The sequence below is a fragment of the Aphelocoma coerulescens genome, chromosome 5 (assembly GCF_041296385.1).
Source record: "Aphelocoma coerulescens isolate FSJ_1873_10779 chromosome 5, UR_Acoe_1.0, whole genome shotgun sequence".
Classification (NCBI taxonomy): domain Eukaryota; kingdom Metazoa; phylum Chordata; class Aves; order Passeriformes; family Corvidae; genus Aphelocoma; species Aphelocoma coerulescens.
In genome coordinates this window covers 23,505,529-23,562,503 of record NC_091019.1, presented here as the reverse complement: position 1 = coordinate 23,562,503, position 56,975 = coordinate 23,505,529, and the positions used below count along the sequence as shown (strand labels likewise).

Genomic DNA, 56,975 nt, shown 5'->3' with positions numbered 1-56,975 from the left:
AGAAGAATGTGTTTGTTATAGCTAAAATCCTCTACTAGTGCCAAACCAGGTGCCTTGCTGCCTTTCTCATCCCTAAAAAGCACGAGCCCTCCACTCCAGCTGTTCATCTGGAAAGAAAAACTCCCTATGCCATTCCTTACTACACTGGGCTGGGAGGAACACACAGTGCTAGACTTCAGCTCTTCTGTGCTGTCTCTCATTTAGGAGTTGTGACTATTTAGCCTGTGCCAGGACAGCATTTACAGAAGTCAACAAAACTTCCTGAATTAGCCCCAAAAGGGTCGAGTGTAGTATTGGCATATGCAGCAAATACAAGGCAATACCAAGGGGAGGTTAAGGGACCAAAAATGGTGAGGAGGGAATCTAGGCCTGTCTGGATGAAATGAGTAAGAGGGCTGATGAATTCTGCCTGTTACTCAGCTTGGATTAAAAAAACAAAAAAAAAACAAAAAAAAAAAAAAAAAAAACCAAAAAAAAAACCAAAACATCTCATACCACTCAAATAGGAAATTTTTTTGCTAGCACAAAAACTTACCAAAGGAAACATTTCACTGGCACCAGTCTCACCCTCATCCTTTGCCACCACTGAGCCTTTGCCCATTCCATCTGGAAGGGGCAGCTTGACCACACTGGACTGAGTTGACTGTTTTGTCATCACCACCCTTACAGAACCTGACAGTCTTACTGATCTTGAAGTACCAAATGTCAGGAGCTGTGGTCTTCAGGTCTTTTTCCTTTACTGGTTTTAAGCTTTTTACAATTAAATTAACTGGTTTGATAAATATGCATGTCTCTAAACACATAGGCGTGTATGTGCTTAAGTCATTTTAAGCTATTTTAAGCTTGTCAGGGTTCAGAATGGGTAAAGAGTTCATGCTAGTGCTGCAGTCCTTTCCAGTTTGCAACAGCAATGAAAGAACTCCAGCCCCCAGCCAGTCCTTGTTGCTCCTGTCCTTTTTTCATTTCCTCTTGTCTGCACGGAAGCAGAAAGATTCTGTAGTAGTGGTCATATCTTGAGTCCCTCCTCACTCATGTTTTATCCCAAGTGGAACTGTTGTTACTACTTCTCAATCCCACTAAATGACAGCAGTTTTCTGTTAAAATAAAAAAATTGTAAAAAAATTTACTGTGCTAGTGCATGCTGAATGCAGAGCAGATAAAGACTGAGCTACAGCATTGTGAAGATAATCTTTCTGCTCAAATGCCGGGGCCCTGCTCCACTGCCTGATCTTCTGGTGATCATGTTCTTTGAACCTGTTTGCTCCACTGAAACAACCACTTGTGTTTCACAGCTCTCCAATGAAATAGGAAAATTCATGAAACCATGTGCAAGGAGGAGATTGTGCAACAGGAAAATAATTTCCTTATTAGCTGCAGTCCCAGCCTCAGCCAATGAGCCTTCTCTAAGTCCTTTTGGTTTGTGCTCTGACTGATCTCTGAGGCCATGCAGCCCCTGAATGTTCCTGAGTTTAGTGATTTCATGCTGCTCCTTTGTTCCAGTCAGCTCTTTGTTGCCTCCTGGAGCTGGCTGCTCTGCCACGCTAGGGGAGATGGTCATTGCAGCCAGTCACCTGCTGGTGAAGCAGCGGAAAAGCCCTGGTCTACCCATGGTCCCAAAGATCCCAGCTGAGAGTTTCTCACTGAGGCACCAGCAGGGTTGACCTGACAGGGGCTGGCCTGGGGTAGAACAGATGTATAGGCCATGTTTTCTGGTGGCTTTTGTCCAGAGACTTACCCCACTCAAAAGTTAAGGGAACAAGGCATAAACAGAGCAGTTGGGTACTCACCATTTTGAAAAAAAAACAACAAACCCTCCTCCATTCTCTCAGCTGATTAGAAGCAGGAATGATAGCTTGTTAAAAGCCCCGTGATAAACTGTCCATAAATGCGAGGTTTCAGTTTCTTAGCCCTTCCAGAACGTGATTTCCTTGAAACACAACTGATAATTGACACACTGGGTGGGGAAGAAAAAAGGCAACAATACAAACCTTTCCTTGCCTCACCTGAAGTGCAGAGTCCTGACTGCTGCTACAGACCAGCATTAATAACTTGCTGGTTTTCCCTTCTGTCTTTAGCAGCAGCTGCTCCTCTCACTGCATGCTCGCACAGTAGGTGTCAGGTGAAGGTGTGAAGTCCAGGAGTTTGGCCTGTTAAATCCCACGACAGTATGCTTGAGTTAGCATTTGTATTTCTGTTGTTCCTGCATGCATGGACTTGTTTCTCTCAAAGATTTAACTTTGTTTCTGTTGCTGCCTTTAATAAAGGAATAGTTTCAGCCAGGCATGACCTTGGCCTTTGCTAACTGGGTGTTAAGGAGTGAAGGTACTGCCAGGGGAAAGTGACACATACAAGTGTTCCTAGTTTCAGTATCACACCCAGGTGTGATAAACTTCATAGTGTGAAGTTCAGACTTGCCTAAGCAAGTGCCTCCAGTGTGATTCACCTCCTAGAAACAACTCCCTGAGCTTGAGTTTCTTCATGCAAAAGTCCTTTATATAGGCATGTGCCTATAACTCATCCTTCTAGATAAAATGCAGGGACTGAATACTTTAAATTCATCTCAGTGATCAGTGTGTGCTTTTGGATCGTTTTGGCATGGAAGGGATTTAGACTTTATGTGGATAGAAACAAAATGGTCCGGAAAGGCAAGTCAGTACTGTTGGGAAAAGGAAGGTCAGAGCACCAAACACCCAGGACAGCGATGAACGGCCACAGTGGATTTCTTGGTTCCTTGTACAATGCTTTCAGACAGCAATGGAAAGCAGGGTGTGAATGCAAAGGAGCCATATTTTAACCTCTGCCTGTTTCTGATTCCTATATATTCTCAGTCCAGTTGTAATAGTCTCAGATAAATTATAAAGATAACAAACTCAATGCAAAAATAAAAGAGTATATTACATACCTAAAAAGACGTTTTAAATTATTAAATGTAGTATAATATTGATGTACTGTACTAAATGTAATGTATACTAGAAGTAGATCATGTATAATACACCATGTATCTATATAAAGATGAGAAAAATAAACTAATGAAAACAGCCTCACTCCAGTCCCACAGTCCCCAGGTGTTTGAGCCAGAACTGTGCATCCAACAATGTCACACCTCCTTACCAAATTCAGAAAGGGTAAAAGCATGGGTAAGCCTTCCTCCCATGGAACTGTACTTCCTCATAGTTCCTTTGAGCTGCATCTCTAATCCTGTGTTCAGTTTTGGACCCCTCACTGCAAGAAAGACTTTGAGGGCTTGGCCCACGGGTTCTGCTCTCCTCCTCCTCCCAAACCCACAATATCTGCAGTAAGACCTGGTACAGCCCGAGCCAGAGGCCCCACAGCACCCCAGTGCACATAGAGGGTAGGAGGCGAGAGGTGCCACTGTCCCAGGCACAGCCAGGGGAAGGGAGGGCAGGCTTGCAGGGTAAGAGACAGGGACAAGTTTGCTTTCCTCTAAGACTCTCAAAAAGCCATTGGAGGCTCCCCCAATAAGGGCAACCCCAAACAATGTAGGAACAACACATCTGCAAAGCAAACATTCACTCCCTCAAAGGCCTAATTCTCCTAAGACTCCGCTGGTCTCTGCACAGCCCCTGCAAACAGCAGTGTCTGCTGCTGAACTGATTCTCGCTATTTCATATAGAGCTCAGTCTTTTTAAGCACTGCCAAGCCAGAGGAGGGGCGGAGAGAGGCTGCTGCTGCCCTCTGAAGGCATCACCGGCTCAGCGAGTCAATCAGCTAACCACGACAATTAGTCAGGAAAAAAAGAAAAAAGATGACAGAGGTCCAGATCTTGAACAATTTCCTCTCCGCACTGTAAACGCCAGGCAAAGGAGGACAGCTATGTTGATACAAACAGTGGATGAGATTAAGCATTGGGTAAAGCCAAAGAAATAAGCTTTTGAAAATGGGCTTTTTGTTTGTTTGCCTGACAAGCGTGGGTGTCTTGTTCACACCAGCTCATACATTTCAATAAGGTAGGAGGAGGCTCGTGGCAAACGCTCTCAGGTCTCATGTGCTGCAGCATTTACTTTGATTTCAAAGAGCAGGACTTTTTAAAGACTATAGGACACTCTTTGACAGGACATGACTAGATGGTGGTAGCTACTTCTCACTGAAGTTGTTAGGGAAAGTTTCCTGTCTGACCATCCAGGAGCCACTCTGGCAGTCACAGTCTCACCACGTGAGCCCCTTCACAGTGGGGGGCTCCAGTGACCCCATGGGTGTCCCACTTGGCTCCCTGCACACCCCACACTCACACAGTCAGACAGGGTTTCCTTACCAGCTCAGCCCTGGGTTTCCCACACGCAGAGTGGGGAGTGTGACTGCCAGAGCAGCTCCTGGATGGTCAGACAGGAAAGGTTCCTTAACACAGTGCTGTTGAGGATGAGCCACTGAACTCAACCAGGACTATGGATCCAGTGGGCAGCATCTCTCCAGTCTGCCGCAGGGCTTTCAGGCAAGAGAGATGTCTAACATTAAAGAGCCAGAAGAGAGACTGATGACATTCAGTGACAGGCTGAATGGAGGAGCTCAGAGGAGCTCCATCTGCACTACCAAATGCAGTGATGCTCAGCACGTACTCACCATCCACCACTGTCTTCTGAAAAAACAACAGAATGGGGGAAAATCTTCTGCACTCACTCAAACTTGTAATGGACAGTGTTTTTGAATCTCTGAGACTCAGAGTCCCAAAATGCACATCATACTCCTCCCACAAAAAAAAAAAAAAAAAAAAAAAAAATTAGAACAGAGTGTTTTCTGTAGATGTAGTGCATATACAACTTAAGAGGCACTTTTCACACACACTGTCAGTTCCCTCCTGCAGAACAGCCTCTCCAACCCTCTCATCTCTTCAATCCAACCACACAGCAAACACACAATCCATCGGCCCGAGATATGCCTGAAGAAAGACAGGTTCAGCACTTGTCATAGTTCACAGAGACAGATATATAGGGGACAAGGGTGAACAAGTTTCTACTCCAAGAACCATTGATACATTAGTCAATAAGCCTTGAGTGTGAAGAGGACTAAAAACCCCCAGTGGAAAAGAGGGCTGGCTTAACAGTGATGAGTATAAATCAGTCTCAGAGGCCTGCAGGGCAGGTGATTTATGGCACAGAGTTTGTGGTTTCTTACTGACATTTAATAGAAATAAATTCTGTCACTTTCTAGGTAGTCCTGTTGCAGTACTGACTTGAACCTTGAGTGTCTTCTAACTGGTCTGCCTGCTCTTTGAGAAGCCCTAGCAATTCTCACAGAATGTACTCTTTCAGGTTTTAAAAAAAAAAATTAAAAATAAATTCAGTTATTTTAGCAACCTAAAATAATTGCTCCTGTGCGTGAGCCAGTGCAGCCATCTTCATAAATTTCAAGGTCAGAAAGAATGATTCTTTGACTCCAACCTATTTTCCAGTGTAACAGAGGTAGTTACTGCACAGTCTATAATAATTATGCCACAAGAATTACCAACTAGTTCTTGGTGTAAGTGGGAATTAGCTTTGAATCCCAATGAGAGACACTTCAAACAGCAACTCCCTGAATACTCTTGCAATTCACAACTGCTGAAAATCTGCCCTGTACTGTGGCAGGAGTTTAGGGTAGGTGGGACCCTTCAAGCCATTGTCTTTTTGTTTAAGGAGTTTACTTTCCTTTTGCTCATTGCAGTCTGGTGATCAAACTATAATTAAGCTTCTACCTTCTGTTACACCAATTATTCAGGTGAAGATTAATCTAGTCAGTTATTTCCTTTACCAGCGTATTATCTGTTCTTCACTGCTGTCTCCCATACAGGCGAGTCTCCTACACACATGCCTGTATTTGTGGCCCCAAGAGTGTGTTGGCCATGCACAGCAAGTAACTATTGATAAATAATGACAATTTTCAGTTCACTTATTTATGCACTGGAGTTGTCACTTCTTTTCATCACTTGGTTTGGAGAAATGCACCCCAAACTACTCAAACATCTGAGCTGCCACTCCTTGTGTACTTAGGACAGCTTTCACAAGACCTGGACAAATGCTTGGGGCAGGATCAGCCCCCCCAGAAGGGATGAACTTACACATAGGAGAGATGTAAACTGCCACAGCAATTATCCAGCACTTGCTCTCCCAGGTGGATATAGTGGATATAACAAACAAGGGTACTCCAGGTATCTTCAGATGAAAGTAATGAACAAAGGGCAGCCAATTCTTGGGTGGCAAGTGGCAGCTATTTTACAGCATGCAATTTTGAGCACGATATTGGTGAGAATAAGCTGTACTTTTGCTGCTAATTTGCTTTAAAAGCTGCTACCTCTGTTTTGAAGCTTTTGTTTATGTAGCTGAGTGCTTGGTGCCCTTACCTGAAGCTGTTGGGATAGCAAGGGGAAGAGAAAGCACTCTCCAAATGTGTGGACAAGCAAGAATATCCCCTTTAACCTATTGTTGTCCTGCCAGATCCACCTTCCATATTTGCAGTATGAATAGGATGACTAATTACCTCCTCTTTGCTCAGGGAAATACCAAATACCCCGCTTTTCACACTTTTAACTAACAGGAAAATTTGCCGTGACTTCCCTGCAGAGTATGTTGACTGTGGGCTGAATTTCCAGCTCACATACCCCTGGGAAACTCCCTGGGCACTGCTGGGAATCCGTGCCAGGGTGGGTCTTGCTTTCTCACCTGCTTTCCTGAGTGGGAAGGGGTGCTGGCTCTGTGCAGACCTGTCCCAAGTCGGGAAGGGGCAGCCAGGGAGCACAGCAGCCTGGCCTCTTTCCGGAGCTTAGACACCCACCTGGTGGCTTTGTCTAACGCACATCTTTCTTTCAGGGCGAGGAAGGTGCACTCTGCCAGGCCCAGGAGTTCTGCTGCTGGCATGGGGAAGGAGCCAGGATGGGAAGGAACAGGGAATCCAGTTAGGGAAGTTTGCTACTCTGAGTCTACAGCAGAATTAAGGAGTCCACATAAGTAAGAACACTATAAATACCACAATATGTCTCTCACTAGACCTGCAGTTTCTTCTCTCTGGGACACACAGGCTGCCTCTAAGAGCCAAATATCTTCCATCTGCTGACTCAGTGGCAAGTGCCAAAAGGCCATTCCTTCCAGGTGAACCCATTACCATTTGGACTTAAAAAGAAAGGGCAATCCAAACCCTGCAGTGTGCACCCTGCTGCCATCAGTGCCAGCACCAAGATCTACTGCAAATCTTCTGATAGTTTTGGTTTAGTTTTTTGTTTTGTCTTTTTTTCTGAGTTGCTGCCCACCAGACTGGGGCCAGAAGCAGCTCTGCTTTCTGGCAAGAAAAACGTGCTTGCCTGTGGGGAGTATCAGGAAAAAGACCAGTGGTACTAAGAATAGCTTTCTGCTAAGGCCTCATCAATAAGTTTATGGCAGAATTGCACAGACACAGAATAAATCACTTACCTTAAGAAGGAGACAGGGTAAAAAGAGAAGACAGATTCAGTGTGATGAGAAGTGACTCAGTCTAGGTCATTATTGAAGTAGAAGGTAACAGACTTTAGGAGGTGGTGAGAGAAATTCCTTCTTCCCATTCTGACAGCTCCTCCAGGAGGTTTTCTCAAGTTGGTGACCATGAGGGTAGAAAAGAACCACCCTGTGGTCCTGTCACAGCTGTGTGACATGGTGAGCAACACCATGCAGCCCCAAACCAGACCCCTGTATCCAAAATGCAAGTGTTTCTCATGCTGCAGCTCTGGCACAGGGACAGTCTCTGCTTGCAGGGGACTGGAAGCTTCCTCAGCAGAGAGCAGCCACTCAGCACTGCTCCTCAGAGCTGCTCCCAGAGCCCTTCCAGGCCAGCCTCACACTGCCACCATGGCACAGCTTTCCAGCCACCTTCAGGTTCACCCAGCCTGTAAAAGAAATGCACTTGCAGAGGCTTGTGCAACCTCAGTGGCTGTAAATGTGGTGGTCACGACCATACACTCAGTGTGGTTTACAGAACAAGTTGTGTTTACTTCACTTTACAAAGTAAAGCCACCAGCTTTAATTCTCCTTAAAAACAAAACAATGGAGGAAGTGCACGATTCAGAGGGCTCGGTGCAAATTTTTGCAAAGTAACAGATACAAAACCAAAATAATTAAAATCATACATATGTGTAAAACAAAAGAAATTCAAGTTAAAACCAGGACTAACTCCTATTAGCCCTAGAGATGATCCAAGAATATGTCAGGAAATAAATAAATCATTCTAGTTTTCACCATAAAAGAAGGTGCTGCTCTCTAATAGAAATGGTTTGGGTATTTACAGAAGGCAAATAGGTTACAGGGGGAACAGAAAGAAGAAAAGCATTCATAGGAGTGAACTGAAATGCTGCAGGGTGACCCCCTCCCCACACACCTCAGTGTGAGTAAGAGAAGGCTTTAAATCATGGCAAGGGGCCAAAGAAATTAACTGAGCAGGACACCATCATCTGCCCCACACTGGAGAGACTGTGCCAGGGTAAGACCAGGATGGCTTGGCTGCCAACACAGAGATTCTGCAGCTCCACCACAATCCATGGCTACCCTGGGGCAGATGACAGTAAGTTGGCCTGGCCAGTCCAACTTGTGAACAGGAGAGCAATTTATCCTACAATCCATCTGAAAGGAATGCTGCTTAAAGGCACATTTTCCTGGCCTCTGCTGGACTGTGGATGCTCTGAGGAGGAGGAGGCAGCCAGCACAACTGAACCTCTTCTCCTGACATGGAAAGAATAGCTTGTGATCCAAACACTCGGCCTTTCCCAAAAGGCCAAGAGCTCAGGTGATAGCATGGAAAACAAGGCTCTTCCAAGTGTCTCTTTCAACATTTGCAAACCACAGGAGACAAAGCAACACCCTCATTTATCAAGGCAGCGTGGCTTGTGCTCATAGCTGGTATTTCTAATGCTTTGTTGTCAAATAATAATCTGCTTTCCTTTTCCTGCACATGCTACTAAGGCCAAATCCTGGCAGGCCAGAGCTGTACTTTCAGTACCACCAGTGTAGCAGATGTTTAATGCCCAACAGAAGCAGGGCAAATTCTACAGTTAATGTCATTGCATGCAAAAAAAAAAAAATCCCAAAGGCTCATCCTAACCTTCTGTTTCCTTGTCAAGACATATTTATTTACAGTCAGTACCACTAGGAGTAGATTCAAGTGGTAGTTGTCCATATTTTTAATGGGATTTGACATCTAAGGCAGCATTACAGTTCACCTCTAAGCTTATAATTACACTTGCAAATCTGCTTAGCAAGACATCAGCAGAGTATTCCAGGGGACAGCTCAAACAGATTGGATCTGTTCCCACAGGAGCAGCATTGGAGTACCAAGTGATGCTACAAAGCAGACACTGCAGGCTGCAGTGCCTGACACATGCCTGCAAACTGGACCCACTCCTAATCTTCACAATAAAAACAAAACCAAAGACTGCAAAGAGCCCTCACTTTATCTAAAAAGCAATACTGCACTGAGTCACATACCACTGGAGGTCAGGAGCACTTCATGAATACACTGAGACAGGACTCCTTTCCACACCCTGCTGATTATTTCTCCTCTCAAGAAATCTGCAAGTGCTAAAAGTACCAGGGCAGGCCCAGGATGAAATCCTGATCATCACCTCCTGGTCCGGAGTCACGATGGCCCAGTGCTGAGAAGCACCTTTACACCTCACACACAAATGGAGCATCTCCTTCACATTTAATTTTCTCTATCATCATACCCCTATCACCACTGACATTTTGAGAGCAAATTGATGGCAAATGGCAAGATGCTCAATATTCTATTTTGCACTCACTTTATACACCCAGCCATCTTGCACTCAATTTATACCTGAACCCCCAAGATATGACTGGAACCAAATAAAGTACATATGAAGTACTCAGCTCAGACTCCACATATACTCTGTTCTCTTCAGGTCTGGGAAAAAAAGTAAGTCTGATTTGGACTTTTCATCCATGCCCATGGGAAGAAAAGTGAAGGATCTCCTTCTCTCACCTCAGCAGATCTTTCTGCAGGATGCAAATGGTTTCATCCCTGAGTTCAACTTTAAAAGAGAAATGAAGCGCTCAGCATTCACCACACTAGCACCAGAACCAAAGAGAGCATTGAGCACAAAGGTCTCCACTGCAGGGACAAAGGGAAAGGAGAAGCACAACTGGAAAAGATGGAGAAAAGCAGAAAGAACCCAGTTTGTATCATACCAAAGAAAAGGAAGGAAACCTGATGCCAGAAGGTTTATACTAGTAGATGGAGAAAGCTTACAGAAGGCAGACTGTGCTGTTCAACAGCAAAACCTTTGCAGTCCTCAGTGGTCATTTGGGAGCAGCCTGGTACCTCCATCAACAATGACCCCAGACTGGTTAAAGAGCGTATCTAGAGAGTACTTCTCAGCCATAAGAACCCTTGAGGCCATTTCAATGACGTGAGCAAAATTCCTATTTTTCTCTTTTTTTCCCAGCAGGGATGAGACAGCACTTCATCCAGCTTAGTGCATACAGTTCTCCAGTGCTCAGGCAGACTCCTTCTAGCTGACAGAGGTGCAGTTCAGCTCGGCAGGGTCCTGCCTGCTGGCTGCTGCCACGACTCCCTCGGGGCCATCGGCAATGCTGGGCTCGCTGGAGCACTGCCTGTGGCTGAAGCAGCTGGGCTGCAGCAGGAGGCATTTGTCAGGAGTGTCCGATTCCTCGATGACCATTCCCGTGTGCATCATGGAGGCCATGGCCAGGAGCTGGATGTCCGAGTGAGCGTTGGCAACAGTGTGGCGACGGATGCTTCCACATTTCTCCAGGTAAGCCTCGCCCTCCTGCTCTGTCAGTGGGGTCAGGGCCTTAGGACGGGATCTGGAGTACTGTCTCTCTGGAAGAGAAAAAGGAAGTGGGAATGGTCAACAGCACACAAACAAAGCATTGCCCACACTGCTAGGCTGGCCTCGGGGAACTGAGAGAATTCAGTGTGCAGCTGCAGAGGGTCGCACCTCATTACCACCGGAAAACAGTCAGGAGCTCACTAGTTCATACTGCTAGGTGTTGGGAAAGGAGATCTGCCTCTGCTACAGCAAGGAAAGACCTCCCATCCTGCTCTAGGTGCGGCTGCCTGTGAGAGAAGTGAGCCAAAAAGTCACCAGAGCAGCCAAAGGACTCTCTTTAGCATCCTGGTGTTCTCCTCTTTTATCAAGGGGTGCAAACCGAGTAGTCTCACATGCAGGTTCACTAAAATGAGTGACACTAAAGCGATACAAGTCTCCAAAAAAAACATTTAGGGGGGATTTGAATTGCCATCCCTTTCTCTGAAAAACTTCTCTCAGGAAGTGCCATTAGCTGTTGTCAATGTGGAATTCCTGATGCTTATATTGCGCTGTCTTTCCATCTGCCTAGGAAAAGGCCATTCTGTTGGCATTATCCCACTGTATTTTTTAAAGATCATGCCACAAAAAGAACATTTCATCCACTCAGCAAAACGTCTGGTTTGGAGGCTAGACAGAGAAAACACCTAACAGTGCACAGGAACAGTCCACAACAGCCTGGGGAAAAGAGGCACGAGGGAAAGGCAGTGACACAGAATGGATGGGTGTGGGCTGTACGATCTGCCCAGCAAAAACATTAAGTGGGGGGGAAAATGCCTGGTCTGAAGCACAGACCCACGGCACAGTCCCCAGCCCAGTATCATGAAGCACAATTCAATTGTGAAAGCTTGAAGAGAGGCAGGGGTCAGAGTTAGTGCCGTGGCTCACTGTAATCCCCCCCAGCAGGCTGGATCAGGCACTGCTACTGCTCCCCTGCTGGCCTGCAGCCCCTGCAATGTTGGATGCCTCCTGTGTCTCTTTTGTTTCTCACAAACTTCACTGAAGTGCAGGCTCTGTATAAAGTCAGAAGCCTTTACACCATATAAAAGGCTTCCAACCAAGACTGCAGAGCGTAAGAGAGAGAGAAACAAAATGCAAAGCAAAGTACTTGCCACTGAGGGTTATCAGAGTTTTGGAAGCTTGTACCATGAAGAAAAGCAGAAAAATTCTATATTGTTGCAGGGAGGTGAGCAGCCAACACTTCACCCTGCTACTGCCAGTAATACATCAATTCAAAATGGTTCATTTCATGCTTAAGAGTATGCAAAAATCATTTCAGAGGCTGGTAACAGCAAATATACTCTTTAGGTTTCACCTGCAGCTCAAGCTACAGCAAACTGTAATGTTAAAGGGCACTGGGATCTGACTCTTCAGAAAATAAATTAGGTGAAATTAGGCTAAACTCTGAACATGCATTTATTGCTCTACTTTTCCCCCTTTACTTTTTTGGCCACAAAAGGCAGTCTCTTAAGGGAGTTCTCATGCATAGTTCAACTACAAATTTTATTTCTATTTTGGTGCCTTATGACCAAGAATATAAACTGGGAAGAGTTTTTCTGGGACTTTTTTGCAAGCAACCTCAGATCAGCAGTGACGTGTGGATGTTTTATCTTCTCTCCTGCCCCCAATATAAATCCTGTTTCTTAGCCAGCTGGATTCCTTTGGCATACTCCATCCTTACCACACAGTTTATGGCTAATTTACACAGGCAAAGCAAGAAGGGTGTTAACAGAAGAGCAGGTGGGAATGCTGCCATCTGCAATTCCCCTCTGTGAGCAGTCCTGTCCCCTTTCACACCCCGCTCACTTTAAATCAACTTAAGATACAGCAGCCTTGCGGGCTGAAGCCTTATGTGTACTCACAGCTGGGATCAGACACCTTCAGTCACATTTCTCAACACTCATTTACCCTGAAGGCTCCAGTGCAGAGGGCAGTTTGGCCTCCACAGCAGCTGTGCAGAATGCAAGCACACCCAAAGCCCAACAGTGCACTTCCCAAAAGCTACTACGGGGAACCTACTGAGCTTCATCATCACTACAGGCTACCCAGTGAGAGAAGAAACTAGTTCTGAGAAAGCAAAAAGGTGAATGAAAGAGGGAGAGAGGAAGAGAAAGAAGTCTGATTACAAGTGAAAAGAAGGAAAAGAAGCCACCTCCACAGCAGCCCTTTGAAAATGCCATGATTATTTGCAGGAAAGTGCTTCTTTTGCAGTCCATGTCTTGTACTGCAAATACAAGTTCCTCCTTTCCTCATGCTCAGCACAGGGTGGAGCAGGGGCAAAAGGCCACCTTGGAAATATACACAAATAAATGACGGCTAAAATCAAAGTAAATTCAATTATTTTAAGGCATATAAACTTTACAAGGCCAGTTTGTGTGGTTTTCTTTTTTTTTTAATGGCACAAATGCCTCATTCAGCTGGCAGAAATCCAGCATGGCTTGAAACTTCAGTCCAGGTCAGGCAGCTACCTTTTAAAGTATCCCAGCAGCATGCAGATGTCCATAAACAGCAAAGCTATCAAATTTGTCAAAGTCCAACTTTTACAGGGGATTTTGGTCTAGACTGAGCCTCAGGATTAGATGTGCAAATCCACGCTGAGCTATGCAACCATGTTCACTTGCACAGAAGATATCTGATTGCCCAGCAACCACAAGAACAAAAATCCTGAGCCACAGTTTTCCTAAAGGAATGCCATGAGTTTATTACAGGCAGAGATTGTCAGAGTTTGTCAGTATGTTCTTCTCCCACAAGACCATCTCTTCCCATATGCTGCTGAAGTGTAGTACAAGAAAAGTTGTGGGTCTCCAGCTTGCTACAATTTTGCATCAAAGCAAAGGGTAAAGCTTATAAAAACAGAGGGAGACTAGAGCTTTCTTCACTTGTTCTATTTATATCTCCTTGACTACCAAATCAGTAACACTATGCCCATTAGCTAGCCAATCTCTTCTATCTGGCCACATGTGTAAGCAGAGCTCCTGGGTCACGCATAAGGAAGTTTCCCAGAGTAAGCATGCTCTTCCTAGAGTGAGGTGCCCGTTCTCTCACCTAGACATGTTTATCCATACTTTAAACACAGAATTTTGGGGTTTTTTAATAGAATCCTCAGATAGAAGGAAGACTTCATGCAAAATCCCTGTCATCCCTCAGAATTAATATGCAACAGTTCTGCTTTTGCAAAGGCTGGTTGGTGCAGCAGCTGAAAGCAGGCTAGCAAGCAGGGACAGAGAGCAGGCAGCAAAGGACCAGGTACAGTCTCACACTGTGGTGAAAGCAGCACACCAGGAATGGACCCAGGGGTTTTAAAATCCAGTCCATCTCCAGAGAGAGGGGAGATTCTGCGGGGCTGGGGGGGGGTGTGCGGTGATGGGGCACTCATAGTTCACTAGGTCATGGAAAAGAAAATGCCTGTCACAAAAACAGACATTCAGAAACATTAATCAGGTCTTTCTCAGGGGTGTTTTAGCTTTTGTTTTCTGTCTCTCACAGAGTCATGAACTGTTTCCTTTTCCAGCACAAATGCTTCCCATTACCCAACCTGTGTACCCCAATAATAGCTTCAGTACAACGTGCATGTCTTACCAAGCAAGCAGGTGCTACCAGAGGAGCTGTGATCCTCACACAAACCTAAGAATGGTGATACCACCTGCTTGACCAGTTCTTCCAGCTGTAGGTAGCCCTCAGTGGGGCCAGTAGGCTCATGGACACTCTGAAAATCAAACACAAGAAGTCAACATTACCCTTAAAAGGTTCTTGAGTAAAGCCTGGGGTCTGTCAATTCTCTCTACACTGGAATATCCCAACTGTATCAGTAAAGCTTTTGGAACTGATGGAGGTTTGGGGGCCTTTTCAGGTCAACCTCCTTGTTCAAGTCACAGTCACACCCTATGGACATTGAGCAGACAGTTCTTTTTTCTAAGCAAGTGACGGGAAGGTACAAGGTGTGCTCAGCTGAGGATGTGCACAGTGTACTACAGCAGTGTAATTATACTGGGGCAGTTCTAGCAGAACACATATCTTTGTAGAAAAGCCTTAACACGCCTTGGGCAAAGCACTGCTCTTTTCCTAGGCAGGACTGCAGGCAAAGCACCCTCTGTGGTTCAGCTTACAGCTGTGAAGATGGCAGATAACACCAACCAATTTAACAGTAATTTAGAAACCGTTCAGACTTAACTTCCTGCAAAGCCTCAACAAGCTTTTTTCCTCAAATGTATTACTTTGAGATCCTCTTTGCTCGCAAGATTCTCATATTAAAAAAATATTTCAGGGAAATTGAGTATCACCTGCTGTTCCAATCTGGGTCACTGGAACATCAGAACATTGAGAACTCATACAGAACTTCCAGCTTAGCCACTTTGCAATTTTGGTTGTGCTTCAGAAAGTTTCATTCTCAGACACTCATTATATTGGAGAAGAAATAAAAGCCACCAGGCTGTGTGGAGGGAAAGGATGCCACCCAGAGGGACTTAGGCAGGCTTGAGAGTTGGGCCTGTGCAAACCTCATGATAATCAATAAGGTCAAATGAAAGGTCCTACATGTGGTTCAGAGGAAGGCTGGATGGGACTCTTGAGAAACCTGGTCTAGTGGAAGGTGTCCCTGCCCATGGCAGGGAGGTTGGAACTAGATGTTCTTTAGGATCCCTTCCAACCCAAACCATTCTATGATTCTATCAACCCAAACATGTAATATGGCATTTTTCAGGACTGTCAGGCTGAGCAATATTAAAAAAAAACCAAAACCAGCTGTATTTGGCATGCTTGGAAAGTATTCTGTTGAGATCTGGATAAAGAAGGTAGTTACCACAGATGCTCTGGATCTCTTGGGAGAGGCCTTTGAAAGATGGCCTCTCATTTTGCCTGCTCCCAAAATGCATTCCTCCTCTAATGGGCACTACTCAGCATCCCAGCCAGCCAAGGAGCTGGTGTCAAGCAGCCAGAAGGCACAGTTCATTCAAATTCCATTGTCTGCTGTGATAGAGACTTGCCCTGTCCTTGCAAAGCTGAGAAATCAGGAAAACTAGGGCACAAAGAGGCATTCAGACAAGTTAGAAGATGAAAATCTGTGGGAAAAAAGAGAGTCCTGACACTGTTCCTAGATGGGGAGGAAAAGTACCAAAAAAATACAAAAACTCAGCTCTTTCAAGGCAACAGCATCTTTTACCTGTTCCCAGGAAAGCTCAGGGCATCCACATTCAGCTCTCATTTTAACACTGACTGCTCCCAAATAAGCACACATCACATCACATCCCCTTCATCACACCCTCTACCCTCCCCACTTTCCCTCCAGTGTTTGTAGGAGTTCAATGAGGTCAAGATACCCAACCGGAGTCAGAGGAAGAAGAGCAGAGGCTCCCCACCTGCAGAATTAACAGCATCTGGACAATGGAAGCTGGAAGCTTTGTCTGGACCAGGGGAAGGATTTCTTCCAAGTTTACTTTTAGCAAGACCAAGTCTCTGAAGCCAAGAAGAGCAATCTGACGGATAGTCAACTCCTGACCCTAAAGAAACAAAGAAGGCAAAATCCAAGTGTACATAAAGGGATGTGTGAGCAACACACCAACACATGGGCACACAGACAGGAGGGTCTATTCTGCCCATTGCTGAGGTGGCAAAACACCCCCTGGTCATTCATTTTGAAGATTCATGATACTCTTCAATTTCCTCCCTCTCAGTCTCACACAAATTCTGAAATGGCATCGCCTCATCTGTGGCACCACTAGGTTTGGAGTGAAGCCAGAAATGGGCTTGTAGTTCACCAAATGACTGTGTATGTATTCATAAAACCCACTTGCCATCCAGTTTGTTCAGAAAAGTAGCTTGTGCTTCTGGCACTTGGAGCTGAGAAACCAAAGCAGGTTTGGTAGGGAATGAAGTTATTACAGAATATTTCTTAACTAAACCTACCTCTGTTCTATATTGTACCCTCTTTTTGCTCAACATCTGCACTTTAGACTTTGCTGATATGACAAAAATCTACAAGTTAGTCCATTACAGATTTTAGGATTCAGGCTGGAGCAAAGCTAGCAAGACTGATTGAACCAAACATCACCTTAAAAAGCAACAGCTTTAATATCCTCTGCAAGGCATTCCATGTCCTCCCAGATACTATTTTACATCAACAACACAAGTGAGCAGGCTTAACAGATGATATTTCTCAGCATATTTAAACACAGTCTAACTCCATTTGGCATGCTGGTGTTACCACCTTTCCCTCCTGCTGTGTTTAATGTCTGCACGACTTTCTCTTGCCCCACTGCAACTCAATAGCAGAAATTTTCTTCCCAGCCCTGCCCAGCACTTTCCAGCCTGAAAAGTTTGCCTTGTTCTTCTCAGTATGTTACTCTCTGCCCCATGGTCTGCTTGGGAATCATTTTATGATCTCCATAATACACTCAACATAACAAATATTAAGCTGGAAGGAATTAACAGTAGTTAATCATCAATTCATAACAGGTTGCATGTCATAATTAACAGCATTACCAATATGTAAATACGAATTAAAACCAATACTCTAGAGGGCTGCATGGCCATAATAAAAGCAGTTTGCTGTTTTAAACTATCACTGTGTAAGAAAAAAAGGTGTAGGAAAGACTAGTACCTATCTTGGAACTGTATTTCAGCAGCTGCAAACTTTTTATTTGTATCACGCAGTTTAGTCCCATTAACTTCATACCCCGTTTCAAAAAGCAAACATGTTTCTGTGCCAAGCAAAACAAGATTTGCTATTCTTTTTTCCACACCAATAGTCACAGCAACAGCTGCAACTATACGAAAGCCAGTGACCTGTTTACATAGTTCCCCTCTGTACAGCAATTTAACCAACTTGGCTGCTTAAAGGTCATATTTCTGCAACAGCTATGAGCCTTGGGGTTAAACTTAGCCGAGATAGGAGGTTAGTGTGAGTTACTCCTTTGGTAACATACGCTCACACATGTGGCTGAATCAGTTTCATTCTGAATGGGCAGCTGCTGGGATTGCAGAAGAGCACAACTAAATAATCCTGTTCATATTTGCACGAAAAGATGGGGAATCAAGAACAAATTGACTTTCCCATCTACAAGAGCAGTGTACAAAGAATGGCAGCTTGATGGAAGACTCACTGGATGAGCTCTCCTCACATGTTGTGACAAACTGTATAAATGGTTACATGCAGTTCCCTATTTCTAGGAAAAGCCTAATCTTGTTATTAGGACAGTGGCCTGGCATAAGAGCAACTTCTATTTCTTGCTGCACCAGCAACTCTCTCTGTGGGAGCCTAGAGCAGTTTACTCTGAGTCAAATTCTTGGATGTATTTAGGCAGTTTAATCCATATATTTGCGTAGTACTTAGGTGCCTACAAAGCTTTAAATATCTTGTCTGTTTATGTTTCAGTTCCTCATCCAGAAAGTGGCAATACTTCCCAAACTTTACAGCCTTGATGATGTATTTTGAGTGACTCAGATACCATGACAAGACAAATACAGCAAAAAAGTTATGCTTTCAAAGAATCTCGCCATCCCATAGTCACACTTTCACCACTATAACCAAGTTACTTCCAAAAGCTGTACCCACAGTGCTGTAACTTCTGTCCCACTTCTCATCAGAGACATTTAATAGCAGGGGAGTCGATTTTTCTGCTAAGTGGCAGAATTATTAGCATCAGTGGGTATGACAAACAGTCAGCTCAACTATTTCCACAGTACACAGGCAGCTGCAGTGCAGACAAAGCCCTGCTTAAATAGGTCGCTCCCTCACTGAGAGTTACTTGCAAAAGGAGAGAAAGGGAGGGTATTAGAGTTGCACAGTTTTACCTGTCAGAGACCTACCTTCAAGCATCTGCAGCAAGGAAAGAACAAAAATAAACACAGTAGAAAGGTTAGTGTCTGTCTTTGCAGAAGTCCTTTCTCTTTTAGGAAATGCCAGCTTTAATAGGATTAGAGGAAAAGGGCAAGCTTTGAGCTTTACCTGCTGCTTTTCAAACAATACAAGAGAAAGATAATTTTAAAAGGCTCCGGAAATAATGTCTTCCAGAAGAGGCAAAAGTCAAGGGGAGAAGGCTAGCATTTCCAAGAACATCATTCTCCACATGAGGTATATTTTTCTTTTCCTCTGATGGCAGAAAAGCTCAAAATAGGCTAGGGAGGTAATTAGACTGCTCATATGGAAACCCTGACTAAAACTACATTAAAAAATGATACAGCTCAACACTTCTGATGGGATACTCAGCTTTCAAAATACCCAGTGTAAAAAAGGTCTTACATAAAGTCTTCATTCATCCTCTATCCCATAGACTTATATGCCCCTTATTAAAGCTTAAAAAAACCCAACTGAGGATTTCCCAAAGGCACAAATGGGATATAAGCCCTTCAAAAGTCATTAGGGTGAGTTAGACACATTTTCTCCTGATCTAGTCTTCAGATTTATATCTCTAAGACAAGTTGTCATCTGCACCAACAGTCCCAGCAACTTAAAAAAGAAAGAACTATAAATACCAATAGCCCAGAGCTTCAGTCTAGACGAGGCATAGTCCTACAGTTTTAGTGTGCAAGCTTAGCTAAGTGCAGAGAGTAGACAATTGGGAATAAATTCAGTCCAAAACACCACGCTTGTCCAGTAGATTTTAGCAGTCCTCCTTACAGTTAATACTGGGATAAACTCTGCTTCCTCCCAGATTTAGTTTAAAGGCTTTGACATGTATTTAACCACTGGCCAAACAGTGCTGCTGGCAAAGAAGCTTCCACTTGCCATTAGCAGGCATTGCAGTTACCTTGCTTCACCTGACTGAACTGTAATTAAGATTACCTGGACTGGGTAGAATATTGCCTGGAGAGTAGGAAGAGTCTCTGTAAAATAGTGATCCCAGATTTCAGACAGGACATCAATGCGATCCTCACCTACGAAAACAGAGATTGGGAGCAAGATCTTTAGCAACAGGGACACTAAAAGCAAGTTGGATTTTCCAAGTACTCTCAAATTCCCCAAATAAGAGACTTCACTTTCCCAGTTTCTGCCCAAAACTGGACTTCACCCAGCTAAGCTTCCCCTTAACTGAGAGACACAAAGCTGTGACCATAAATTGCTCTGTCACTTAGTGCAAAGAAGACAGTTCTGTGCAAAACACAAGACCAATTCCAACAAAAGAGTGAAGCCCCTCTTCAACCAGAGGCTTTAACTCCACAGCACAGGATTGTGCAGTTGCACAGCTCACAGTTAACATGCTTGACTAGCAGGGGAGAGGCCACACATGAACAGCTGAATCTGAAGACCAGCAGGTCACAGCTAACATCAGCTGATCATCCAACATCATCCTGCAGGATGAGGGAGAGCAGGGAGAGCATTTATAAGAGCTGAGCCCCCTCCAGCATCCACTCAGTAGCAAGCAGCAGTCAGGTACCTATCAGGAATCCTGACAAAGGCACTAATGACAAATGTGGCCCTTGTGAAGGTTCCCAAATGAAATTCACTTGGGACTACCCCTTATATGACTCCAGTTTGAAAAATATCCCCACATGTAACTGGGTACTTAAAACGAAGGCAGACTACGTTATGCATCTTGGGATTACCATAACAGAAATACAACTGTGATCAAATTATGCTCATAGGTTTGACTTACAGAGCTGTGTACTCCTCAGCATTTGGCCCCAAAACCTCTGTTTTTTAGCTACAGGTTTGCAATGCTTATTTCAAGTTTTAGATACATCCCTGGAAATCTCAGGGGAAAATATAGACTCAGGTTTAAAACCACAAGTTTCTGACAAAAGAATTTTCTGGGATACCTCCCACAAGCCTCAGCTGGAGCTCACAAGCAGTGAAGACTCAAGGAGCAGTAATGGAAGACGGCCACTCAAGACAGGTTTGAAGGCTCCAGGTCACTAAAGGCCCTACATGAGGAACCGGAATACATGTAAAATTGCAACTCAAAGGAGACTTATCACTCTGTACTGAAGTGCTTTCCTCATCTGCACACTTCCACACACACTTTCACTGTGCTTGTCCATGGGCTGTGTTGCTTAGGATATAGCCAGAGAGCCAGCAGGACTAGATCCTGTGGACATTTCCCTTAGAGCAGAGAGCCAGCCCACTAACAACCACAGAAAGGTTCAAAGAGATGCTTCACTGTGTCAGGTATGACTCTGGCTTCAAAACTGGAACTGCAGGCCGACAAGAAATTACCCAACACCCCCACAACAGCTACCCTTTATCAGCAACAGCCGAGTGTAAGCGAAAAAGACAACAGGAAACAGATTCATTGAATGTTTAAATTTTTCCCTCCTCTGCCTCCTACCCAGGACTGCAATGCTTTGCTGTGTGGAGACAGAATGAAACGTCAGAGATCACTTCTCCTTCTGAAGGGGAAGCAAGAATGGCTTGTTTCTTCAAGAAATTGTAAATCCTGCTGGCACTGAAAGAGATTCTGACAGACTGTATAAAGAAAAACCATGTTAAAGTAACAGGCTGCGATTGAAAATTAGACACAGATAAAACATTGCCATGCCCTGCAGCCCTACAGACACTCTCTCTGAGTGCTGGGGCAGTATAAGTTTTCCAGGAAGACAGAGCTCACCAAGAAGCGTGTACAAGAAATCCTCATTGCTGTGACCACAAGACCTGCAACAAACCCACACATTATAAAAGAAAGATGCCCATGAGTAATCTCCTGCAGTGATGCCAGCCTGCACAGGCAAAGTGGCTCCAGTGTCACTTCAAACTAGGGATAGAAAAATGAGGCAGAGAAGGTGTTTTGCTACCCGCCTGGGAAACTTCATCTGACCCAAACTACCTGAGCATCTGCAAAATACTCCTGGGCAGCTCTCAGCTTATTACAGACTCAAACTCAATTTTCCTAATGCCAAAGCAGATACCTGAAGAGTTTTCTATGAATACAGAAACCAAAGCCTCAGGTAAGCTGTGCAGCATTCATTCTGAAGAGCTGGCTGTGGCAGGGCAGGTACCCACATTTTGGAAAAGGCAGGAGTCTGCCCTTTTTCCTCTCTCACAGGGCCAGTGCTGAAGAAGCACACACCAAGCAGGAGGCTGGCAACCCCTTATCTCCTCTGGGGCCCAAGTCCTACAGCCTGCCAGCTGGGTGAAGTCACTTGGTGCAGAATGGTGCGGAGGAATCCAGGACCAGCAATGATGTGAGATTATAAGCATCTATTGGTATTTAATGACCCACATACAACACACTGGTGATTAGCAAGAGATCTTCCCTGCAGGCCACAAAACTGGGTCAAACCAAACCGCAGCTTGGTTTTGAATAAAGACGTGCTGGCTTTGCTTGAGCAGTTACTAAACGTGACCAACTCCCCACATGTCCGACACTGAGTGGCCACACCACACTTGCCTTGGTCCACAGGCTCTGCAGCAGCAGTTTGAACAAAACTCCATCTGTGATCAGCTTCTTTCCAGAAGGATTTCATTCTCACCCAAAGGACTGGTTTTTTCTTTAAGTTTACACAAAGCTTGATATTCAGCTCTCAAAAGCATGACAGATAAACTAAAATTGTGCTTACATTAAGCTGCAATCACATTCAGAAATAAAAGCCAGAAGGCAGTTCCAAGCAGTTTTGCAATGGGATCCATGTCCAGACCAGAACTGCTTTGAGCCCAGGTCCAGCTGCCACACAAGACCCACGTTCCTGCTTTTGTGATGCAGTTATGGCTGCTGGGAGCATCGTGGCTCTATGGCTATTCAAACAGCCCACCCTCTCTTCAGCCTCACAAGGGCTCCTGAGGGGTTGTGTGACACCCTAGGACAGCACCAGAAAGGGCTGTATGCTTTCCAGACATGCAAATCACCTCATCTGACCAAACATCAAAGCACAGCTCCCTTCCAAAACAGGTTTCCTGCTACACTTACCTTCACACAGCTTGACCTTCTCCTCCATAAACAGCAAGCCTTTCGCAAGGAGCTGGTTCTGCCAAGAGAAAAGAGAGACGTGCATTTGCCTTTTATTTATTTATAATGAACATGTAAGAGTACATTTTTTTCAGATGCTACCCACTTTGCATACATTTATCTTAAGTTTAGTCATGTTGTAGCACCTTCTTCCAGCACTGGTCTCAGTGTGAGTGCTAGACATTCCTTAACCTCATCTTGCTCAGTTAGACATGAAAATGCAACAGACACAGCAGTTGAAACATCTCCCAGAAATGGGAAGAGTCACAGAGAGGGAGTCAAGAAAATAAAATGGTTCTTACCATAACAATGCAGCCACATAAGCTGTACTTCAACTCCATGATGGAGGTGATCAAAGAGTCAAATGCTATGAAAATGTCCCACTCTTTCTTCTTTTTGCCCTTGCTCACTGCTGGCCTAACTGCACAGTAAGCCAAGTTCAATTCCCTAACATCTACTTCTCTGTTCCTACCTATTGTTTTTCCATGAGGCCATTCTTTTTGCATTGAGCTGCTGGATCATCTCAGTATGCAGTGTCAAGCTGCAGAAGAACTGGCAGGACCTGGTCTTTCTACATAAATTTGATTCTCATGGACGAGAGATCAAGGTATCAATATGCCTGTTTGCAGTTCAGGACATCCAAATACCTGATCTGCTTTTGTTCCCACTTCCCCAAACCATGGTGCAAAAACAACACCTACCTTTTTGTTCTCCCAACAGCACTAGGTGAATCACTTATTCTGAAAACTTTTGAAAGTCACCCCAAGACACAGAGAAAGGCAATCACCACATAACACACTATTACTGCATCCTAAAAGGTACAGAGATCATACTGATAGAGAGTAAGGCCACCTGCCTCTCTGAAAGGACTCAGTATCAGGGCAGCCCACAGCAGTCAGAGATGATTCCCTCACTGTTCATCACAGTTTTTGTTTTTAATGGGGAACCAGGTCAAGGTTGCACTTTTGACCCTTCCATCAGCCCAGGAGCAAGGCACATCTCTTTTCACTCCCAGTGGACACTGCTGTTACCCCACTGCCTGGACAGCACTACGGCCCCCTGATGAGCTGCCATAGTGCATCCTGCCCTGGTGCTCCTGCTCTGGATCATAAACCTGCCTCCTGTAACCACGAGCAGCCTGGCTCAGCCCTGGCACACAGACAGGCAACTGTGGAACCCCAGGCCAGGAGAGCAGCACACCTCTGCATCCTCCCTTCAACAAGAAGCTACGCAAAGATGGGGTACGGCTGTAGGGAATAAAAAGGAGGAAACATTGCTCTGTGACATTCTCAGGCTGGGAGATATTTTTCATCTGGGCAATGACAACAGGAATTAGCAAGCTGGATAAATAGGTTCCCACAATAAAAAAACTGCAACATTTCCAAATGCTAGCACCAAGTGGAAGGGGACTGTTTTATGAAGATTCTCTAGCAGAAATAATGGCTTTGGAGGGAAATGTGAACCTGTCGGGATGTCCATTCAAATTTTAGATTTGTTCAACAGAAATAAATCAGTACACATATCATGCATTGGACAACAACAAAAAAAAACTTCCCAGGAAAAAACTAGCAGTGTGAAAAAGGTGGGAGAAAGAAATGTGTAATGAAGAAAACCATAAGGGGAAAAAAAAGTGAAACCCACTTACACTATAAATATTTTTCTGCCTGAACAATAGATAATGTTGGAGTGATAGTGCACTTCAATCTTTCCAAATACTTTCAGTTTATTAATGAAGTACTTAATTTCTTTATTTTTCAACCTGTAGCTAAAGGCAATTATCTCTCATAGACTGCAGGGGAAATTTATAGCTGGTCTTTACTACTGTCTTATTTTAAACTACTTTATAATAAAAAGGTATATACACATACACATATGAGGTTGTGATGCTTATTTTTTTGTGTTTCTCTCAGGAAGTATGAATTCCTTCTCTATCTGCACTAGAACATTAGATTTCATTTTACATGTGCTTCCTGAGCACTCTGGATACAATTTTCCAGATACTTTGCCTAATAGTTAGTATTATTAATATTTTCTACTTCCAGGGATTTTTTTTTTTTTTGCAGCTATTATCAGCAACCAAAGTACACATTTGTACATGCTAATGGGCAGCACAGTTGTATCTATTAGAAAATAGATACATTACTCATCACTCTGTAGTAACTAATTTACAATGCTCCTATGAATCCATTATAGTAATTCCACGTGCTAAAGAGATTGCATAATGTCACTTTAAAGGTTTCCTTAAAAAAGAGATTAGGTCCATATAGTTACTGCAGACTTTTCACTTATCCTCTCAGATTTTCCCTTTTCCTGTGGAAGAGACTTAAAAAAAATTAAACTAAAATCAGCCACACTTCATTTCCCTTCTCCCCATCCTAAAAATACCTGGAAATGTTACTTCTCCATCTTTTCTGCAAGAAGTCACAAGCTTGGAAATTGATTCAATCCAAACATTAATCCCTCAGAGCAAGCCAGACAGGCAAATTGTCATTAACAAACCCTACAGGGTCTGCTGACAGATCAATGCAAGCTGCTCAGCGCAGCCGCAGCGGAGGTCTATATCAGACCTTGTCTAGATTACAAGTCTCATTTTGCTGCTGCATCCCTGCTTGCCAGAGGCAACCCAGAGGCACAGAGCTAAGAGGAAAAATAAATCTTCTATTTGAAGCAAGACCAGATAAAGACTCATACCAAGTAAGCTTGAAGGGTACATTTATTTGAAAAAGTTCAGCTGCCACCTTCCATCTCTTTGCAGTTACAGCCGAACTGGGAGCTTGGGGCAGTGATTCCCTTCCCTCCCCAGATGAGGTTTTCCTGGCTCCCCAGGGTGTTTTGGGACATCAGGGATGCTACTTGCTCATTGTGGGGGGGTGCAAGCCTGCCCATACTCTTTGCTACTCTGCTGTGCAGAGAAACAAAGTCCTGACTGAACACCCCATGTTAACACACGTACGTGCAGTTGAGAAATCTGGAGAGAGATGTTTTGCAGCAGATGGAAGTGACCTTGTGAAATCTCACAGGTTGACCCCCTTTTCTCAGTGCAGAAAACCAAAATAGCTGTCTCACATACACCACTAAAAAGGGCAGCTAAGAAAAAGCTCTTAAGTAAATTTTCAAATGCTCCAAGTTTTTAAAGACAGGAATCAAAGCTAAAGTAATCACTTTTCCTTTGTTCCTCAGCAAAGATCCTCCCACAAGGTGTATGTGTTTGCTACTCTTTAGTCATGCTCAAACCACTGGGAATAAAAAAAAAAATTTGAAGGCAGTCAGACACCACCTTATGAAACACAGACACTTTCCTGATAATTCCTTCCTTTTTTCTGGCACAGGTATTTTCCTCTTTCCTCTCCCTGTTGGAGAAATCGAGGCAAGTTTCTCCATTCGTGCCCAATGGAGCAATTCCAGTCCCACCAACCTCCCCAGAAGGTGAAAGCTGTCCCAGGCACACCAGCTGGGGCTCCTCTCTCAAACCAGCAGCGCCTGCAGTGCCCAGCACCTTCTCCCTCCCTCCACTTTGCAGGAGCTGGGCATTCCCAGTGAGGGCCATGGAGGGAGGCCCTTCCCTGGGTATCATGGTACCCATCTGACTCTGCCTGAGGCGGATTAGATGCTGCCTGTCAGCAGCACTCTGTCAGCAGCATGATGGGTGTGGTGGCAGCCTCCGGATGGAACCAACAGGAAGGATTTTGGCGTGACAGCCGTGCCACCAGCACAGCTTGCTCTGCTGTGGGTGCTACACTCAAGCAGAAGGGTGGCAAAAAACAGCTAAGTAGCTTTGGCAGCAGCTCCACAAAAAACATCAAGGAGGCCCAAGCCATCACAGGCAACTTCCCATCTTGTCTGAAAGCCATGTCTGCAGTATGGCAAGGTAAAAATGAACTCTCCTGCTAATAACAAACAAGCCATTATCTTTGAAGGAAAAAGGTTTACATAAACACCCATTTAATTATAGACAAATTCTGCTTTCTGCGCATGTCTCCAAGCCAAACATGGCCAGTATGCCTTTTAAAAGCCACCTTCAAATTAACAAATTAATATTAGTTCATCAAACACCATAAGCTTGAAACAGAAGTAAACTGATCCAGAACATCCTCAAAATAATTGACCTCATTTTGATGGGTGAAAAAAAATCAGTTTTTCTTCAGTACTCTACAGCATTTCTTAAATACAGCCCCCTTTTGTAGCCAACTGAGGCTTTGTGTTCTGGTGCTAAACCACACTTTTACAGGCTCTACAGGCACATAGCCACTGCTTTGTGGATAATCTGATGTTAATTTGAGAATAAAAGCATCACCCAAATTTAGCTGGCAAGTATTTTCTACAAAGTTATTGCCAGCTGCACACAAACACCTACCTAATTCTTGGCAGTATTTTACAAAACACAAATTTGTGTGAGCTGCACCATCTCATACCTAGAGCACCCCCACCCCCATCCTTTCTTTTTTCTCTAACAAGAGGGGAAATACTGACAGAAGCAGAGAGATCACTTCAATCCTACGTAAAGGAGAAACTGCAAGACAAATATGAAATCACATCCTAAAATGACTCTTCCTAGAGCTGGTTTTGTTCATGACAGATAAAAGAGAAAGCCCGCTTAAAGAGATGAAAGTGAGCAAGGAGAGTAAGAAGGAGAGCAGACCAGGCAGACCAAGTAGGCAGCACTGCTGTGATCTAGACCACAACCAGCCAGGCAGCAGCTCTGGGAAAATCCCGCAGGCAGGGCCCCTGAGCCTGTACTGTGAGTCACTGCTCCAGGTGGGATCCTGCTCAGCCAGGCCATGGCACAGCGACCATGCCACGCTGTGAGCAGGAGCAACCAGGCTGCATTTGGAAGGACTCAAACACATCAATGGAGTCCATGTGAGCAGAGCCCGAAAGGAGGTGTCCCTGCTGCCACCACGACTAGGTGCTCTGCTCAATAGCAGTGCTGAGCTGCTGGGTGACCCTGTCCATGATAACCAAGCTGGGCAGTTGCTATGGAGCTTCTGGAGCTGCTCCATGAAAGCCGCTCTAGAAAGTGCCACATGAAGCAGAAATAATTAGCAGACCTGCACAAACAGAGGTTCCCAGCCAATGAGGAGACAAATACAATAATAAAGACCAGTTTGGCCCAAAAGGGTATTGCAGACACACAGCTGAGCTCTGCAAATCACACAAGTGTGAATTTTGTTCCTTGTGCAGCTGCTGCAGCCCCTGGCAGCAGGCACAAGGCAGCACTTGGCCAGAGAAGAGCTAGTGCTGCTGCCTGTATCCAGCAGTAACCACCACTCCAATAGCCTACACAACGATTTCCTTGCCTTGCTGTGAAACAGGTAGGCACAGAAACCTCGCATCGAGGAAGGATGCATCACACACCCCATATACTTCCCTTTGACTCAGCAGCCACATGGCCTTTTCAGCTGTTAGCTAGGCTTCACAAAGCGGCCTTTCAAAGGAGTGAGCAAACATCACGAGAGATGCTGGAGTCATCTCTCCTGGCTGGAGTTCCAGAAAAACATGCACTGGGGACCTAAACAAAAGCTTTATGGTGCCACAGGAGAAGGAGGAGTGCAGGTTTCCCCCTATCACTGCAGCCACCTCGCACAGCCAGGGAACCTACAGCGAGAGGGACTCCGACCACAGGAAAGTTCACCAGTACCACTTCTGACTGCTCTAAAGGGAGAAGATAAAATCAAGTTTGGGTTGGATGCAGGCTTGCCTCATTGCTGACACTGCTTACTTTTCAGCTATCCATTATCATCTTGCTGCTTGGACTTTGCCTGACACCCCAGCAATGTGAGCTCTCGCACGCTGCAGCTTCTGCAGCTTCGCGTACAAACACAAAGCTGGGTCTGAGTCAGGACTTGCCACCTCCAGGGGCTCTCCACTGCAGCAGGCTGGAAATTATGTAACAGCTTTGCTTCTGGTTTTAAGACATCAGAGATCTCATTGGATTAGATGAGGAAACACGTCCACTTGCCATTCCTCACCTACCAGCTCTGCCAGTGCGGGGAGTGGACATCAGGCAGCAGCTCTGGGCATGTGACTTTCTGCATTTGCAGCCTATCAGTTCTGGGAGAGGTTACAGTGCCTGGCAAGGCATCAGGTCTCTCTGCATTGGGAGGAGACAGTTTGGAGTTAATATACATAAATGCATTTCCATTTTGCCCCCCATGAGTTTCAAGATTAACAAGCCCACACAGAGTGAAAAGACACAGTTCGTCCCTTCCACAGGTCTTCTTTCAGGCTGTTTGCAGAATCAGGCAGATAATGCATCAATTTATCAACACTTGCTAGTTTCATATTTAAAAATTTTTCTCCACAAACATGAGGGTCAGACAGCAGGAAAATGAAGGGAGCTTATCTGAAAAATCACACAGCTGCACCAGAGAAGTCCCAACTGCCAGTATACTGTGTTCCTCCAAATCCCAGCCTCTTACCTTCCATGGTCATAGGATTTCCACCTACTGCAGTTCAGCAGACCACCAGCAAACTAACCCAGCAGTGAGGGCAAATGGTGCCCTGCTGGGTTATTGAGCAGAGAGGTAGGTACAAAGTGCCCCTTTTCAGCAGCAGGAAATTCAAGAATCAGCTCGTGGGCAAAGTTAGTACTGAAAAACCTGGAGCATGAAACACTGCTTTAAGGCAGATCTGCAGCAAATGCTACAAGTCCCAGCTATCTGGCATTTACACTCAGGCTTCCATCCAAGGAGATGGGCTGTATATACAGTAGGATTGCTAAAGCAGCAGATTTATAAACACAGCTCCCCTTCAGAACGAAATATCTGAGTTTGCACTGCAGCCCTTACAGGAATTATATTTCTCTTTCAAAGACAAAACAGGCTCATTAACTCTGGTATGATGATGGCTTGGTAGAAGAAAAAGACTGCATAAACTCCAGCCATTTCCTGAACATTCCTTTAGCAATTTCAGGAGCTAAAAATTGTTAATGTGCATGAGTGCTGATGAAAAGGACTTGTGAGTAATCAAGTTAAGTTCATCACAAAAGTAGCTTTGTCTCATTATAAAAGCTCTGTTCCATTTTAGTCTTAAATATTCAATGGTTATAAAAAAATGTGCATGTGTGAGCATATAAAATTTACATAATGTAAAATCCTGAACTCTTAAAACAAATGTGATTTTAAATTTCCTCTTAGCGGCTCCAGTTATAAGTGTCATGGCATAAGAAATGGAAAACATTCAAGTCAGTTTACCACATCTAAATATTACATGATCCAGTGAGTTGCTCCAATTGCTGCTGGGATATTTAAAACTGCCTGGCTACACAGAGAGCAGATTCTTCAGGGTCCATTTCAATGCAAGAGGACAGAAAATGGTTCTTGGGGCAGCTTTCAGTGGGCTTTAGCAGATGTCAGAGGAAGTCACTGCCAAAAGATGCACTTCCACTCCACTCTGCATCCTGGTGACCTCCTCCCAGCACCTCCCCCATGTCAGAGGTGATGACCACAACACCACAAAGAAGTAGTTGGAAACTCTATTTTTTTTCTTTCAAGGCTATTTTTCAGCCAAATCAGCAGCTTGATTCAACTCTGCTCATCTTGGTGGCAAGCAGTACTGCCATAAATCAGCTGGCATCAGCAGTGAAACAGAACCCACAGACAAATGAAATAACGTTGTCAGCCCTTCTTTGGCATGAGAACAGTCTTTCCCCACTCCATGGCCCTAGGATTTTTGAGGAAAGGCATTCAGGAGGGAGTAGTAACTTTTATCATGGCCATATGCTGGTAGTCTAGAATCAGAAATGTCTGCATCTTAGCTTACAGAGGGAAAAATCTCACTTCTGACAATAGCCTTTATCTCACAGTTTGTCTCACAACTTGCCTGCACCGAGAGTTTTACCTCAGGCTAAGTCTGACAGATGCCAAGTTACTCCTTTTGACACTGAGCAAAAATACCCCAGAAATTAAATGTGAGTGCTGATGGCTGCCACCCCACTCAGGGTCTAGGAAACATCCTGCCATGCGCCACCAGCAGCTGCCTCTGCAGTAAACAACTTGTGCAGAGAGGGTCTGAGGAAGTGAAACAACTACCCCTGGGGCAGGAGTTTTCTTCTCACTTGATAGCACAGCAGGGGGATTTTTTAAAGTCATGTAATCTAATAAATCACATAATCTGATAGGAAGCAACACTAGTCTTCTTTTTCCTCCTTTAAGCTGTCAGCACACACACGACAGCATCAGCCGCTTCAGAAAGTACAGAAATTTTCCCTCTCTCTTACTCAAAGGGAAGAAAACCCTCTTGTTTCCAGCAGGCCCTCATTTATTTATTTATTTTTTTAACCAAGACTATACTGAACAAATTAAACACTGAAAGCCATCAGTGCCTTCTAAAAATCATCCAGCATGCTTTCATGTGGTTACATGTGAACCTCTTGTCTACCTGGACAGTATCAGTAAAAGGCAGCAACACTTAGTCACATCTGTTGTTCAACACTTCCCTCATCCTTCACATTTTCCTTTTACAGAAGCTGCATTGTATTTGTGGGACTAAAAGGCTGCACCCAGGTTGATTTCCTGCTGATAGAAACTTCCTTCTCTTTGCCCCCTCCTGCCTCCAGGCAGCTGTTATCTCCTCTCTTTCCCTTCGCTGGCCCCGTTGCAGAGAACCTACTTTTGAACTCTTTATGCTAAAGAAAAGGTATCCCATCTTCTTTAAAAACTTCAAGTAAATTCCTTCTTGATTTTGGCAGGCTACTAGCAGCCTTTCTTAAGCACAAAGGAAGATTATCCTTAATTCTGCACATACATCAATAAAAATAATTACTCCCAAGGCTATATGGCCCATATTTAAAAAATACAGTACCTCCATCATCCTCCTTAGCAAAACAAAAACGAAACTTGGGAGGCTACAGACATGTAAAAAGGGATCCTAATTTTGTTTTAGGCTAAAAAGCTGAAGAAAGCAAACCTCAAAACAAAGCAAGCAAGTCATGCAATACCTGAAAGTAATCTGTGATGAAGGATCCAAGTTCACTCTTCAGCAGCCGTCTGTAGACAGAAGGAATGGAGCCATGAAGTAGCAGCCACTGCTGGTCATTTCTTACAGGAATATCTGCACTTTACTACCAGTCATACCAAAGATACAGGAATGTATGGGAATGGGTCATGTTGGCCACTGTTAGATTTCTCATACAGTTACGTATGTATTTTACAAAGGCTATTCTCAAATTATAGAGGAATTAAACAGTTTCTCAAAAGTCTTCTAATTATAAACCATACACCTAGAACAAGCAAAAAAAAAAAATTACTCCCCTGAATGAACAGAAAGCTGGGGAGACAATTTAAAGTTACTCAGATTGAAATCCATAAATTTTTCTCCTTTTTTGTTTAAAAAAAGATGCCTTTTATGTCACTGAAGATAGCATATCTCCCTAATGTTGTACTTCCTTTTCTCTTGGAAGCATAAGATGAGGACAAGGAGAGGAAAAATGAAGCAGAAGCTGCAGCCACATTTTAACTACGACACTTCAAAAAATAAAAAAAGAAGGCGTATTTTCCAAGGAAGAAATTCAACAAGAGGTGTTTTAAATACATACAGGCAAAACCCACTCTAAAGAAATATTTCTGATGAAAATTGTTGGCTTTTAAGTCAGGCTGTGATGAAAGTTTTGAATTCTAATACATATTTGTATTTTAAAAAAAATTAAATAAAAATAAGGATTGCTTTACATCAGAAGCATTAAAAAAACAACTTCTGAAGCTCAGTGCATTTGCACTTTAAGCTTTCAGTGACTGAGAAATTCTGTAGCAGTAAATTCTGCCTAAAATTTAAAGGTTGCCCAACACTTTCCAGTGCCAACCATCGGAATTTTTTTTCTGTTCTAAGAGTTTTGCTTTTTACCAATGTAAACTATAGTCAAGAGTGCTTGAAAACAGCAGAGGAATCAGGGACCATCCAGTTCTTAGGCTGGGTTTTTACCAACAAACTACACTGCTTTACCTAATCTGTGCTGTAAGTCAAATTTGACAGCAACCTTCCTCCATAGCCATTTTGCAATGCCTCTAGATTATTTGCATGCCAACACGCCTTTACTCTTCCTCTCTCATAGTGCTCATATTCACCTACCCAAATCAAAGCACACATCTATTTCCATTAGATCAATAAATCAGGTAAGTCTTTGCGGGCCCATTTGCCAGAAGCTTTTCCATTGGCTTCATCCAAATCCAGCAGGCTCTACAGCAGCTGACTGACAAGCCCAGAAGGATTTGGCTTCATGAAGGTTAAGACCAGCAACTAGAGGCTTGCACCTTAAAAAAAAAAACAAGGGAGAGGTCTCCTCCTAAACATGGGCAGGTCACCTCCCACTTTCAGAAATTCCATCTCCCAAAGGCATTTCTTAAATTTCCTCTCACTGGCACAACTGACTTTCAGAGCAGTTAAAAAAAAAAAAAAAAAAAAAAAAGGCAGTGAGATGGTATCAAATCACAGCAAGATGAAAACTTGGTGGCAGCAATCCAGAGCAAAATGTTACCACCTGCTCATCTCCTGGTCCTGCCATTACCATCCTCCCTTAAAACTGTCCCCTGTTTCCCTGTGCCAAAGGACAAAGCATTGTGCAGAACCTGAGAGCCTCTCACTGCATTTGCAAACTACAGCCCAGAAGCCAAGGGGAGAACACGAGCAAGGAAAAGGTACCAGCTCGACCTCACAGCACACAAGAGTTGTCTGTCTCAGAGGTCTGGCTTTTTTCCAGTGTCGAGCCAGAGATTCACCCTGTGCACAGAGCTCACCCTGTGCTGGGAGCTCCATCAAGAACCACAGGTGTGAGGCTGCAGGTGTTCACACAAACACACATGCAGAGGCCTGTCCTTTGGTCCTTAGATGGGCATTAATGAGCTGCTTGGATGTGAAATAGTCTATTTAAAGAGTGACATTTGGAGATGTAACCAATGCTCAGGGCACCTGCCGGAACATTAATCATGTAATTCAAGGTGAGTGTTTCCAAGTACAGCCTGGCAGTGCATGTCTGTGGAAGAGGACATTTCCCCTCCCACCATCAGCACTGCTCTCAAAGCATACACAGTTCATAAAGAATTTCCTGTTCTTCACCTGGTTCTCAACAGTCTGCATTCTCTTCAGCAACCAGCATGAAGAGAGCATGGTCCAGCCACTGGGGCCAAGCCCAGATCCCACAGCAGTTCTGCCCAGTGTACTGCCTTCCTGGGAAGGTGGGAAGGAGCACCTGCTTGCACTGCAGGGGAAAAGCAGGATGCAGCCACGGGCAACAGCCAGGCAGGCGAGTCACAAAGCCCAAAGCCACTCCCCAAGTCTGCTAACAAGCTGGGGCTTTAGGTATTTCCCAAGCCTTATGACATCTGTTTTTATTTTCATGTCCACAAATACTCATCCCATGGAGAATTAAGACTGCTCCAAGTACTTAAACCTAACTTGAAGACTTCTGACCTGAACACACTAAAATATCATTAAAGCACAAGATGCTGCCCTTGCTCAACTCTCAAAAGGAATTATATTAAACTTTTCTGGTTTGGGACTGAACCAAATTGGACAGAGTCTCCTGCCCTGAGAGCTGCATTTATTTTGAAAGTAGGCAAAGGGGTAGTTTAGACTGCTGCTTAGTAAATACTTAGCTCAAATTGCCATTTGAATTTTGGAGCTCAAAAAAATGCAATAGCGATGAGAGGAGGACATATAAAAGAAGAAGTGGAGACACGTATGACAGCACTCTTGACAATTTAATATGGATGCAGTGGTAAAAAAAGAACCTACATCCATGAGCCCTGACAATACTCCTCTCAGCAGCACTTGGAATCAAGGCAAAAATAAATAGTTCTTTATCTACTCTACAGTCCTATCTATTGCTAATCAAACTTTCCAACTAATCAGAACGAAACCACAGATAATCATGAAACCTGCTTTTAAAAGAAAATGAGACTCTTAACCATCACTGGCATCAGTGACAAAAAGTGTTAGCTAGGCTTTTAGTTTTTTTATCTTTATGGTTCATATTTTCAGGTTTTGCTCTGCAATTATCGTGAAGATTAAGCCTTTAAATGAAATGCTGTGGTTTGCTTTAAACACTCCACAGTTCTGAGAAGTTTGGTTTTAGAAAAGAGACGCCAATATTATTATGCATAAGACATATCCAAAAGAGGCATAGTTCCTAGGAAGGAACAAAAGCCTTACAATCCAAGTCAATACACAACCTGTCCTTATCAAAGCTGTACATCCACACATGTTGGAGAAAAATTATCCAAATACCTCATGCCATTCATGTCACTCAATAGCAAGAAAGAACTAAGTTAGCCAAAAACCCCAAAGCTGTGCTTAAGTTTGCTTTCATCCCTTCTCCCCCCACCAATATCTTCTAACTGTAGTTATGAAGGGAACAGATCCCAGCAAACACTAAACAAGCAGCAGCAAAAATCCATTTTCATGCATTTCAGTGACCTACCTGATATGTTCATTGAGGGTGTAAAGCTCATTGTTCTGCAAGCCTCCCCCTTTGAACACATTTATCACTGCTGTTTGAACACTGCCAAAAAAAGAAATCAGACAGGACAACACCCATGAATAACAGTGTGATTTACCACAGAGCACAACATGAACTAGACACCAAAAGCAGAGAGGTTATAACCAGGTGAAGTTAATTGCCCTTAAATACTTACTTCTTCTCACCTTGAAATCGTTACTCTGAATTACCTGTGTCTCTCCTGGGAGACAGAGCAGAACCAACCTCAAGTTCTGCCTAGGGTAAGCAAGGGGAAGTTGTCACAGAGACACTGCTCGTGCCAGATGTATCTTGAACACAACTGTTTGGGGGATCTTTGCTGTGTGCTGGAGGCAATTATTTGCTATGAGGAGACATAGATTTTTGGTAATATCTGCCAAACACATCACACTGCATTATCCAGTGATCCTAGCAGGAACCACCCACTCTGCAGCATCTGGCAAGACCCTGGCTGTGCTGGAAGATGTTATGCAGCCAGCATCACCTCAGTCAGATCAGAGTCTAAGCCCTGTTAATGCTTGTAAGATGCTGTTGGAGTATCTTCTAATTCTCTCACCAGCACAGAGGAGATCATAAAGTGACAGCAGACAAGAAGGTTTAGCAGGTCTAAAGCCATGGCTAACAAGGGGACATGTCATTCCCTTACCAGACTTCTCTTCTGTGGGCCAGTTATGGCATCTGTATGCTTCACAGACCTCAGCTCACTATCATGGCACAAAACTGCAATGTTTTTGCCAGGCTGCTTTTGTGTGACATTGGTAAACTCAGCTAGGTCAGCAAGCAAGGACGGTCTGCAGAGCACAGAGCTGGTGCCAGGTGGCAGAAGGGAAGGTGGGAACACCCACTTCTGGTAGCTGCAGACCATTAGATCAGATCAAGGCATAGGACATCTCACTCTTCACCTTTCACATTGTTTTTCCAGTTGCCACTGCTGCATGACATGCACAGCAGACAGGATTTAGCTGTCAATAGGAAATGCTGGTAGAAGCCACAAGCTTAGTAGTTGTCAGAGGAACTCGACTGTAATAAAAGCTTCATAATATGCAAATAAATGCCTTTGTGAATTAATAAACCAGCATTTATTACAGTACTAGGAATGTGTTTTCCTAAATGGTACTTAAAAGATACAACTGTTAACAAAAAGCAGCTCTGCTTTACTTCAACACAGTACAGCTAAACAACATTGGCCAAAACCAACTGAACACTACTAGGTCTAAGTTTTTCAACTCCACAGATGCTTTCAATGCCAGCAAAGCTTGGGCATGCCAAACATTCATGCATGCTTATAAACAGACGAGCTTAGTCATAAATGGTGTGAAGCACAAGTGTAAGATGCACGTGACCCTCACTGAGGAGCCGCTGCAGGGCAAGAGCTTAGCCCAGGTGGGTCCTGCTCACCTGTTCCAGGCAGAGTTGGAGCTGAGCTGCATGGCCTGCCGGGCTGCCTGGAACCGAGGCAGATCACTGAGGACAGGGGAGCTCATGAAGCGAGGCCGAGGCCTTCTGAACGAGCCCATCTTGTGGAACTGGAGCACAAAGGACGGAGCTATGGTGAACCCTCCTTTCATAGGGTCAGGTGGAGTGGGGCAGGACCATCAGAAAGGCTTTTCTCTTGAAGGTTCAAGCGTCAATCTCAGCAACGTCAATGAGTCTTCAGGCCCACAGGCTCAGTCAAAAACAAAGAGTCAGCCCTGGACTAGCAGTTCCCCACCGTGCTGGGTTGTGACGTGCTGCATGGTGATGGAGGAAGCGAAGCAGTCCTGCAATGCAAAGAGAAAGGAAAAGAGTAAGGCAGAGAAGGGAGGGATGAAAATATCCTGTGCCATTAACAGCAGCTTTGGGAAGACTCTGGAATTCCAGAGTTCAACAGCCCCATTTCCCATCTTGCCCCTTAAACAGTGACCCAATAGAGCCAGTCAGAAATGCAAGCATGGTCTCTCTTTTTACTTCAACTAGCAGAGATGCAAGAACAAAGATGCCTCAACTCTTCTGCCAGAGGTACTTTACAAATACCTTTAAATACAGTTAGCCATTCAGACTGTATATGAAATAGTAGTAACTGGAGAAAGAGAAAACTATTCCACTAGAGAGGTACAAAAAATGAATAATGGAAAAAAAATGAACAGACAAAGTGCTTTTTTTGAGAAGTGTTGTGCAAGGGAATAAACCCACTTCTTATCAGTTCACTACAAAAAGGATATAATAAGGGGCTTCTGCAAAAGTGTTCTGACATCCAGATATTTTGAGCATAAGCAGGACTTTTACGTTTCTGGTTTTTCTACAGCACGAGAAGTAATTGCTAGGCCAATTACGAAACGCCTGTATTTTCCACTCTGATCATCATCTCCATGTAGATGACTATGTAGCCCCAAGTAAACCACAGAAATAGAAGAAGTGAGCTCGAATAAAAGCCACAAAAAAACTTTGGCAAAGCTTCTGTACTTTGAAATCCTCCCACTTCAAATGAATACAAGCAGTAGATGTAGTTGGCAGTTTGGAGAATGAGATGTGGGAGACAGGAGAGCAGAGGGCAAAAGAAACAAACAAAAAAGTTGTGTAACTGATCTGCATGTGAAAAACGTAACAAAAAATCCTTTTTTTGTCTTTTCCACGACATCTTCAGCACGAGGTGAAAAGAGAGATGGTCAGACAAAAAAATGCTATGTATCTGCACTGATTTGACTGGTGCTCAGCTCCAGGAAACTCCTTCCACTGCCCAAACTATAATTAATTCTTACATGTAAGAAAACAGTTTTCTTCCCACCTGGCCAGCCCCATTTCACACTGAGCTCACTTTGCCACCCCAGTTCTGCAGGGCCTTGGCAGATTCTGATCAACCACCATGAAGCCTTTGCAAGGCCCTTGCTGTGCCATGGACATCACATGCCCTGCCAACAAGGAAGCTAATGGAGAAAACACAGGGAAAACATTTTTTAGGCACTGAAACACACAGTACTATCATTCTTGGTGCTATTCAAGAAATAAATACAGTTGTTATACCTTCACAAGGTAAATGCACTTTGCAGAGATCTATGTGGAACTGGAACATGGCTACAAGTGCAACTTTTTCCTGTCTTTAGACAACTCCTGGCTGTCTTCAGAGATGACAAAGCCCAGACAGTCTTTTGTGACATAAGCTTAGCCTTAACTGTTGCTGCTTGAAAGGGCAACAATCTGTTGATTCTTTAGCTGCTCTGTTACAATTAAAATAACTTTAATAAGTTGTAACTTTTAGACATCAAGACTAAACGTAAACTAGTACAACTAAATCAGCAGGACCTTGTTGCGTGCATTTTGCAGCAACAGTTCAACTGACATTGCCCACACATTTTCAATCTGCCAGCAATTTCTCTATTGACAACTGTAACCACATCAGAAACCACCAGAGGAAAAAGCTACAGCACCTTGGAGAGCCAAGGTAGGTTCTTTTCAGAGCAGACCAAAGGGTGACCGCGAGGCAAAGCCGAAGCATAGCGGCTGTTTCTGTTGCAAAACAAGAGCTTGCGCCAATGTTTGTCCACAAGCTCCAAAGCTGACAGCATGAGCAGCTGAATGAGTGACAGCTCACTCCTCCCAGCAGTACTGCAAAACTTCTCACTTAACAACCTTTACACACAGAAGCACAGAATGGTTTGGGTTGGAAGGGACCTCAGACACCACCCGGTTCCAACCCCCTCTGCCATGGGCAGAGACACTTTTCACTTTCAGAGGTATAAAATCAATACAAGCCTTATTTCTAGTAGGCATTTAACAGGGTTGGAAGGCAGTGGTTAAGATGTGCTAGCCCACAAGCCTCGTCTTACCACTTTCCAGGCGCCACAAATGCATGCAAGCACCTTTGTCTCCAACAATGAAATCATTTTATAGGATGCATTTATATTCATTTGAACTATATTAAGCTGCACGGGGAAATCTTAAATTCAGAAATGTACTTTAATATAATAACCTCTGTGCCTTAATATCTATAAATTTAAGTATGGGTAGGAAATTCTTTGGCCTGTTCTGTGCAAGCAGCAAAACACCATGATCAGGAAGGTCTCTTCTGAGCTTGGGCTACGGATTTACAACACTGATTCCACACGGCAGAACTGTGGCATTACACTGGGCCCCACAATGAATTTCCTGAACACTTCTTACCTAGGGAACGTGCTTAAATTCACTGAAACATACATGTTGTTTTCCTTAATCTCTGTTAAAAGTCACCAGGTCAGATAAAAACAAGCTCTTGCCTGCGAAGAGCAGATAAGACACCCCTCTTCCTCCCCCAACCCATCCTGCAATGCCGTGTTACTGTCAAGTCAACCTTATTTTAGAATCTCATTAGGAATTTAAGGCAAGATCTTCAGCTTTAGGACCTGATTCAGAGTCTTATTTTTATTTCTTCAGGATTCAAAGACACAAATCTCTCCTATCTTATCTAAACCCTGTAGCTATTCAATGGCAGGCACACCAAACTGTTTCTCTGAAGGCAGGCTAACCCTAAATGGTATCCAAACACAACTGACCCTCCTGTTATCAGAACTGGAAATGCCAGTCTGTGAGAAAGACCATCCTCTCCCCATGCCCACAGCCCATTTAAACTATTTTCAGAGCTCCATAAAGCTCAAACTAACAGAGTTTACTAGAAAACTGACTTTTATTACATGTACTCTGCAGATCCTGTGCACGTACCTGAAGGTACAACAAAGCACCTGAACCCAATCAAACACTTCCATCACACCAGATTTTCCTTCCACAGCAACTAGCTTCCACTGAAAGTTTTCCCCAAAGCAAAGCAGCCTTGTAAATAATGCTTCATTTTCACAGGGATGTTGCAGCAGCAGTTTGTTGGCAGTATCTGTGGTGTGCATTCTGCAGTGTGCAATTTTTTGGCTTTTTACTGGGAGAGACTACCCCTGTGGCAAGAAAGGCATTAACATAGTTATAGGTTAGTAAGAAGCCCTCGTGGTATTCAGGCTATTTGAGTTATTGGGAATGAAGAGCATTTAGCAAAATGCTGAGCAAGGAACAATTTTCCTTTTCATTTTGCTGTGAAAACTCTCACAGAATTATGCAGAAATGTTCAGAAACAGACACTGTTCTCCTAGAGGCTTTCAGTATAAACTCCTTCACATCTGCAGTTTCTTTTTGCCAGGATTAAAGGGGTTTAGAAGGCTACAAAATAAAACTTACTTCCAATAATCACATCTTATTAGCAACCACAGAACTAGAAAAAGCTTTACAGAGAAGCAATGACTTTTCAAACCCTTTTAGAAGGGTTAGAAGGATGGGAGACACCGTGATGCGGCATGTTCCAGGCACCAAGCAACATTCTCTCCATCAATTATAAAAGACATTAAGACTCAGAGACTGAGGTGCAGTGACTGCATAAGACATACAGCCACACAGATAATCTTTCACTGCCACGTGCTCCAGCTGTTGGGATAATGCTTTACATGGAAACAGGGGATTTCAAACTGTTTGCCAGCTGATAGATCCTAAAACATTCCCCACTCTCCTCATCTCCCTTAGTGATCCTGCATGTCGCTTTTGGGAAGACACTTGTCATGACTAAATCAGAGAGACAGGAATTGCTCCTCCTTCTCCTCCAGATGTCTTAGCCCCTGGTCCTTTTGTTTTCCTTATCCTTGATTATCATCTCAAAGTCCAGCTACCAAAACCCTCTAGACCTCTAGCAAGGCAGATATGGCATCTGTGTAAAACTCAGGTCTTCAAGGGAGCCAGCTCTGAAGAGATGAAAGTCAGTGCTCCCAACTGAGGCAGCACAGCAGGACGATGAGTCAATCTGACAACAATGTAATTTCATCCACTTGTAAATCATCACATCTGAGTAAACTTTTAGAAGTAATCTGAATCTTTAAAGAAAAGAATCGAACATCAAGACAAATCCTTTTCCAACACACACAGATACAGACATTAATAAAAACATTGAAGTCATGAAGCTAGGAAATTTTTATTATTTGTTTTCTGTTAGCCATGAAAAACAACAGAGAAATCATGATAAAATTATTTCATGAACAGACCTTTCCCTCCCAACAGATCATAACACATCTGACTGTCTAGAGGAAAAGCAAGATCAGGTGCTACCCCTACTTCGATCTCTCTCTACTAAAGAAAGAATAACCCAAATTAAAAATTGGCAGCAATTCCTCCAAATTATGAATCTTCATTATAATATTGGGCCAAAAAAACAAAAGGCCCATGGTAACTGAGATTTAACAGAACAGACCTTTTAAAATTCCTCTGATGTCTTCTCTGCAAAACTCAGAGCAACAGCTGCTAACGGAAGTGACATGGCAGAAAAATCTATAACTCTTTCTGCTTCTTAGAAGAAAACTTTCAGCAACATTACTTCACAACAAATTCACACCAAAAAGCCACAAGTCCAAAAGTAACTTTAAAACAGGTGGCAAGGGAGAGAAAGAAATAGTGGAGAATGAAACAGAGCAATAGAGAATGATGGGTTATCCTGATATAACTGATGTTTTGCCATTTAATTATTTTTAGTCTTAAAAATAGCCCCTTCATGAAAAAAAACCCACACTTGCTTATATTTCTCTTTTGTATGCTTTGTGCAATCATGACACTGATGACCTATGATCAAGCAATACACTGCAACACACACATAAATATTTTGTAATCATTCTGAGTGTAGAAGAAGCATAATCTTTAGAAAAATGCCCCCCTGTACTAAGCCTACAATGCTTAATGAGCGGTTCCATCCTGCCTCAGACACAAAAAGCATGAAGAGAACTAACCAGATTCTTGTTAGCTGATTCTCCTTCCAGCCCAATAAATCTTTAACAAAGTATGTGATTGGCAAAATCCTTGATACGAGTTCAACTGACAAGATCTGAAGACACTATTTCTGAAAAAATCCCTCATTCACTTGCTATGCAGCCACACTGAGAAACAGAAAAGCAACCCACAGCCTGTAACCTGGAGTCCTGTAGGTCATCACAACTACATATGCACATGGCATGAATTTAATTTATATTCTAACATGGACAGTATTTGCCACTGCTAAATTAACAGCACATTCAGTTCCTCTTATAGCTCCCAATTGCTCAGTTTCTTAGAATTAAGATTTGATCATCATCTCTCCTACTTTTCAGGAGAGAAGATGATCAAACTGAGATTCATCCAATAATTAACAGAGGTTATTTCTGGTCAACAATGATCAGAAGCTGTGTCTTAGATATATCTCAGAAGCTATTGAAAGCAAGAGTGTCAAAAATGTTGGAGCAGTCTAGGGTCCAATCTCAAGGCATAGTCCTTCCTACGCCCTCATCCTTTCATGCCTTCACACCTTTGGCTATCTGACCCATGAAAATTTTAGTGCTTAATCCACAGCCCATAAAAAGAATAGGCATCTAATTAAATATTGATCTTAATATGGTTTGAATCAAGTCCTGAAGCAGCATGGAAAAGTGGTGACACTTTGTCTTGTGAGCAGCTCCTCACAAGAGGAAAAGTATATCTTCAGGTGTGCTCATGTTAGCACCAGGAGCACAGCCCATGCTAAGAGACACTCCCAGTTCAGGAAGGTTAAGTGGAAGAGTGCAAGACCAGCCTTCAGCTCTTTCGGTCTTGTCAATAGGATTGATTCAAGTTGCAAACTTTAAAAGACAGCTTCTTCCACCCATAAATTAATGGCACTTGTTTCTGAAATCCCCAAAATCAGCTCTGAAGTTTTGCGAGGAGGAACTGTAGTGAGGCTATAATGGGAGATCACAGGCCCTAGGCAGGCTCGGGGGCCATGCCCCTACTCCTCAGCACAAGGGCAGGATCCAGGTGGAAGCAGGACAATGCTCTGCTCCCACTGGGCACAGCCAAATGAACTGCTGTGCTCTAGATGCTGTCCCATAGAGGAACACAAGGTGATTCCTCAAGCTCTCTGTGCAGGTTCGTGCCAGCTGGGAAATGCAGGACTTCGGCCAGCCAAAGCACATTACCTGCAACCCCATCACACACCTCCTGCCAGCTCCTGGCTGGCCCCAGCCTATGCAGTGCCAGGTGCTGCCAGGGTTGCCTGACTGCCTGCCCCACATCTGCAGCCTGCCCTCCCCTCCCTGCACCATGGGAAAGCCCTGAGGGATCCCAGGGAGGCTCAGCCCCAGGCAGATGGGCCACTCAGTCCTGCAAATCACTCCTTTCATCAAGAGCTCTTGGAGGCATACTAATAAGAGTAAAAATAATTAGCTCAATTTTCTGGCTGAGGAAATAAAAGTTGCTAAGCCAGTGAAGTGACTTAGCCTGGTCTTCAACCTTGCAAGCCAGGATCCTATTCATCAAACAAAAATATCCCTCTAAGCTGCTTTAATGAAGCTCTCAAATTATTCAACAGAGTTGGAGAGAAAAGGATGAATCTGATCTACCTCTCCTTACCTCTCCCTTCCTAAGCTGATTCAATACCCAAATGGTGTCCTTTCTTTTTTTTCTGGCTTCACCACCACAAAGGCAGCAATTTGATGCCCCATAAATAGCCCTGAGGTATCCTACTGGCCTCACATATCTGTAATTAAAATCGATGGATTTTAACAATTAATCTTAAATATGTTATCAAAGTGACATCAATAGATAGGGGAAAACAGCCCTCTTGATACAAAGTCTTCACACTCTGGTATGCAATGATATAATCAACAATTTTACTGCCACAAAACACTGGCTACCCTAAACAAGATCTCACCTTCCTTATCTTCCTAGTACACACCCATCTCCACAATAGAGACAACAGCATCCCTGTTTTCCTTCCCCATCTTCTCATATTCCCTCTTCAAATTTGACCCACACCATGCCTTTATTCACAATACATCTCAAACAACTTCACAAACAGATCTAACTTGGCTTTGATAACAGAACCATTTATAAAGAAATTCAGTGGTATCCACTCAGTCATGCTCTGAGTTTCTGAGGTTAAATCAAACCTGAAACTCAAAGTGGAACTCTGCTTAAGAGTGAGAGGAAATATATGAGGAGGGAAAAAAACCCTTGTGTATATCCCACCATGGTCTGAGAACCTTCTCTGTAATTGAGAGACCCCTGCAACCCCTTTGGAGTTTACAGCCAGTTCAAGTAAGACTGCTACTTGCCATCTATATACATGATAGTACAACTACTCATTAAAAAATGTAAGAAATCAGTCATAACACAGAGCAAGCCAGTTCAGAGTGAACTAAAGAGATCTGGTCATAGCAAAGAACACACAGAAAAACAAATACCTTGTTATATAGGAGTAGCATCTAAGACAACAAAGTTATTTTGTTTTCTACCATAGATGTTCTGTGTTATTTCAAACACATTTTTAATTCCTAGGACTCATATCATTCAAAAAATGGAGAAAATTTTTACGGCTATTAAAAGGCACGATATGTTGGCAAAACACTCTGACATGCTTGGGTGAGACTAAGAGGAGAACAGCTCATTAGAATCACTTAGCTGACCAGAATGAAGGTAGAGACAAATTTGAATTAAATGCACTAACAGGTGATTTAATCTGGTTGAAGTAAATTGCATTCCCCTAATACACAATTACTACACCAAAAACCCAGCTGTGAAAGGCAAGAAGCAAAAATGTAGCAGGGGCTCAGAAAAATAAAACTGATGCAGCAGTTTGAGAATGAAAAAATACACTTAACCTCTTTGGTACAATAAGAAACCAATCCAACAGAGAGGAGGAATGGATAAGAAAGGGGAAAGAGGAGATGTATCACTATTTTCTGATTAACTGAAAGTTTTAGGGTATTTTAAGCATCCCATAAAGTTGCATCCATAACAGCTGGAGCAACCATCCTTTCAAAACTGATCACTGCATTGCTATCCTAATCCACAGCAGCTAGCACAAATTCTTTTAAGCTCCAAACTTATCTGCATCTCTCTTTTGAGTTTCACCCACCAAGACATAGCAGATGTAAAATCACCACTGCTTTGTCTCCAATTCTATAGCAAGGCTTTACTCAAGCTGTTACATGCCAAAAACCACAGCTGATTTAATAGCAAAGCAGTACTCCAAGGATCTCAGGCCTCCAGTTCAGTAGCTCATGTTGTTCCCAGACCTACCAGTCTTAAACTCACTTCATTACCAGGTGATTTTTAAGAAATAGAGCTAAATGGGAACACACATGAAAACAAGGAAGATGACATACACATTGTTGTTTCCTTCCACTGGCAGTATTCCCACATTTAATAGATGCCCTAGTAAATGCACCCCTACTGGAGAAAAACAGCCCAGGAATGCACCACTTGAATGACACAAGTATGAGTAAGCTATCAAATTCATTCTGTAGAAAAGGTCTTTGGACTGAATTGACAAATATGTTTTCAAACCCAGAAACTAACTTAGCATTGCTTTCCCCTCTGAATTTCACCCATGTGGGAAGTGATAACACCCACAGAGAGCCATCCATTCCTTCAGCATGGGCTCTAAAAATATTTTCACAAATCTCAGAGAAACTTTGACCATTTAGACCATTTGACCTTTTAGACCATTCCTTCCTTGGTGAAATGTGGTGAAATTCACAAACAAATTCCTAAGGGAATTCACAAGAGAGGAACAGACAAGCCACAGGATGCTTTCTTTAAGGTGGTAACACTCAAGGAGTTGCAGTTGATGGCTCCTTATCCAAGTGGAAAGCAGAGGTCAGTTGTGGGACAGGCACCATTTAACACCTTTGTCAGTGACAAGGACAGTGGCACTGAGCACACCCTGAGCAAGTTTGCTGATGACACCAAGCTGTGTGGTAAAACTCAGACACACTGGAGGGAAGGGATGCCATCCAGCAGAACCCTGACAGGTTTGAGGGCCTGAACATGAAGTTGAACAAGGCCAAGTTCATGCCTCTGCACCTGGGTCAAAGCAATTCCAAGTACAAATACACGCTGGGCCAAGAATGCATTGAGAGCAGCCCTGAAGAGAAGGACTTGGGGGTGTTGGAGAATGAGAAGCTTGACATGACGCAGCAACGTGCAGCTGCAGCCCGAAAGACAACTATATCCTGGGCTGCATCCAAAGCAGCATGGCCAGCAGGTTAAAAGGGGTGATTCTCCCCCTCTACTCTGTTCTCCTGAGACCCCACCTGGAGTGCTGCATCCAGCTCTGGAGCCCCCAACACAGTAAGGATGCAGACCTGTTGGCAGGAGTTCAGAGGAAGGCCATGAAGATGATCAGAGGAGTGGAGTACCACTCCTATATGAACAGGGTGAGAGAGCTGGGGGTGTTCAGCCTGAGGAAGAGAAGGCACCAGGGAGACCTTAGAGCACCTTCCAGTACTTAAAGGGGGCCTACAAGAGAGCTGGAGAGGAACTCTTCAAGGCCATGCAGTGACAGGTGAAGGTGGAACGGCTTTAAAGAAAATTTGGGTTTGGATTAGACATTAGGAAGAAACTTTGTACTGTGAGGGTGATGAAACACTGAACAGGTTGCCTAGAGAAGCTGGAATTGTTCAAGGCCAGGCTGCATGTGGCTCTGAGCAACCTGGTCTAGTGGAAGGTGTCCTTGCCCATGCATGGGGGCTGGAACTAGATGATCTTCTAATCCAAGGAACTAGGTATGCCAGGCATAAGCATGGAGTGAGAGAAAAATGCAATTTCAGAAGCAAAAAGGTCATTATCAGTCTAAATGTAATGACATGTTTAATTTTCTAGGAATGTTAATCATAAAGCATGCAAGATACACTTTATCAAAATCAAACAGTAAATCAGTGACCAAAATTATTTAAGAACTGTCTCTACTGCAACTAGAATGACAATCTATTATCTTTGTGCTTTCTTGCACTTCATTCTTATTCCTTTTTGTTTGTTTTTTGTTTTCACATTCCTGTTGTTGTTATTGAAAACCTGAGCATGCCCCACATTTTTAAACCTGGGGCTACAGAACATGGCAGTTAAGCACCTGCTTATACATCACGGCCCATCCTCAGCCAGCTCTAGTGTAACTAGGGTTTTGCTAAAATCCTCAGTCCATCCTCTGAGTTGCACTTAAACTCATCTTGTGGAGTAAAAACAGGTTGCTATGCCTTAGTGAATAGGCCCTGGAACCCAGCACGTATTTAGTCACTGTATATTTATGCTTGAACTCACATCAGCAGAAACAATGAGTACAAAAGGCCATACATTATGGGCAAAAAAATCCACGAATACTACAGGCGCCTAAAAAAGTCACATGAAAACTGAACTCACTGCATATGAGTTACAGAAAGGATAAAATCCTAGTACTTATGTGTCTGCTACTTTTAAATCCTTGCTGATACATGCAAGCCCCATTCCTTCACTCTTTCCTTAAGAACGGAAGCTACATCAAAGAAAAGGTTAAATATCTCACCTATTCTGTCTTAGGTTGCTGGAAATTTAAGGAATTGGAATTCCTTCAAAAGGGAGTAAGGACTCAGTAAACACTACCTGTGTTCCAGCTGAACTTTGAAAGTGAACGTTGAAAGTCTTATCAGAGTTTCAGGTGATATCAGACACCCATAAACACACTGCATAAAAATAATTATAAAGAATTTCATCTTGAGGGCGGAAGACAAATGCGAAACTGTCACCTTAACTGTGCTGTGAAACTGCCAAAAGGAAATACTACTATTAAGCTGCCATACCAAAAAAGACTCCCATAAGGGCTTGAGTGCACTTGTACTTCCCTGCCCACCCATGTCATTGCCAACTTGCCAGTGCCATCCGTGCAGAACCCCGTGCAACACTCCGTACCTGACCTGACAGCTACTTCAGCCAGAGATCCAGGACACCCCCGTCACAGACAACCAAGAACAGTCCACCTCTGGAAAAGTTTCTTCCTAGCTTCATCAAAATGCAGATGTTTTTTGACCCAAGCCCAAGAACTTTGCTCCCTCAGATGTTGTATCTTAGCAAGGAGACCATTCATTGTCTATGAACTGTACATCAAGAGCGTACCTTGTCCTAGATTACTGTGAGATTTGCAATTTACTTGGGACCTGAAGTCTACTTTTTCTTGTGTTTTAAAACACAAGAGAATAATCTTTTCTTTCTTTAGTTCAGTACTTTGGTAGCACCCCTAAGTTCATGAATCTCTTCTATGTTACAACTGAAAGAAAAGTTGCATGCCTTCTGCAGAAATCTCTTAGCACCCTTCACCCTCTGTGACAGGTTGATCAATCACAATGATCCCTCTTGGCTGTAAAAAGTATAAATGGCTTTAATAGGAGAAGTTGAATCTAAGCAGCAAAAAGAGAATGCAAGTGCTTTTGCATCTCAATTCTCCACTTACCTACACAAACATGCCATTAAGTTCTGGGTTGCTGCCCCAGATCATATTCTCAAACCTAACATCCTTGTCATGGCTGTAAAATAGCTGGCATAATTTACTGCACAGATTTTCAACTATAGGTCATTTTTTGTTGTCAAAATGCTAACAAAGTTCTTCACAGAGGTAAGAGGATAGGATTTTACTTGCAGCTAGAGGGTTTTCAGGACAGTCAGTTCATCAGTCGACCACAGTGTCTTGTCTCCACTAATTTAGAGCTATGTTGTTAGGGGCTACTGCACAGCTGGACTGTGGCATCTGTTTAAGAAAAAAAAAAAAAATGTAACCTGCATATCAGCTCCTGTGTTTTGTGGACACTGCCTCCCCACGAAATATGATCTATGGGTATATACATTAAATATGCACGCACATACAGCACTACACGCGAGATGTAAACAGGTCTTGCATGCTGATCCAGGTACCAACGAGTTCTGCATAACCGAGCTCTTTCACACCACAAAATTGCAGCACTGCCTATAAATACACCCAGCACTTGTTTTTGACAAACAAAATATCCCTCTAGTCAAGACAGCTCACTTACATGAACAAATCATCATATGACTGGAAAAGGCGGAAAAAAATAGCTGTGCTTTGGACTACTCTTTTCAGCACAGACAGCCAGGAGCTGCACTGACGGGGGTCACTGCTGGAATGACGTGTGGCAGTGGCTGATGTCCCATGGATAAGACAACGGCACTAAATGTGTTTGGCAGTGGAAGGAACTGGAAAGTAGATTATGCCCACGAAACTGGAAAGCACTGTAAATATTCCTAGGGCAGAGAGGCTCCCAGTGCACGTTGGGGAACGATGGGCGGCATCAGCATGGGAGAGGTACAAGGGAGGAGGGAAAGAGATGGAGCTACCCTTCACTTTTTTAAACAGGTGGCCAGCTACTCTTACGGCTTTTGTCTCCTATACGTCCTAGTTCGAATTATTTAGAGAAAGAGGGGAGAATAATCTCTTTCCCTCCACGCCTGGTTTCAGAATTATTGCGTCTCCTGGGGGGAAGGGTTAGACTGAGACATTTGGTTTGGAAATGACTCACTCGGCAGAGCTATGGAGCCGGAGGGTCTATTTTTAATATTTTTAAATGGAGAACTTACCCGGGTCTCCTGCCTGCGCTGCGCTCCAGAGGCAGCGCGGGGAGCCCGCCCAGCCCGCTCCCTTCCGCGGCCGCCCCCCGGTAAACATCCCCTCCGCGCCGCCAGCGGCATCGCCGCCGGCCCCGCTGCCCCGGGCAGGGCGGCCGCCCGAGCCCCCCGGCCGAGCGGGGCCGGCGCCCGAGGTCGCGGCTCGCACTCACCCGGGCCGGGCTGCCGGGCTCCCGCTCCCCGCGCCCGCCGCTCGCACGGACGGACGGACGGACGGACGCGCTGCCTCCGCGCCGGGATCTGGCGAAATTTGCCACCCACCGGCCAGGATTTTACACTTCCTGGCAGCCGGCCAGCCCTTGCTGCTACAGCCTGCCCCGGGCTGGCTCCTCCCCGCCGAGACAAGAGCCGGCCGGGCCGGGCGGAGCGGGGGCAGCCGCGCCTGCTTCCCCCGGCTCCCACCCCGCTCCGCCTGCGGGTACCCCTCCCGTCCCGTCGGCGTCAGGAAGTTTAAATTCTTCTGACCTTCAGCGAAAGAGAGGGAATGGAAAGGATGGAGGAGCTCGGGAGGCCCTTGCCGGGGAAGGGCGGCCGGCACGGGTCCCGCGGGGCGCTCCTGGCCCCGGGTCTCTGCGGCTCGGCCGGGAGATGCTGGACCTCCGCCGGCTCCTCGCAGGCCCTGCGGCTCGGCCGGGAGATGCTGGACCTCCGCCGGCTCCTCGCAGGCCCGGCTCGGAGCGCACCCAGCCAAAGAAACGGGTCGTGCAGCACGGGGGAAGGGATGTGCCGTTTAAAGATAGGGCTTATTTTATTTTGATCTCATGGTTCAAGGTTCCTCTGGCAGCCGCAGCGCCGTGCAGTTTGCTCTGTTCTGTCACAGCCTACAGCAGGTATCAGACAGGAAACTGCTGAAAAAAAAACCATTCGTAATTCGGGGTCCTTAAAGAGATTAAAAGCCGCAATTAGTTGCAATCAGGGAGCAATCGCATGGAACATGTAAGTCAAACAGTAACGCTGACTTTCGGAGAGCTACCCATTAATTGAAAACACTTGAGATTTTTAAGTGCTTAAAGGAGACAGACCAAATTGGTAAAATAGTGTCATTTTCTCGAACTGCTTAAGAGCCTTTTGTAAATTATGGCCCATACTGGTGAAGCATGGTAACCTGATGCACTCCTTGTTAAGAGAATTCAAATCATAAGTTTAGAACTGAGTTGTATCTGGTCTCAGAATGAGAGAAGCTGATGCTACTCTGAAACCAGTATGTTAATCCATTAGTTCATCTGGGATCCTTTAACACTTTTAAGTTGTGTAGATATCCATAGGAGGCTTAGATAAGAACAGTTACTGTATGTGTTTGTAGGAGAGGTATTCTCATGTCCCTTTTATCTCCAGATGTTTAAAACAAATACTCACTGAGGTACTGTGAACCTTACCTGCTGCCCATTGCTACAACTAGTTAGGGTTTGCTCTTAGGAACATGAAATCACTACCTGGGGCTTGCAGACAAGACTTTACTTGAAGCTGTATGAACACATACAAAAACATACTTCATGTCCCAGACTCTTGTGTCATATGATGAGAGTTGATACCTCTCCAGCATATAACATCTGTTAATCTACTAATAATTAAAAGGGCATGTTGTCATTCATTCTGCACCTGCTTTTCAAGCCAACAGTTACTTATTTTTCAGAGATGGCATTGCTGGAGTTTCAGTGCCGATCTCTATCCGTGACTCATAGTAGAGCTGGGAAGTGATCGTCACTGTGTGTAGATCAAGTGCAAAGCAAGCACATGATCTATTGTACTTGAACTGTTCTCCATGGGCCAGCAAAGATCCTAAGGAATTTTCAGGTGAAGAGAATGGTGACCTTACATCTTTGTTTAGGTGGCATGCTCCAGCTGAGAGAAATTCCCAGGTTTTCTGAAAAAACCCAAAATGCCATCCCACAAGCTGGGATCTTTCCCCAAATTTTAACTCACATGGTTATGAATCAAAATTTGACAATGCACTTCAGGTGTGGGACAAATTCCTGCATAAGATTTATGAAGGAAAAGCTGGTTGCTGTACCCATGTGGTTCCAGCTTCAGGACTACCACTGAGGGACATCACTGCCACAACACAGATCTACTGTGACCATCCTGATGCATGGCTGGACTCCCACTTGTGGGAGAAGAGGAAGGAAAGAGCTGGAAAAACCCCCTGCCACCACACCAGAAGGAAGGGGGAGGTCCTCTTTGATTTCCTCATTAGGAAGAAGTGAGGATTCTGTGAAATAGTCTTTGCCACTGAGAGTAAGGGCCCCCAGTTATGTTATGCAGGAGCACAGGTACTGGGAAGACTTTAATATATGGCAAGGGCAGACAAGAAAGACAACTAGAAATATTAGCAGCAGAAAGAGATAAAAGACTTAGGTGGGATTCATTTTACCTAGCATTAGCTATCTGAGTCTATGCAAAACATACCTAGCTTTCAAAGTTAGATAAGGTAAATCCTGCCCTACAGCTTGCCCAAGTGGAATGAGGTAGCAGTGAAAGGGATCTGAAAAGACTTACGTTCAGGTTGGCAAATGAGAAAAACTACCTTTTCCCCTTTTAGCTGTGGGTTGAGCAAGAAGAGAAGAGTATGTTTTTTGAAGAAAGCTCCTTGTCTTACACAGATGAGTGATAATTCACAGGTGTCTGCTCTCTGCCCCAACGACAATGCGTGGCACAAATGCACTGCTGTGTGCTTTCTGTGAGAGGAATGGGCTCTTCCATGGCCTTGTCCTACAGCATCATCTCAGAGAACTGAAAAGCAGGCAAACCAACATCAACAATGTTGCTACAGACGTTTCTATAATTAATGGATTTGTGAAAAATAGCTACAGCCTTAGTTTTGTTTTTGCTACTCTGCCTTAATACCACACACCCTCTCTGCAGCACACTCTATAGCGGGACTGAGCACACACACGTCCTGCTCTCACACAGCCTGCTGTTCAGTAAGAGCCTAACCACAAGAGTTGTGACTAACAGATGTGACCTTTTATTGGTTTGCTTATAATGCATTTGATGATGGGATGAACCCACAATGTATCGCCTTTGCTTTGGCTGTGTGATCCAACAGGTCTTCAGCATCATGTGCTTCCCAGAAACAAGTCCTGGGAAAAGACCCACAGTGGTGTCTATGAGGAGGGCAGTGAGGACAGTCATCATTTCTGAAGAGCATTACCAATTCTGGCACTAATTTTCAAACAGCTGAGGGTTGCAGCTGAAACATGCTAAGAAGTCACCAACCTACATTTTATTCTTATCCTATCCACAAGCATCTCTTGCCCTTTCCATCTGCAAGGATAGCAGGTATTTACTGCATCTGTCCAATGTGTGGCAGGGAGGAGGGGCCAGCAAAAAAAAATTGACTTCAACTAAAGTGGATGATTTTGACAACAAAGGATTAGGCAATAGCTACATTTGAAGTTGCCTTGCAGATTCTAGCAAGGAGTATGGGACAGACAAATGGGGATAAGCTGGGAGCAGCAAACTTCCTGTCACATCTCAGACAGGGATGACATGTCTGATAATCCTCAGTGACACTGGAAATTATTTAACAATGCAATTCTTCTTTCTCTTGGAACTGTAGCGAGACAATTTCATGTATCAGTGATGCCATGAAGCTTAAACAACTCTTTGAAAGAGAATTAAAAAATATATTTTTCTTTAGTTGCCATTTAATGTTAATTTTTATGGTTTCAAGCCTGGGGATGGAAGGGGAAGGGAAGGAAACACCTCCAAGCTGTGGGGTTGAGGGTACACTCTTCTATTAATTTCTCAAGTCAAAGCTCTGGCACAAATTATATTCAGGAAACAAAATGTAATTCCACAGGGAGACATGCAGCTATACTACTACATCTGTCAAAAAAATAATTCAAATCACAGCTATTCATTAGGAAGACGAATTCTCAGAAGCTGTAATGCTGAGAAAGACCCAAAATAGCCGGAGAGCAGACAGCAAATTAGACAGGCCCATAATTTGAGATGATGGGAGGGGAAAAAAAAACCAGAAACAAGAAAACAATGGGATAGTAGAGTTCATAAACAGAAACTGTAACAAAAGCCTCTGTTACTGGTAGTCTAGTGGAAACTCCTTGGAATACTGCATTCAGTCCTGACTATTGTCTCATCAAAAAGACATCAGCAAACATAAATGAATTATTTTTTTAAAAAAGCAGAAGTGATAAGGATTGATTTAGAGACCCTGTCACGTGAGTTGAAAGAACTAAATACAGCTGTGCACAGTGTGTAGGACACAACGCCACAAGAAAATAGACGCAGTTGCAGGCGAAAAACGATGTCAGTTTACAGAAGTGAGAGCATTGTTATCATGAGGAGGGAGAAACTAGGATGAAACAAGGCAAAAAGATTAGGATGAGTACTGTCACAATGGCTTGGCTCTAAGATCCACTGCCTGGGGGAGCAGTTGCTGTGGGAGACTTCTTGCGGTATTTTAAATAAGCACAACACAGTGTTTATCCCTTGGCCTACCAAGCACAGTGGGCTAGTTGATCTTTTACAGAGGAATTTTCCATCTTTAATTTCTGTGTTTCTAAAGCTTCCTCCTCTGTAGAGCACTGTTTGTCACGCCAGTGGCAAACCTCGAGGAGAAGACAAACAAAATAGCCCACGGGCAGAGATCTATTGAAACAAAGAAAATAACTAAAGTATGTTTGTGTGTGATACTTTACAGTCACACCACAAATCAGAGCCAGGCAAAGGCAGTGGCAACCAGTATTCCTTACATTGACTCCTGCTAGAAACCGTAATATAAATTTCCAAATGTCACAAGCAAACATAACAAACCATTCTTTCCATCCTCTTCCTTTAAGTCTCCCCATCCCACTCCTGATTTCATTTGTCTCTCCAGCATCTCGCTCTGCTCCCTCTCCCTCTTGCATTTCATTCCCGAGGTCAGGAAACTGAATCTTTAAATTCATTATCTGGAATCTTATACATCCACCTAAACCCTCTCCAACATTGTTTCTATACCTCAGGCATCAGAGTGGTGTGTCACACTTTCTAACTACCACGTTTCAGTGAATCCTCAGAGCAGTTCCCATCATGTCTGGCATGTCAGCAATCTTTGAATCACACAACTGTCCTTTTGCCTTTCATTTTCCATCTTATGGTTTCTTTTTCTTCCTTAATTGCTTCCTCATTGTATCATCCTTTGGCTTCTTCTGGGAGGGCTTTTTTCTTTTGGTCACTTGTATTCTTCTTCATCTTGACTTCAGGTAATTTCACATACACAGACAAATTAAATTACTGGTGCATGGTTGCATTCTCTACTTCAGTCCCTTCTCTTCCTTTTTGAGCTTACTATACCAACTATAAATACACACACACACACATACATTTATTTGGGCATTGTTTTTAAGTCAGACTATTCTTCCTCTAGATTCTCATTTTCAGGCAATGCCTAAATTTTCCAGATATTTTCTGGGTGTCGTTTCAAATAATGTCCTTTCTCACCCCCAGAGCAATGTATCTCAATCTGACTTTAGTCACTTCATATAAAAATTACTGTGATATCTTTTCCTCCAGCTTTCAAAAATATAATCTTCACTGATATTTATGCAGAACAGTGCTACAAATCTCATTGCACTTACCTCTCACATTGAAAGCATTACCTTTTCCTTCTATCCCTCTCTTGGCCTGTTCTTCTCTACTTATCACCACAGTTCCCATCCTGTCTTTGTGTTACTGCAGCTTCTCACATCTCTTAGTTTCACCAAAGTCAGCTGTGATTGCCGCTGAAAAAAGCCATCTCACACTGGCTTTGGCTGTTAGCTCTGCCTAGCACTGCCCCTCCCTTGTGCCACCCATCTCTGTGACTGCACAGCAAATTGGACCAGGAGGATGAGCTGGGTTACAGAAATGACACTGCCTTCACTGCTCCAAGGGAGCTTGACCTGACTTAGTGCTGTTGGTGGCATCTGAAAAAGACAACTGGACCCAGTGTTGTGTGAGTCCCACAGTGACACCAGCCTAAGAGTCCAGCAGAACCTCACTGTGTGCTCTCAGTGTAAGCACAGGCCTGGAAGTAGCACTGCAAGCTTCTCTGCCATGTGTGTTACCTTGCTGTGAGCCAGCTCCGTGGCCATTTAGGATCTGTAGGCTGTGCCAGTAAAGAGCTCACCACAGGGGGTACTTTGGGTAATTTTGGCGAGGTGGCCAATGGCTCAGTTACCAGCTGCAGAGAGGTCTGCTATTTCATTTATCAGCTTTGGGTTATAGTGTCTTTGAAAGCTGACATTGTTCTCAAGGTGAAATGAGTGAACACTGGTGAATGGATGCTAAATCACGCTGTTCTAATTACAGGAGGTTTCTAAGGTGTCTTCCTTTACTCATCCTTGACTTAGTGTGATTCATCTCTTGGTTTTCAGTCTGTCTTTTTTTCACTTTCTACACCTCATTTGCAGATGATGCTATGCTGTTCAGGACAGAAGCACTCCAACACAGTGAAAGTCACTACTGGGGATGGACTTCTCTTAGTGAGAAAAAAACAGGCTTTCCTCCTTAAAACACCTAAATGCATTTGGCACCATCACTTTGATGTAGCTCTCAGAGCCAGCTGAAAACAAATCTGTGTGCACATAGCAGAAGGACATGTTTACCTCCTGAGCTGATTGGCACAAGAATGAGTTTAGTCAGGGGCCATAAGGAAATCATGTGCTGTACCAAAAGGGATCAGAGTAGTTCTGCCTATATTTATATTCAGAAAGAATGTGGGGGAGACTTGAACACTCTCTACCATCCCACAGTTGGTGGGATGATGGGCAGACATGCCTTTTCCTCTAGGAGCAGATTCTTACTTGTCGTTTTGTGGCTTATGCTGCTGATTTGGCACAGTTGCTGACAACTTTTCCTCACCTCCCCAGGGTGACCCTGCCTTCCTTGATAAATGGAGGAATGATAGAATGCAGCCAGGTGCCAGAGTCAGAATGTACCAGAACGCACCAACAAGCACGAGGAAGGATACAAGATGCTAAAAGCACTGCATAAAGGAAGATGCAGACTGTAGATCGACCTTCTGCATAGGATGAGTCTGCGTGCCAGAAGGGTCTGTGCACCTGTGGAATTCAGCTTGTGATTGCCAGAATAAATGCATTTAACTCAAGGATCCCACAGGCACATGTTCATATGGCTTATGAGCAACACTTTATGGTGGCCACATGGCTGTGTGTACAGACACACTTCTCCAGTGAGCTAACACAGGTTTTTGAACACCAGCTGTGGAATCTGTGTCTAAGGCTCTATGTTTTTGTGGGGGGCAGTCATATCCCAACTGTGCTAATATGAAGCTGGGTAAATCAGCTTGACACATCACCAGTTCTCAGAATTTTTATCAGTCTCTCGGGTTTTTGATTTATTTTCAAAAAGTCTCCATGGAGACTGCTCTTTATGTGGAATTTACCCTTCTGCCGGGCCA

The 56,975-nt window shown here is 44.0% G+C and overlaps 1 protein-coding gene across 4 annotated transcripts; it reads right to left on the bottom strand.

Moving 5' to 3' along the window:
* Window positions 1–9,759: 9,759 nt before the first annotated feature.
* On the bottom strand, window positions 9,760–50,906 carry PRR5L (proline rich 5 like). 4 transcript variants are annotated; one of them, XM_069017126.1, is made up of 9 exons: window positions 50,036–50,900; window positions 36,542–36,903; window positions 35,087–35,167; window positions 31,613–31,661; window positions 22,636–22,693; window positions 19,578–19,669; window positions 16,153–16,293; window positions 14,378–14,504; window positions 9,760–10,812 (listed from the first exon to the last, which is right to left on the bottom strand). In XM_069017126.1, exons 2-9 carry the CDS (start codon window positions 36,709–36,711, stop codon window positions 10,481–10,483), a joined length of 1,050 nt encoding a protein of 349 aa, XP_068873227.1. In that variant the 5' UTR covers window positions 36,712–36,903; window positions 50,036–50,900; the 3' UTR covers window positions 9,760–10,480. The 4 variants fall into 4 exon arrangements, with proteins under 4 accessions (XP_068873227.1, XP_068873228.1, XP_068873230.1 ...); XM_069017127.1 differs by lacking the exon at window positions 50,036–50,900 and adding an exon at window positions 49,723–49,801; XM_069017129.1 differs by lacking the exon at window positions 50,036–50,900 and adding an exon at window positions 49,523–49,578.
* Between the last annotated feature and the right edge of the window lie 6,069 nt (window positions 50,907–56,975).

Coding starts and splice junctions, on each gene's coding strand:
- PRR5L (XM_069017126.1), bottom strand. CDS start 36,711: ATGAAAGGAGGGTTCACCATAGCTCCGTCCTTTGTGCTCCAGTTCCAC. Junction 22,694..31,612: donor TCATCACAGATTACTTTCAG/GTATTGCATGAC, acceptor TTCTCTTGGCAG/AACCAGCTCCTTGCGAAAGG. Junction 14,505..16,152: donor AGATGCTGTTAATTCTGCAG/GTGGGGAGCCTC, acceptor TTTGATTTTCAG/AGTGTCCATGAGCCTACTGG.